Raw genomic sequence first — 71,433 nt, forward strand, 5'->3', positions numbered from 1 at the left:
CTAGTTAGCTTAGTTCGCAAGTGACTATCTATGTGAGAATATCTTTCAGTGACATCCAAAAGACCAATTGTTGTAGTCATATGTTGTTCAAATTCTTCCTCATTAAACCGACAAGTAGAATTTAACCAATAACCCACAACATAGAGATTTTTGTGAAGTTGTGAATCCCAACGATGATCTAAGATTTTCAAGTAAGGCTCCACTTTTGTTTTATTTCTTCGAAACCTTTTTATTGTCTCTTATCTAGATTTATACATGGCTCGATAAGAAAACCCATAGGAAATTTATCTTCACTATCAATCATACACAACACGCATACAAGTGGCTTGGTCAGTTTCACTACATCGACCCATTTATTCCAAAACCCAAAGTCTAAGACATGTTCCACAGATTGTTTTACCTTGGCTACTTTTGCATAAGTTGAGCTTGTACATTCTTTAAATGTTACCATGGCTCTTAATGCATCTTTTTGAGCCAAAATACTCTGCAAAGCAATGAAATTAGTGGCAACGCAAGTAAGAGTAGGACAAAATATTTCCCTTCCACTTGTATACTTTCTCATAAAAAATAAAGCATAACAATGATTATAAATATATTTAGTAATTTTTGAGGCATGTGACCCAACCTCACTAACTTCCTCCAATTTTCCTATGTCTTGCAATATCAAATTGATGCAATGTGTTGTATAAGGAGACCAAAATAGTTTAGGAATCTCTTTTTACAGTAACCTACCAGTAGCAACATAGTTGGCGGCATTGTCAGTTACTATGTCAACTACATTTTCAGGACCAACACATAACACAATATCCTTGAAAAGCTTAAACAATAAATTAACAGATTTATAAGCATGAGATACATCAATATATTTTAGAAAAATAATTCATTTAGGACAATAAATCAAAAAATTGACAAGAGTTCTCCTTTTCCTATCAATCCATACATCTGCCATAAGAGTACGACCAAATTTTTTTCCAAATAGAACGGTAACCGCCCACATGTTTATGCATATCATCAACCTAACTATTTAACAAATCACCATGAAGACAATGCATACTTGGAGCCTTGTATCCTGGACTCATGCTACAAAGAGCATCAATCATAGGCTGAAAACATGTTGAATTAGTTGCATTAAATGGAATAAATGCATCAACGAACCATTTAGCAATAGCAAGGTCACACCTTGGTATCACTTGTTTATTTTGTAGCACACCTTTCAAGGTAGGTTGGGATCCATGAATGGTTATAGGCTAAAAATAATTCCCAATGCGATCACTTGTCTTCACCTTTTCCGTTGTTCTTTGTGTTTGTTCACTTTGTTGTTCCACTTTTGTGTGCACTTCACCACCTTCTTCACTAAGTGAATAAAAATCATGTTCATCAATTCTTCTCTTCTTATTCTTACTTTTATTTTCTTCAATATTCTGTTTCATTCGATAACGAACATCGGGAGGTACCTTTTTGCAAAAAGAAACTTGACCTCTTTCCCCAACCAAGTGACCCATTAATCTACTAATTCCACCTACTTTAACAATTTTATCACAATAAATCCACATCATAGCAATCTTGCCACCCTCCTGAATGAGCTTACAATGTGACCAAGCTATGTTAGTCTTCCTTATAATATTAGGCTTTGAATTTTGAATAGATACTTCTTGGGATGTTGGTGTTTCACAAGATGTCATCTATGATACATTTAAACACTTAATGATTAACCTAAATTGGGACTGATAATTTGCTATTAGATATGTATATAACTAATGAACCTACAAAATAAATTCACACCCTATGTATATGACTAATGAACCTACAAAAATCAAAGCAAATCAAAATAAATCTAAGTTCTTTCTAGAATGATAAAGATGTCCAATGGTTATAACAGCAACAACTCAAAAATTCGACAAAGTCTTTCTAGTATAAAATAACTCTTTAGTTTCTAGGAGTAAAAAAAATATGTAGAATAAAAGCATCAAATTAAATCTCCAATATTTCAGAAGAGTAATCTGATACGTTACTACATAAAACAACAATACATTATGAAGTTAGGGATCAATAACAATATAACTAAGTAATATATGTATACGGAACATAATTTTCAAATACGAGAGGGACTACTACTGATAAATTATGTAGCACACATGATAACTGCGTGTGATACTATGATGAATAAAAAGTAATAACAAGTTGAAACTAAATTAATGTATCGTTTCAAGCGGGTAACAATCACTAACAAAATTAGGCATGACATGGCTAAGACATTTATGCAAATGATGATAGCCCATAAAACTATGATGATGGCCCATAAAACTGTTAGCAAGCTCATGAGCATCGAGCCATAACCGTAATCGAAGAAAAGAATATACAATATTTTAACTTAGTAATTCAAAGCCATAATTTGTTAACATGATTAACCAAATAAAAACAGTTTTCACATCATACAAAGCCTAGCAATTCAGTTTTATTGTAATCTAATAATTTGTATTGCCAAGCAACAATACTTACAGGTAAACTCGAAAAACCAAATCATAAACACCATGGATTAAACCTAAAGCACATAATCAAACACACACACACAAAGATTTCATTATGATAAATAATGATATTGTGGCATGAAAAATTTAATAATTTAAGTCCATTGATCAAAATCAAGTAATTATAGCCACACATTTTTTTAAATTATACTATTTTAAAGTGTTCAAAGAAAATATATTCATGGAATACTATATATAACACCATATTGATGATAGAAACTGAGTGATAAAGAAAAACTTTGATAATGCATATATACTACAAGAAAAAATGCTAGTAGAACTATAACATTACTTTAGACGAGCATACAAAATAAGTCAATATCAACAAATAATTATAACTCAATATGACAAAGATAAGTGCAACATAGAAAAAGTGCACCATTTTTTTATTAAAAAAAAGAAAAACAAGACTGCTTACACTTGAGTTCCGATGCTTGGAAACTCAACTTTAAAAGATAAATTTTTCTATCTAATATTGTTAGATAAATAATTAGGAAGTCATAAACAATAAGCATAGCAGCAAATAACATAACACATACAAAATTTATAGCTTGTAACGGCAAGAAAAGAATTGAAACTGAAAATCTTCAAAGTGCTACAACAACTGTCAACGGAAAAAAAGATATTGAGCAAGTAAAATAAATCTTCCTAAAAGATAGGAGTTACTCTGATTAGTAAGTACATAGAAGGTAAAATATTATTTTTTTAATTTAAATTTTAAATTATAGAAAAATATTTTCAACACTTTAGCCAAGGCTCTAGTGGTCCGTTCCCATTGGGAAAGTTTTGAGACAAAAGGGTGAGAGAAAGTAACAGAGAAATAGAAAGAAAAAGCCAATAAAATGAAATGAATTGAATAAATAATAGCAATGGACCTCAAGGGTCCAAATTCGAAATCCAAAATATTTGCCCTATTTTAATTCTTTCCGGAAAACCTTATCTCCCGAAGCAGGTTCCAAATACTTACCAGAAAGAAGGCATCGAACTGGAAGGTCCAATTAGCTTCTCGGGTTCGTTCCCAGGCCCAATCTGGATCTCTCTCCGGTGAGCCCTCCTTCTTTCTTTCTCTCTCCTCACTGCAAAGCCCTAGATCTCACTCCTGTCCTGTGAGCCCTGGGCCTCGGTTTCCGATTCGGATCTGCGTTTTCACCGTCAGATCCTGTTTTTATTATTATTATTATTATTATTATGTGATGAAATGAAATACTTGATCTGGACTGCGTTTTTTGTTTTTTTAACTGTTTTTTGTAGTGGTAAACCATTGGAGATAGATATGATGTTATATGAGTAGTGGTTGATCGAGCGAGAATCTGCTGTGATGAGTTGTATTCACTTGCTGTTGTTATTGAGTCTTGTATATGAATGAGCTGGGCCCATGCCTTCTTTGGGTTTAATCGTATGCAAGGCCTAAAGGCTCACTGTCTTAATATGTTACATAGACTTGTATTGTAGGAGTAGGATGGTTGTAGTCACAGCCCTTTGGGCCTGTAAGATGAGGGGTCATCTTTAAACTCTTAAACCATCACCATGCTAGTGGATAATCTCCTTTTCAAACTTCACTTGATGTTGTCTGCAAACATGACTTTGAAATTTGGTTCTTTATATTATGTCTTGTATTCTTAATTCAATGTTATACACACAAATTTATGTTATTGGCCTTCATTTCACTTTCATGACTGCTATGTAAATGGTTCAATCACTTTATTGTTTTGTCATTCTTTTGTTGTTGTTTTTTAATTCCTTTGCTTGCTTCATGATTCACAACCAATGACTTTGGCTCTCCAAGCTATGTTTTTTTTTATGTTAGATTAAATCATATATATTTTGCATGGGAGTTTTGATATGTGATAGGTTAGTGATCTCATGTTTTCTTCGTATTTGTAGTATCGTATTAATATTAATTTATTTGTTTGGAACACATTTCATGGTTGAAATTCACCATTAATTATTTGTAGGTGAAGCAGGAAGATACACATCAAAATCAAGATGGTTACTGTTGAAGAAGATAATGTGGCTGCGACACCTGATGTGAAAAATGCTCCATTCAGTACTGATTTTCAACCTAGCAATGATCAGTCTGACCATAATGTAGAAAATTCTGAGTCTCAGCCTGACAAGGATCTCTCCAGTCTCAAAGCAGAAGTTCTTCCTGCATCTGAAACCCAGGCTTCTAGTGCCGATGCAAATGAAGGGTCATTGCCCAACCGTGAATTAGACAACACAAAAGAACTTGCTAATAGTGAGTCAGAGAATCCCAAGTTACTGCCCGACAACCAATCAAGCAATGATGAGGGCCCACACAGCAATCAGCATGTTGAGTCTGAGGCACGACTCAACAATCCATTAGCAAACGCTGAAGCTCCAGCTGATGATAATCTTGTTAGTTCCGAAGCTACCCTTGACCAGAAGCCTGCGTCTGAGGCACCACCAAGCAACCAGCTGGTCAATTCTGAGATACTTGCAGATAATGGTGTGGTACATTCTGAACATCAGACCAGTAATGATGTGGCTGTATCTGAACTGCAGCAAAGCAACGAAGAGGTTTTACCTGAAACACAGCAAAGCAACGAGGAGGTTTTACCTGAAAGGCAGCAAAGCAACGAGGCAGTTTTATCTGATACACAGCAAGGCAATGAGGCAGTGTTATCTGAAACACAGCAAAGTCATGAAGTGATTACATCTGAAACTCAACCCAACAATGATGTAGTCATGTCAGATGCACAGCCCAACAGTGAGCCAATCATGTCTAACACACAGCCCAGCAGTGAGATAGTCACCCCGGAGACACAGCCCAGCAATATACATGAAACACAGAATAGTAATGATGTGGTCATGTCGGAAGCTCTGCCTGAAAATGAGTTGGTAAATTTTGCAGCTGATCCCAACAATCATCTGTCTCATCCAGAATCTCTTTCTCAGAATCATCAGTTTAGTAATTTACACATGATTCCTGAACTTGAATCACTGCCCAATTCTGATCCAGTGCCGAGTTCTGAACCAATGCCAGACATTCATCTCACAGACATCAAACCGTTACCTCATAATCATCTGGCCCACTATGATACACTGTCCAACAATCATATGGACCATTCTGAGGCAGTGTCCAACCATCAACTAACTCACTCCAAGACACTGTCCCATGAACAGCTAGCCAATTCTGAATTGTTGCCTCAGTACGGGCTGCAAAATAGTGAAACACTGCACGGCAATCAGTTAGTCAATTCTCAACCACACTATGAGATAGTCAATGCTAGCAACATACCCAGCTATGAGATTGTAAATGCTGAAACTCCATTGAACAGTGAGGAACCTACTCCAGAAACTCAACCTAGCAAGAGGAGGAAAAAGAAGTCTATAGTCTGGGAACACTTCACCATAGAAACAGTCAGTCCTGGATGTAGAAGAGCATGTTGCAAGCAATGCAAGCAGAGTTTTGCCTACAGCACTGGTTCAAAGGTTGCTGGTACTAGCCACCTTAAACGCCACATCGCCAAGGGGACATGCCCAGCTCTTCTGCGCGGTCAAGATCAGAATCAGTTCAGCCCTTATACTCCACGTTCAAGGGGAAGTGATGCTGCTGGCAATGCTAGCAGTGCACCAAAGCGACGTTATAGATCCCCTAATACTCCTTACATCATTTTTGATCAAGATCGTTGCCGCCATGAGATTGCTAGAATGATCATTATGCATGATTACCCCCTTCACATGGTTGAGCATCCGGGTTTTGTTGCATTTGTCCAAAATCTGCAGCCCCAGTTCAATATGGTGACATTTAACACAATTCAAGGAGACTGTGTTGCAACTTACCTGATGGAAAAGCAATGTGTTATGAAGTATTTTGATGGATTACCTGGACGTGTGTGTCTCACACTGGACGTTTGGACCTCAAGCCAATCTGTGGGGTATGTGTTTATTACTGGACATTTTGTCGATAGTGATTGGAAGTTGCAGAGGAGAATTCTGAATGTTGTGATGGAACCATACCCTAATTCTGACTCTGCTCTCAGCCACGCTGTAGCTGTTTGCATTTCTGATTGGAATTTGGAGGGCAAGCTGTTTTCTATCACTTGTGGTCAGTCACTGAGTGAAGTTGTCCTTGGGAATCTCAGACCGTTACTCTTTGTGAAGAATCCACTTATCCTCAATGGTCAGTTGCTGATTGGAAATTGCATTGCCCGAACTTTAAGTAATGTTGCAGATGATTTGTTGAGCTCGGTGCATCTCACAGTAAAAAAAATCCGGGATAGCGTAAAATATGTGAAGACTTCAGAGTCACATGAGGAAAAATTCCTGGACCTCAAGCTGCAACTTCAGGTCCCCAGTGAGAGGAAGCTTTTAATTGACGACCAAACCAAGTGGAATACAACATATCAGATGCTGGTGGCAGCTTCTGAACTACAGGAAGTGTTTTCTTGTTTGGACACTTCTGATCCTGATTACAAGGGTGCCCCGTCTATGCAGGATTGGAAGCTGGTTGAGACCCTCTGCACATACTTGAAGCCCCTATTTGATGCAGCAAACATTCTTACCACAACAACTCATCCCACTGTTATTACCTTCTTCCATGAAGTTTGGAAATTGCAGTTGGATCTGTCTCGTGCCATTGTGAATGAGGATCCTTTCATCAGCAACCTTACTAAACCCATGCAACAAAAGATTGATAAGTACTGGAAAGATTGTAGTGTGGTTTTGGCAATTGCAGTTGTTATGGATCCTCGTTTCAAGATGAAGCTTGTTGAGTTTAGTTTCACTAAAATCTATGGCGAGGATGCCCATGAATATGTTAAGATTGTTGATGATGGAATTCATGAGCTGTTTCACGAGTATGTGACCCTTCCCCTGCCACTAACCCCGGCTTATGCAGAAGAAGGAAATCCTGGAAATCACCCGAAGACAGGGGGATCTCCAGGAGGAACTATGATGTCGGATAATGGACTAACAGACTTTGATGTCTACATCATGGAAACGTCCAACCATCAAATGAAGTCTGAACTGGACCAGTATCTGGAAGAATCGCTGTTGCCACGTGTTCCAGACTTTGATGTATTGGGTTGGTGGAAGCTAAACAAACTCAAGTACCCTACTCTTTCCAAGATGGCTCGGGATATACTGTCTGTTCCGGTTTCAAGTCTTCCTCCTGAATCTGTCTTTGATACAAAAGTCAAAGAGATGGATCAGTATAGAAGTTCCTTGCGGCCAGAGACAGTGGAGGCCCTTGTATGTGCGAAAGACTGGATGCAGTATGGAGCAGCCGAAGCTTCCAATGCGCTCGTGAAGATGGAGTTCTAGATTTTATTCATGTTACTTCTTTTAGGTGGTTGTACTCGTTATGTTGGTAGGTTCTTGTATTTTACTTGTAGTTCCCAGTTCTCTGTTAGGCTACTTTCGTGACATTTGATGTGTAGATTTGGACCTGAATGTCTAAATTCTAGTTTACTTTTCTTGATTAGATGCTAGAAAAGATCCCCTCCTTAAGGTGATACGTTGATGTAATGATTTATGTCCTCAATATTCGATCACCAGGATAAATTCAGGAGCATTTGGAATAATTTTGATGCATGTCGCTTATAGACTATAGTTAGAATTCTGTTCCTACCGTATTGGATATTTGCTGCATGTAGAATATGCCGCTGTTTATTTTTTATTTATTTTTTTCTGAAACATGTGTCAGTGTTCGTCTGAATAGTTATTAAAATTTAAAAAAGATGGCTTAAAAATTGTGACCATATAGGCTGATATAATGGGATACTATTAGAGAATTGGTGACCTGTATTGGTGAACCAGGTCACCAGGTAACATTTGGATCAAGATAATGTTTTTGTGTGTATGATTTTTGTTTTGCATTAACAATTAAAAGAAGTAACATCTTTTGCATCTGACGACTAACATTTGTTTTATTTAAATATTTATGCAGAAAATAAATGTTTTTTCTAATTAATTAAAACACTACATAGTTACAGACCCCAAAGAAAAAATAAAGCTAAATAATAATTTTGACTTAATGACTTTTTTGAATTAGGTCTAATTTACATAGGGTAAAATATGTTTTTAATCTTTTAAGTCCTAATAAATTAGTAAATTGTGTTTGTTAGTTGATAAAAAATAGGGTAAAATATGTTTTTAATCTTTTAAGTCCTAATAAATTAGTAAATTGTGTTTGTTAGTTGATAAAAAAAAAATCATTGCATTGAGTGTATAATAAAATAATAATTTTATTTTTAGTCCTTAATAATTTAATAAATTTGTGTTTATTTCATAATAAAAAAATTCATTTGTTATTAGTTTCTTTAAAAAAGACTAATAACAAATGGAGAGTGCAAATATAAAATTCACTAATTTATTATGGATTAAAAAAGTAATAAAAACTAAAAATAAAATTATTATTTTATTAGAGACTCAATGTAAAAAAGAGAAAAATTATCAGAAAAAAAAATTAAAGTATTTATTAGATATTAAAACATATTTTTGTCATTTAGATAAATTTATTAACGGGCATTTATAACAAAAGAAAAGAGAATAAGAAGATAAATTGATTTTTTTTTATAGGTTAAAATTAACTTTCAAACTTTATATTTTTTAAGTATTTTTATTTAACTGCTTCAAAAGTTGAATATATAATTTGATTTTATTTATAAAAATGCAATTAATGGTATCATTTTTGAAGTTTGTTCAAATCAGTGCAGAATTTGGTGTGTGGAAGGTCGTTAGGCGCAGGGCATCTGGTGTGCAGTGCTCTCTGTCATATGGAAGTTCCGGAATGAAAGTTGCTGCTGTGCGTGAAATAAAATTCATGGCTTCAATTACTCATTTGTACATCTTCTCACGTGGTGGCATTAAGGCTTTGGGGTTGCAGATTGGTGGAATATGTTGCTATCGGGGTCGGCTTTATTTTTGTGGAAGGGTGCTTTTCTTTGTAGCATTTGATGCTGCTGTTCAGAGTGGGGGGTGATAAAGAATAATGAGCAAGGTTTCATTGTTGCTTTCTCAGCTAAGATTGGTAATTGTTCTATTGCTCAAGCTGAATTGTGGGGCATCTATCATCGTTTGTTTCTTGCCTGTGAAAAGGGTTTCAGTCACATCCTGCTGGAATCTGACTATCTTCCTCCATTCAGACTTTTTCATTCTGGTTGCAGCCAATTGCAAACTTAGTATATTGAATTTCCCAAAAATTAATAAAAAATTATAAACTTGTTGATTTAAATTCAAAAATTTAAAATTAAATATATTTTTAGTCTATTATGTTTCACTGTTATTTCATTTTGACATATTAAATTTTAAAAGTTTCTTTTTGATTCTTTTTATTTTTGAAGTTTTATTTTAATAATTTTTTTTCTAATTTTTGTTAGTAATGTTAGTGGTTCTATTAGATTAAAAATTTGGAATAATTAGTCTTTTATCTTTATTTTGTTTCAAAAATTATAAATCATTAAAAAGATCCACCTCCCCCTCTAATGCTAGTTATTGTAATTATGCTAATTATTTAGGTTTTAGTTATGCTAGTTATTGTAATGTAGTTTTTATTATGTAATTATTTAGGTTTTAGTTATGTAACTTTTATTAATTCCAATGTCAGTAAAATATGTTGTGATAATTGTGTGAATTTAGTTATTTTCATGGTTTTAAATAAAATTTAGATAAATATTAGCAACACACTCTTTTAATCATATACTTTCTTATTGGTTGAAATTTATTGAAAATGAAAAAATTTGGTGTTCTTATATTATATTTAATGATTCTCTCTCCTTATTGTTTAGTTTTTAATAAATTTTAACCAATTAAAAAGAATGTGTTTAAAAGAATATGCTAAAGAATATGTTCTTAACACTCCTTTAAAATTTTAATTTAGTTATGATTTATTATTATTTTTTTGTAATATCAATCTAGTCATTATTTTGTTTTCCCATAAATATTAGCCATTAGTCAAAGTAATTGTTGGTTAATTAAACTAGTGTTATTCAAATTAGTCTTACTCAAACTAGTTGTTATGTTGTAAGTCTTTATATATTGTTTGTTTTGTAGGAAGATTTTCACACATATCAATTATGCAAATAAGTACAAGTTTTCACAAAACTATAACTCTACGGTGTTACTTCATATGGACTCTAGTGATTTATCTTTTGAAGATAAACTCATCCAAGATTTAATAAATCATGACTACGAAGAACAATACATGAGATTGATGATGGAAAGACAATATCAATGTTACATGTGCAAACTTCACCTATCATGGTTCATCCAATGGGAACAAAAGCAACAAAGAGAAAGGCAAAAACAAAAGGAAAAAAAGAATTTTCTAATTTTGATGATCTCACAACCATGGAAGAGATAATCAAATCAAAAGTTTTAGCATCAGAAGATTTGGCGCGTGTCAAGCATGGATGCAACAGATTAAGGGAAAAGGAGATCGGCTTACATATCCTCTTCAAGGATTGCTGATATGACGAATATACAACTACAACTTCATCAAAGCTCGTGTAACAGAAATAAAGTGAAATATGAACTTGAATAATTATGTTAGTTATCGTAATGTAATTTTTATTAATTATTTAGGCTTTAATTATGTAATTTTTATTAACTCTAATGACTTTAAAAATATGTTATAATAATTGTGTGACTTTAGTTAATTTTCTATCTCTTTCAGATTATATTTTTGATCTTAAATTCTAACTTGAATTTTAATATTTTTTTTAAATAATTAGCTTAGTATATAATATCTTAGGCGGGTATTAAATTCACATTTTATAATTTATAAGAATAATTTTTATATTATTTTAAATTTTAATATATTATTAGTTATTTAATTTAACGTTTAATATAGTTATGTCAAAAATATTTTGTATATACACATATTCTATAAAATTGTTATTATTAAGAGTGTTGTCCTAGGTAGGATTTATATAAAAAAAATATGAATAATTTAGATTTTATGTGTAAAAATTTTCACTTAATTTTGTAAGAAAATACAATTCAAAATAGGTTAAATTTAAAGTGAACAATATGACAACCCATCTTTATGTTTATAAAGACAAATATTATAACAATATTGTGATTTTTAAAAAAAATTAAAACATTTTCTGGATCAAACAAAGTTTTCATAAAGAAAAAAGCAAATACAAAATAAGCTATACCCCGAACCTAATCAACATCCAACATTCTTTGTCTATACTAAATCAATGATGGCTTTAAAAAAATAAGAAGATATTTGTTGGTTGTGTTTGCACAATGACTAGATCTATGATTATCTTAAAGACGACTTTACGATCAACACTTAGTATTTTCTCTCAATATGTTTAAAATGTTTTGAGACACAAAATTCTTTTATAGAAAGGATAATGAATATTTTCACACAAAATTTGTTTTTCATATCATCAAAGCTTTTGGTATATAGGTCTTATCTCCAAGTGTTTGTTGTAAGACAACAAATAAAATTCTTCACTTGTTATTCGTATGGTTGTTGGAACATTTATTATTTCCTTTTTTATTAGAGCAACAAAGCTCTTCTTTTGATAGCCATGGAGGAATTTTAGATCTTGATTTCATTTATCTTTTATAGAGATCGAAAAATTCTAGGAGAAAGTTTTTGGAAAACATATATATTAAATATAATCTTAAATGTTATATAAGACTATGGTTATCATTTGAAACATTAGGCACAAATTTGCAAGACATGTTATAAGATTTAGTTTTTAATCTTGTATTTGTTTACATCTAATCAAGATACAAATGCATTTTAACTTAACAATATTATTGAATTCATTTTTTCTCTATTGTTCCAAAGAATGAAAAAAAGAGATAAATTTATCTTAAAAATATATAAGTTAAGCTAGTAACATTTCCTATTACATGCATATACTTAGTGAAAAATATTGATTGAGTGATTTTTATTAGAAAATTATCTCTTTTTTTTTTCAAGGCAAAAATGAATATTTTATATTTTATTTGATTTTAATTCAATTAGGATTGTTCTCATTTTAAATTAGCATAACCGAATTACCAAAAAATTAGCTTAACCAAACCAAATATATGAAACAACATGAATGTTTTAATTGATTGCATTTAACATGAAAAATATGTAATCATGATTTATTACCATGAATTATTAAAAAATATATTACCATAATTATAATCATGATTTATGATTTTGAATAAAAGAAATCAATTTTAATTAATTATATTTAATGTGAAGAGAAAGAATATGAGTTTTTTTCATGCTTTACGTAAATATTAAATTCACATTTTATAATTTTAAGGGTGATTTCTTTATATTATTTGAATTTAAAACTCATAAATTATAAATAAATATATAATATATAATATTCCATAAATATATAAATAAATTAATATTGATTTAAATTGTGTACACAATTCCTATATCTACTGTATAAAATTTGAAAAAATAAAATAAATATAATCTGAATATTCAATTTATAGGGATGCAGGTGTCATCAATAAAATAAAACCTTCTTGCCTCACGAACTCAGACTCGCCTCTTGCCCTCACCGGCGCGGCCACCAAACGGTGCAACGCCACCAGCGTTTATTCACAGATCACACGGCGGCGACGACCTCCCTTACCAGCGCTTTGTCTCGAAAACGCGCATCTTTGACTCACTTCCTCACAGGCACGGATCGCGCTGCGCCCTCCCTCACCGACGTCAACGTGACCGGCTTCTGGTGGCACATAGCGCACTGCACTCGCACAAAGCCAACACTTCCTTTGAACTCACGCGTTCCTGGTGGTGTGCTTACTGCCTGCTTTCCTTTTCTCAGTTTTTGTACCATGCTTTCTCACTATTTCTTATTTCTGTTTGTTAATACTTATTTCCTTATTAAAAATTTCTTATTGCAAATATGCAATTACTTGATTATGAACTAGTTGATGTTGATGACTATGGTATGTGCTTGATTCGAGCCTTCGAGGGTTGTTGTTCGTGAATTCAATTACTTGTTTCGATGCTTATTTCTGTCTTGTTGATGGCATTTTCTTAATAGCGTCGTACCTGCAAGAAATCTTCCAAGCAATTTTTTGTTTGTTTATTTCCTTATTGCAAAATGGTGACTGCGAGTAGAATTTCATGCTAAAAGGAAATTTCTGAATCATTGATTATTTTTTGAAATTTTTTAAGATATGGTGTGATTATTTTTTAATAACATTTTAAGTATAAAATTTAACATATTATATGTTGTTTAATTTAGACCGGTCATGCGAGTGAACTAGAGACTCATAGGTTCGACCCGAAATCCAGTGACTCAGTAGTCAGTACCCGACCGAGTCAATGATATTGAGCGAGCTTCATTTGAAGCATCCGTCTAAGGAGAGTTGCTCCATTGGAGTTGCTCTTAGAATTTAAAAAAATAAAGGTGTCTCATTTGATTCTTAGAAGCTGGCCTCTAAAATGTCCATTAGCCACTAACTGGACCTTAACACAACTTCAAGCTTAGACAGTTTCGTGAGTTCATTTTTCACACTTTACACTTGACCCAATTCCTGAATTAGCAGAATCAGTGAGTACATGCATTTTACTGTGAAAAATTGCGTTATCTTCCTTTTAATGATTCTATTATGTGAGGTTTATTGCAGGAGACCCAAAAGTTCGAAACTGAACATTTTCACAAGCTTTCGGAGGGCGTTGATGAGTTCGGTAGCTATTTTGCTTTCAGGTGAATGTTGTTTTCCTATTCAAAAATTTAACTTTATGACAAAACATTTGTGGGTGTCATTTCGTTCTTGTTTTCTTCGAATGTTTCATCAGTTATCTTGGGGTATAAAAATCAAAGAAGAAGAACTCATTGGAATGGTTGAGATCAATTGCTAGTGTTCAGATGAGTTCAAATAATGGGATGGTTCACTTAGTCAAGATTGAGGTTTGTTGATTGTACTTGACTGCTAGGTGTTGGGCAAAATGATTGAACCAATATATGAATTTATTAAAGTATAACAAGAAAGTTCTTCAATTACATGATAGGAGTAGGACATTTTCTGCTACTTTGTATGTTTGTTTTTGTCCATTCTAGCTATCACTTATATCTCTGTGTCGCATACCCAAATTCTCTCCTCTCATCTCTCTCCAACACCTGCACTCGGAGAAGATCCAAATCCAGCTAACTAGGTCTTATAATAATAATAAAAAAAAAAAAAAAAACTTTGTACCCCATTGTCTAGAGGCTCTTCGCTATGCGAAGGTATGGGGGAGGGATGTTGTATAATAATCATGTAAAAAGTACCGATACTGAAAAGTTAGTTAAGTGCTAATTCTAAAGTCACAGAATGAGTACCTAAATCTTAAACTTTAAGACAAATCAGCAAATATTCTTTCTTCCTATTACCATATTTATCTTTTTGTTTTTCTCACCTTGTCTTAGCTAACAGTGCAATGTTCTTCTCCTATTTTTCAATAATCTAAAAGCAAATTCTTCTTCAGTCATTTTTTATTATTTTATTATTGTCATAAAAGATAATCTGCTGAGTAACATAATTCATTATGATTTAATAAATTTTTAGAACATAAATAATAGGACTTCTCTATAAAAAATTATAGTTTACATAAATGCCAATTTTTATTATAAATTCATAAAAGTTCTTTGTGACATGTAAAACTGACTATTAACATTTGTAATCTAGGATCTTTAAAAACATAAATTTGACTTTTGTGTAAATTTTTTAATGAAATTTGACACTTATATTTTTAGAATTAATTTTAACTTTTATAGTCAGCCTCCTCTATCTTCTAGGTTTGGCTCAGTCCCTGGATGTGGTTCTCACGTTGGATCCACGCCACACAATACCACGTTATATTGATTACATCCAGACGAATAAGAAATGGGAGAAGGCATGGTGTTAGCGGCTGACTGACCGCAGATACTCACTCAGTATCAAACTACTGAATCAGTTAGTCTTAGTCAGGTCATGATTTAAAATATTACGTTGGGCTTGGATGAAATCAAGCCCACATCATCTCCCATGTAATAAGCAAGGGATTGGGAAAAGGTATGTCGGTGTGTTGCCCATAAGTTATTTGATTAAATGTCAACTTTAGTTTTGCTATTCATCTCTGAAATATTTCAACCATCTATCTCTTTGCCCTGTGATTTTCATTCACGGATGAACGTTCCATGATTTTGGTACTGTGAATCATATACAGAAACAAGGAATATAAAATTGTACAGGTCTTATTTATTCAATGAGATTGTGGTGTGGGTGTAGCCAATAAAAAACTTGGGGTTTATTTTCTCCACTATTTTCATTAGTTTGACGAATCTTGAATTATCCCTGTTTAGATTAATGTTCTTTTTCTTGTTTTTTTAATGATGCAAAGTTAATTTTGATCTTTTTTTACAACTTGCTGGTACAGAGTTCTCAGGTGCAAATTAGGGTTCTTAACCATGAGTATTGATTATTTCAAGCAGGACATTGATGAACTTATCGGTGAATTCACCCAGGTATCAATAAGTAATAACATCTAGACAGTGATTTTCCTCATTCTGTTTTTTTTTAAAAAAAAAAATCAAGGAGCTTGCTTCCCATTGTTTGGATGTTAACAAACCACATTTCCTGTTCAATTTTGGTGAGTGACAGGATGAGTCAACAACTTTGGCTGAGATAAAAAGAGTATGGCTTTCTAGGAAGTTCTCCTACATTTATGAAGCTCGTCCTTCTGCCAACCTGGCCTTCTTTATGCAATCACTGTATGCTCATTGTATAGGTAGTGTAAAGTTCATAATATATTTGTGAAAATTTAACAGTATCTGATGATTATGTGATATGCCATTTAGGCATGGAAGTTTTACTTTAGCCTTTGTATTTTTATTTCAGTGTAGTAACTCCTTTATGTTCCTATGCAGGTTACATGGTTGGTACCGCAACTTTATCTCACAGATTAGGTGGCCTTTACTGCCTCTACTGTCTTTATGAGACTCAACCATTTAATCCTTCTTTTAAGGTCTATCTATCCCTTGGTATGACAATTTTCCACTTGAAAAAACAACTATGTTTGATTATACAATTATTGGATAATTTTTGTATTGTCACACTTCAATTTAGCCTTTTAATCGTATGCCTGTATCTTTCTGTTTGAGCATGTGCTTTCATAGGGCTCACCTCACTAATTTTTTATTCATTACTTGCAACACAAGTCTGCTTTCATGTGTTTAATCTACTTTTTATAGTTAGGGTGGTAGAATGTCGTACACATGCTTTTTTCTCTTGCATCTCCTTCTCCAAAGGAAAACATCCTGCATCATACTGAACCTAGCCATTCCAATTTAGAGCATTCATGCCTCAACAATGTTATGCTTTAGTGATGTACACATTTCTTTTAACATGTTTACTTTTGTTTGGCAAAGATGTGTTTGGCATGTGCTGATGCTTCCTGATGTGGGTGTATGGTGAAATGAAATTATATATTGGTCAAACGTCTTCTCTTTCTTAATATGTTGTGCAGTGTCACTATTGGACTTGGACCATGCTTCGTAGTGTCAGTAGAGTGGTTATTACTGAAAATTACTTTATTTTTATTTTGTCATGTGTTATCCCAGATTTGATGCTTCATATTTGTCCAAATGTTGATTGACATGAAAAACCTAAATTTATGTGTTTGTACAGGAGAATTAAAGAAACTTAGAATCCTTGTTGCTGATGCAAAAGCAAATGATATTAAAGTAGCACTTGCTTTAGTAAAAAGAATGCTTGAAAGAAACACATTCCTTTTTGGCTCTGTTGACTTGATGGAAGGTTGTGTCACAGAGACAGTAAATGAACTCCAACAATTACAGAATGCCCGTATTCAAGTTGCATATGAAAAGTAAACCACCACATTACACTTATATCCAAGATCCTTCTTTCCTATTCATGTTACCATGATAATGTAATTAGCCTAACAACTTATTGTTTTCGTCTGTTCAATGTGGATGACAGGTTATTTGATAGCACTTCAATTGACAACTACATCCAGATGGACCTTGTAAGCATCTCAATGCTCTGTGACTAAAAAAATGATTGATTTATTTTTTAATTATACTGATTTACTGTCAGAATTCTTAATGATAAGTTTGTGTGAAACTTATAGTAAGTTATTAATCTTAATCGTTGACAAGGTCTCTGATGGTATTATACAACACGAGTTGTGTAATTCTGAACCAACTAATGGCTCCAAACCAACTGATGTAATTATGATCAAACCAACTAATGGCTCCAAAAGAAAATCTTACCTGTTACTCAAGGGCTTCCTCACCTTTATTCCTACAGCACAATGTGATTATATTCAGGGGTAGTTGGGCAGGAAGATGATGTAATTATGATCAAAATTTGTGAACAAGACTTGTTCAAAATGCCACTCAATCCTTGCTTTCATCTGGGTCTGGGTAGATTTTGATCTATATTTTTTCAGAAACTAATGAATCTGTTGTGAGATGATGCATTTCAAGCAATCTCCTACTATAGATTCTATTTTCAATAGTTTGTGATTTCGTTTCATTTAACTTCCTTTCTTCTTTCCACATGCCAGGGCTTGGAAGTTGACCTTGATTTGCTGAAGAAAAAGTCATCTGGATATGCCACGGCCAAGAATGTGGCTATTCAAGGTATTTATTCCTTTCCTATTCTACATCACAAGGGAGTTAAAATATTTTTCTATTTTTAAAGTGGTTGCTGGTGTTGAAGGCAAGTTTTTTTTCCCCTTTTTTCTGTCATCCTAAAAGGCCAATGCAGGCTAGAACATACGTTTATCCTGAGTTTTTTCTTCTCCTTTTCTTATTTTGATCTTATCCATGGGAAGCTGCTTTATGTTAGTAGTTGTCAATTCTTGCTAGTCATATCTCTACAGATCAATGTTTTTCTCGATTTGTTTAGTCCCAAACTAAAGTTGATTTTTATGACTTTTATAACTAGAAAGAAGTTGTCTTCCTGTTGTAATTGCGGGAATGCATATTTTGACCATGTCTTTTTTTTTTTGAAGAATGACTCAACTTATATCGACTTCATATCTAATTCGGTTTGTCTTCTTTTTTCCTTAAAGAGGCGAGCAATATTTTAGACGTTGAAAACATAAAGCACTTACAAAAAGATAAGGAACTGATAGGAGATGTTGTGGAGAAGGTTGCTAACGACTGGCACGTTCAGAAACAAACATTTTATAAACAAACAGGATTAGGGGACGATGCATATGAGAAGGAACTGGAGCAATTACTTCTAGAGCAGCATCCACATGATGGAAACTCTTAACCAAGATTGAAGATGGACATCTGGGTCGTCGTGGTTACTTTTGCATGGGGAATTCATAATTAATATCCCTGTTTAGATAGTAGGAGGAAATGTGTTCCTTTTCCAGTTATTGCTGCTTTAAACAAGACAATGAAACAAAAAAAAAATGATAAAATGTATTATGCTTCATTTTATTCAACATTTCTATTTTTCTTCTATGTTTATGACCACATATTTCCTTTTCATCCGCACACTTTTTCAAATAATTTCACAAAAAAACACTTCCATACTGTCCAAACAGTAGCAATATTTTTTTATTTGATTTGATTTATTATTAAATTAAATATATCAACATTGCCTTTAGCCAGAGTTGTGCAAAATATGATCCTTCGAGTAAACTAGTATATGCGTTGGCATTGGTTTCGGCATAATGACCTTTTAAAAAGTGCACGTTATAGGCAAACACACGTAAAAGGTCAATTGATAGCATCTATGAAGAGGCAGAAAACCACGTTAAATGCTGGTAATAAAGTGGTGGTAAGAAAATTTTGCTACATTATAAATCATGTGTAAAATATAAAAATACTCTGCAAACGCAAAGCAAAATTCAATCTCGAGAAGAGGTGTATTGAATTACGGCTCGCTACAACTTTGAATATCATTAAGTAGACGGACTTGGATCAAATCTCTTTTGCTGTATGTTAAATACATTGTATTGCAACTAATCAATAATATTAACATTTGTGTTAATGTATGAGGCTGGGCAGCCATTCATGATTGCGCCACCGAATAGTCTGCAATGAGCACTGGCAGTAGCTAGAATATAAGGATCTGCATCCGGTGTGTTGGTTTTTCTGTTTTGAACCCCTCAAATGGACGTTGAAGGCAAAGTTAGAAACCCTTACTTATCACAAAACATTACTTTAGAACGTGTGCCAACTGAATGCCACGTGTACACAAACATGATCTAAACCCAAATAAAGTTTGAATGCCTGCTAAAATACACCTTCTCTCTTCTTATTATTTTATTTTTTAAATAATGAGAATACTTTTTGTTTAATAATTTATTAATAATTCTTATATATAATCCTACCATTTTTACAACACATCACACAACAATATCCTCCCAAAAGTAAACTTTGTTCTAAACTCTCATAGTCTTTCCATTCATATCTCCCAAACACTACTCATGGCTCCATCTAAAGAAATATTGGTTGTCATACACCATCATGGTCACATTGTAGACAACGATGTACTTCATATACATAACTATTATCCAAAAATGATTTTTTCTTTGATGCTCAACAAATCTCCTTTGACCAACAAAATGATTATCCGTCATAATATTTTAATATTTTACAACGTTACTCCATTACCACAACCATAAACACAAACATCAAACCCAAATGAACATCTCATCACAAATGAAGATTCCATTATACAATTTCACTGATTTTAGTGAGCATGGGAATCAAGAGTTGTTTCACCACCAAAAAAGGGTGTTGTTGTACCAACGTCACTTTCGTTGCAATATCACCAACTTAGGTGTCCAATGAAGTTGAACCAACCTTGACCACATAACACAATACATTGATCAACACCACATTTTGTTCAGCAACAAGACCGTGTACAACAATCAATTGATGTCCTCGAGGTTGGCATGACTTTCGATGAAAAAACACAATGTATTCGAGCAGTCAAAGAATCCAACATCAAAAATCATTTTGACTGCAAAACAATATATTCTGACCATAGAAGGCTAAACTTCGTGTGTAAATCACATGAAAATGGTTGTACAAGAAGCTTAAGCGCATGCAATTCAAAGATGCATAAAAAATGGATTATCAAGAGTATCAGATGTCATCACACTTGTCTTGCGCCAATGCTCAAACAAGATCATAGGCAACTTGACATTTCTTCGCCTTTGCCATGTTGCACAAAATTTCCTTCGCGATAACCCGAACTGCACACATTTGAAGAAATCACTCATACAGAGCCGATGAGAATCTTCAATATTTTAATTTTTCGTTAAACTATATTTTAATTCAAACTTATTAAATTAAATGAATATTTACAGGACACGCATACACGGAGAAGATGCACCACGACATCTTGGGGGTATATATGCGAATAAGACAAGTGTAGTTGAATGACTTGATCGATGAGAGAAAACATTGAAGACATATGACTACAAATTTTTCTAAGTTAGTCAATTTCCTGTGCTCAAGATATTGGTCGATGTCATTGTTGATTGAGGAGACTTACTTCAAGATAGTAAAACTTTTTGAAAGACACAACCACCACATATTTATTATAATAGAGACCCAAGTTTCACTTCAAACACCTAGACCATAAAAGAAAAAATTGTCCTAACATACCTTTATTTTTAATTTTTCTTTAGACAAATATTATTTTTTATGTATTTTATTTATGATGTAATGCATTCTAGTATAAATAAATTATTAAACAAAAAATATTATCATTTTTAAAAAAATTAAATAATATAAACAAAAAATTATATTAATAAAATAATAATATTAAAAGTTTTAATTATTTTTTAATATAAAAATAATATTTATCTAAGGAAAAACTATATATATATATATATATATATATATATATATATATATATATATATATATATATATATATATATATAAAAGAAACGAAATCAAAGAGAAGTTGGGTTCTCCACACTTAGAAAGAAAATAGGTTTAGTTTATGAATTATTTTTGTTGTAGGTGTATTTTGAAAAAAATGAGGAGAGAAAAGGTATAGTTTAGGAAAAAAAACCATTGCGCTTAATTTTTATCACTAATTATGAATAAACTTTTTTTTACTTCTTAATTTAGGACTGTAAATATTTTTTATGAGATAAAAACACTTATATTATTTCTCATAATGGATGTTTTTCATTTACAAAATTTAAAGTTAAAATTTGATTGAAGAAAAATCACACACACACTGGAATGTTTTTGAATCCGAATAATATTACAATTCCAAATTTAGGGAAAAAGAGATCAAGTAAGTGAAGGCTGAAAATAAGAATGCAATCCTAGTCAGATTCAGTAGGTGGTAGTTGGATCCGATTGAATTGGAAAGATGTTTGAGATGAAGATGTAGATAGATGATTGGGCTAAAAATTTCTCCAAGAAAGGAACCAAACCAAGGGGGCCCCTTCACTTGATTAATTTCATTGGGTGGGCTATTCACTCGCACGCCCCACACGTACGTCCCATCCCAACCCTAATGCAATGACTAACAAGTTCTACTCTTCTTTAGGGGCTTTAGTGGTCCGTTTCCATTGGGAAAGTTTTATGACCAAAGGGGTGAGAGAAAAAGAAAGAAAAAGCCAATAAAATGAACTGAATTGAATAAATAATATTAATGGACCTCAAGAGTCCAAATTCGAAATCCAAAGTATTTGCCCTATTTTAATTCTTTTCGCAAAACCTGTACGAAGCAGGTTCCAAATACCTACCAGAAAGAAGGCATCAAACTCGAAGGTCCAATTAGCTTCTCGGGTTCATTTCCAGGCCCAATCTCGCTTTCTCTCCGGTGAGCCTCCTTCTTTCTCTCTCTTCACTGAAAAGCCTTAGATCTCATTCCGGTCAGGCCTCAGCCTTCGTTTCCGCTTCGGATCCTCGTTTTCACCAGTAGATCTTGTTCACATACATATACCTCGCAGCTCCCAAACCCTAACTTTTCGATTTCGAAATTTTTCTGATAATTTTCAGGCTGAAGCCTTTTAATCTTGTTTTCTTTCCTTTTCTTTTGTGAATGAATTGTTTTTTCTTCTAATTAGGTTTTCAATTTAGTGTTTTATGCTTTGATTTGTCGGATCGTAAAGTGATGCGGTCGTTCTTCAGTTTCCTGTAATTGGATTTGGTTATTCATGTGATGAAATGCTTGATCTGGACTGCGTTTTTTTTTTTTGTTTGGTATTATTTGCTATTTTTAACTGTTTTTGCAGTGGTAGATCAATTGAATATCTGATGTTCCAGTTTTGACTTTTGAGTTTGACCATGTCCATGTTTTATATGGGTTCTGTGAGTAGTGGTTGATCGAGAATCTGCTGTGAACAACTTCCACTGACGAGTTTTGTTCACTGTGTTAGTTTAAATCCTTTATAGTTTGCATGGGAGTTTTGATATGTGATAGGCTAGTGATTTCATGTTTGCTGAATATTTGTAGTATCGTATTAATGTATCTGTGAGGAAAACATTTCCTGGTTGAAATTCACCATTAACTAACAAATTTTAGTTGTAGGTGAAGCAGGAAGATACATATCAAAATCAAGATGGTTACTGTTGAAGAAGATAAAGTGGTTGCGACCCCTGATGTGAAAAATGCTCCAGTCAGTACTGATTTTCAACCTAGCAATGATCTGGCTAATTCGGAAAATCAGTCTGACCATAATGTGGAAAATTCTGAGTCTCAGCCTAATAAGGATCTCTCCAGTTCCAAAGCAGAAGTACTTCCTGCATCTGAAACCCAGGCTTCTAGTGCCGATGCAAATGAAGGGACATTGCCCAACCGTGAATTATACAACACTGAAGAACTTCCTAATAGTGAGTCAGAGAATCCCAAGTTACTGCCCGACAACCAATCAAGCAATGATGAGGACCCACACAGCAATCAGCATGTTGAGTCTGAGGCACAATTCAACAATCTATCAGCGAGCTCTGAAGCTCCAGCTGATGATAATCATGTTAGTTCTGAAGCTACCCTTGACCAGAAGCCTGCGTCTGAGGCACCACTCAAATATCCATCAACGAGCTCTGAAGCTCCAGCTGATGATAATCTTGTTAGTTCTGAAGCTACACTTGACCAGCAGCCTAAGTCTGAGGCACCACCAAGCAACCAGTTGGTCAATTCTGAGACACTTCCGAATAATGGTGTGCTACGTTCTGAACATCAGACTAGTAATGAGGTGGTTATATCTGAAACACAGCAAAGCAATGAGGCGGTTTTATCTGAAACACAAGAAAGCAATGAGGAGGCGGTTTTATCTGAAACACAGCAAAGCAATGAGGTGGTTTTATCTGAAACACAACAGAGCAACGAGGTGATTTTATCTGAAACACAACAAAGCAATGAGGTGGTTTTACCAGAAACACAACAAAGCAACAGGGTGGTTTTACCTGAAACACAGCAAACAGATGAGGCGGTTTTATCTGAAACACAGCAAAGTGATGAGCTGATTACATATGAAACTCAGCCCAACAATGATGTAGTCATGTCAGATGCACAACTGAGCAGTGAGATAGTCATGCCTGAGACACAGCCCAGCAGTGAGATAGTCATGCCTGAGACACAGCCCAGCAATGAAACAGTCATACATGAAGCACAGAACATCAGTGATGTGGTCATGTCTGAAGCTCTGCCTGAAAATGAGTTGGTAAATTCTGAAGCAGATCCCAACCATCAGCTCTCTCATCCTGAATCTCTTTCTCAGAATCACCAGTTTACTAATTTACACATGATTCCTGAAGATCAGCTGCCCCAACCTGAATCGCTGCCCAATTCTGATCCAGTGCCGAGTTCTGAACCAATGCCAGACATTCATCTCACAGACATCAAACCGTTACCTCATAATCATCTGGCCCACTATGATTCACTGTCCAATAATCATATGGACCATTCTGAGGCAGTGTCCAACCATCAACTAACTCACTCCGAGACACTGTCCCATGAACAGCTAGCCAATTCTGAATTGTTGCCTCAGTACGGGCTGCAAAATAGTGAAACACTGCACGGCAATCAGTTAGTCAATTCTCAACCACACTATGAGATAGTCAATGCTAGCAACATACCCAGCTATGAGATTGTAAATGCTGAAACTCCATTGAACAGTGAGGAACCTACTCCTGAAACTCAGCCTAGCAAGAGGAGGAAAAAGAAGTCTATAGTCTGGGAACACTTCACCATAGAAACAGTCAGTCCTGGATGTAGAAGAGCATGCTGCAAGCAATGCAAGCAGAGTTTTGCCTACAGCACTGGTTCAAAGGTTGCTGGTACTAGCCACCTTAAACGCCACATCGCCAAGGGGACATGCCCAGCTCTTCTGCGTGGTCAAGATCAGAATCAGTTCAGCCCTTATACTCCACGTTCAAGGGGAAGTGATGCTGCTGGCAATGCTAGCAGTGCACCAAAGCGACGTTATAGATCCCCTAATACTCCTTACATCATTTTTGATCAAGATCGTTGCCGCCATGAGATTGCTAGAATGATCATTATGCATGATTACCCCCTTCACATGGTTGAGCATCCGGGTTTTGTTGCATTTGTCCAAAATCTGCAGCCCCAGTTCAATATGGTGACATTTAACACAATTCAAGGAGACTGTGTTGCAACTTACCTGATGGAAAAGCAATGTGTTATGAAGTATTTTGATGGATTACCTGGACGTGTGTGTCTCACACTGGACGTTTGGAACTCAAGCCAATCTGTGGGGTATGTGTTTATTACTGGACATTTTGTCGATAGTGATTGGAAGTTGCAGAGGAGAATTCTGAATGTTGTGATGGAACCATACCCTAATTCTGACTCTGCTCTCAGCCATGCTGTAGCTGTTTGCATTTCTGATTGGAATTTGGAGGGCAAGCTGTTTTCTATCACTTGTGGTCAGTCACTGAGTGAAGTTGCCCTTGGGAATCTCAGACCGTTACTCTTTGTGAAGAATCCACTTATCCTCAATGGTCAGTTGCTGATTGGAAATTGCATTGCCCGAACTTTAAGCAATGTTGCAGATGATTTGTTGAGCTCGGTGCATCTCACAGTAAAAAAAATCCGGGATAGCGTAAAATATGTGAAGACTTCAGAGTCACATGAGGAAAAATTCCTGGACCTCAAGCTGCAACTTCAGGTCCCCAGTGAAAGGAAGCTTTTAATTGACGACCAAACCAAGTGGAATACAACATATCAGATGCTGGTGGCAGCTTCTGAACTACAGGAAGTGTTTTCTTGTTTGGACACTTCTGATCCTGATTACAAGGGTGCCCCGTCTATGCAGGATTGGAAGCTGGTTGAGACCCTCTGCACATACTTGAAGCCCCTATTTGATGCAGCAAACATTCTTACCACAACAACTCATCCCACTGTTATTACCTTCTTCCATGAAGTTTGGAAATTGCAGTTGGATCTGTCTCGTGCCATTGTGAATGAGGATCCTTTCATCAGCAACCTTACTAAACCCATGCAACAAAAGATTGATAAGTACTGGAAAGATTGTAGTGTGGTTTTGGCAATTGCAGTTGTTATGGATCCTCGTTTCAAGATGAAGCTTGTTGAGTTTAGTTTCACTAAAATCTATGGCGAGGATGCCCATGAATATGTTAAGATTGTTGATGATGGAATTCATGAGCTGTTTCACGAGTATGTGACCCTTCCCCTGCCACTAACCCCGGCTTATGCAGAAGAAGGGAATCCTGGAAATCACCCGAAGACAGGGGGATCTCCAGGAGGAACTCTGATGTCGGACAATGGACTAACAGATTTTGATGTCTACATCATGGAAACATCCAACCATCAAATGAAGTCTGAGCTGGACCAGTATCTCGAAGAATCGCTGTTGCCACGTGTTCCAGACTTTGATGTATTGGGTTGGTGGAAGCTAAACAAACTCAAGTACCCTACTCTTTCCAAGATGGCTCGGGATATACTGTCTGTTCCGGTTTCAAGTCTTCCTCCTGAATCTGTCTTTGATACAAAAGTCAAAGAGATGGATCAATATAGAAGTTCCTTGCGGCCAGAGACAGTGGAGGCCCTTGTATGTGCGAAAGACTGGATGCAGTATGGAGCAGCCGAAGCTTCCAATGCGCTCGTGAAAATGGAGTTCTAGATTTTATTTTCATGTAATTTTGGTTTAGGAGAGGGTTGGAAAGCCCACTGTTGGACCTTACAATGTGAAGGGTATGTGAAAGAAAGCCCACAACATGCATTGCGATATTTTATAAACCTGCAAGTTCTCGTTTAGGTGGTTGCACTCTTTATGTATGATGGTAGGTGCTTGTATTTTACTTGTAGTTCCTAGTTCTCTGTTAGGCCATCTTGGTGACATTTAATGTGTAGATTTGGACCTGAATTCCTAAATTCTAGTTTACTTGTCTGGATTAGATGCTAGAACAGATCCTCTCCTTAAGGTGATACGTCCTATGTGATAATGTATGTCCTCAATATTCAATCACCAGGATTCAGGAGCATCAGGAATCCACCTAGTTTTGATGCATGTTGCTTATAGTTAGGAGTCTTTTGCTACCGTATTGGATATGATTCCCACTGTCTACAGCTGTACGTGGAATCCACCGCTTTTTTTTTTTTTCCCAGAAATGTGTCGGTGTTCCTCCAAGCCATTGCTGAACAGTTATAAGATGGCTTAAAAAATGTGACCGTAAGCTGATATAATGAGATAGTTTTAGAGATTAGAGAGTACGTGACCTGTAGTTTTTCTCTGGTTATTACCTTTATATTTTATATTTCAGTAGAAACTCCTTTATGTTCCTATGCAGGTTACATGGTTTCTATTGCTTCTTTATCTCATTGATTAGGTGGCCTATATTGTCTCTATTGTCTTTACGAGACTCAGCCATTTAATCCTTCTTTTATGGTTTATCTATCCCTTGGTATGATGATTTTCCACTTGAAAAAACTATGTTAATTATACAATTATTGGATAAATTTGTGTTGGCATGCTTACATTGTATATTAACAGTTTTGGGTGCGTATGGAGTGGAGGAGTTTATTTGATTTGTACGTATTTGCTTTAATTTTGGTTTTTCATCAATTCAATTTAGCCTTTTAATCCTATACCTGCTGTATCTTTCTGTTTGAGCGTGTGCTTTCATAGGCTCACCTCACTAATTTGTGATTCGGTACTAGCAAATAGCAATCCATAGTTTCGTTATCATACAACGAACATAAGTCTGCTTTCATGGGTTTAATCTACTTTCGATAGTTAGGGTGGTAGAATGTCATACACATGCTTTTTCTCTTGCATAGGGAATTCATAATTAATATCCCTGTTTGGATAGTAGGGAGATTAAAAGAAGTAATGTGTTTTTCTTTTCCCAGTTGTTTTTTTTTTAAACACAATGAAACAAAAAATGATAGTAGAATATATCATGTTTCATTTTATTCAACATTTGAAATGTTTTGGATTTGGTGGTGGGAGTCATTTGCTGTTATTTATGCAGTGTGAGAGTTTGTAGTGGTGGGATGTACCAAGTGGTATCCTGTTGGAAAATGTTACATACTGTAAGTGGTCGGTAGTGGAGTTTTAGCATGGGGATTAGTGTTGTTATATCCGATGTTGCTAGATTGCTGGTAATAAAGTGGTGGTAAGAAAATTTTGCTACATCATTATATGCGTAAAATTTTAAAAACAATCTGCGAACGCAAAGCAAAATTCAATCTCGAGAAGAGGTGTATTGAATTCTGGCTCGCCAAAACTTTGAAAAACAAAAAAATACACGGACTTGAATATAAATTTGCTTTTGGAGTAATGTTAAACACATTGTATCATTGCAACCCAATATCATGAATCAATAATATTATTATCATTATTTGTGTTAATGTATGAGGCAAGGCAGCCATTCATGATTGCGCCAGCGAATACTCTGAAATGAGCACTATAGTAGTAGCAAGAATATAAGGATCAGCCAATTTTAAGCAAAAAAGAGTTTAGTACACCTTAAAAAATAACTAGAGTAAGAAACATGTATTCAATTTCTATCAAAATTCGAAAACAAAGATGGCTCGTGAAATCTTACAAAGTAGAAATTGTTGAAAACCCTCTACTGTATCCTATCCAGCAAAAGAAAGAAATACCACCACACCACCATACCAATATCCTCTCCCTCTCTGATTCAACAATATGGTAACTAAATAATTAAGAAGATAGACTATAAACTAACTCAACTAAGTGAACCCTGTGTCCCTCTTGCGGCAAATGATCTATGTTGAAGATGAGCAAGCCGGAATCAGCGTCGTAATCGAAATCCACCACCTCATTGTTTCCCAGCATACACCTTGTTGGTTTAGCCGAGGAATAAGCCCCAAACTTACCACACCCCTTCACCTCCACACGAACCAACCCCTGCTCGTAAACCAGCCCTTCAACGGCACCACCAGCATTGAACATGTTCACAAGTCCAAGAGCCGCAAAGCTGCAGCCAGCACCACCACCCAAAACCTTCTTAACAGGCGCAACAGCATACACCTCGTGCTCCAGCACCTTAAGGGACACCGGAAGTGCCACATTGTGCGGAAGAACAATCAGCTGCCCGGAGTAGTGAGAGTAGAGCGCGCAATCACCGTTCCAATCATCATCAGCAGCAGCATCCGCAATGAGGTGAACATCACAACCCCTCACATACCCTGTGATGACAGCAGCACCAGAATCCGTACTATGGTGAAACGCATTCTTCCTTTCGGTAGCACTCCACGCAGCACCTTGACAGTTATAAACCCCCAACACCCCACCCAACTTATTCATGTTCCATATTTTCAGCAGACTAACCCCGTCGCGGGCCGGGTCGGTGAATAAGCAGTCCTTGGTGGGCCTACCCGGGAGCCGGGCCCGCAACACCGACCCATCGGGCAAAACCAGTTTCCTGAGGAGATCAAAGTCATGCTCCCCCGGCGCGTCGCTCACGTAGAGGGGCCCGCCGCTTATGGCCCTAGCGGAAGCGTGGTACTCCGCGACAGGGTGAAGGGAGTGAAACATATCCCAATCCGGCAACATAATCTCCCCAAGGAAAACGCTATTGTACGCCACGGACGCAATATGGATAGTGTGCGACACCGGATCACGCGGGTAGAAATCATCGGAAGCCCTCACCACCGCCGTCTGTTTGGAGCAGTAGAGCGCGTCCGTGTTGTGGCTCATGCAGGCGATACAACCGTTGTCAGGGAAGTTTCTAGAAATCGAAGCGTCAAGGGCCTGATGGTAATTTCTAGTGAGCTCCACCCTTCCGCCGAGTCCCGCGCCGAGAGTCTCTAGAATGCACTGCACGTCCACCTTAACGCCGTCCACACCAGCGGACGCCAGATAACTGTGTAAATGGTCGTAAAACGTGAACACCTTCTTCGGGTTTACTAGGCCCAAGCCTTGAACCGCTAACGGGTCCACTTTCCACGTCGGCTCGTTCTCTGTCACTCCACTCGACACCTTTGGGTACTTCATTACGGACCCGTACTCTTCCATTTCCTTCACCCCTGGACGAACCCCGCCCCAGTAGCCCGTTATCGCGTGCCACACGTACACCTGCTTCACTGAATGCTTCTTCTTCGCTACCTCCACCATGTTCTTTATCCCCAATTCTGGTTCCTCCTTCTTCTGGAACTTGCCGTTCTCTTTTATTCCCGTCAGCCTCTGCAACGAGTTTGAGTTTTGTTTGTCGTCGTCACCGCCGACGGACTGCCATCCGTCGTCGATGATGACGAACTTCGGCGGCGTGCCTCCGCCGGCGAGGGATTTGATTCCGGCCTCGACTCCTTCCTGAGTAACTTCCTGGTAGAAGGCATCCCAGGTGCACCAGCCGAAGCAGTCGACGATGCCAGGGAGTTTCTTCTCGTGGCGGAGTCGGAACGTGTTGAGGTGGTTCCTAACTGCACGGAAGGCGTGGTGAATGGTGGCGAAGGGGTCAATGCCGGCGCTGACGAAGAGAGCGTGGGTGAACGACGACGTTTTGGTTTCGGCGTCGCCACTCTCGAGACAGAGCTGGAGCTGGTCGTCGGAGTCACCCTGGAGGCACGCTCTGAATGAGCCTTCTAGCAGAGGAAGAAAAACTGTGTACACGATCTGGTTCTTGTTTTTGTCGTTATCTGACTCGAGGTGGGACCCATCTTTGGTTTCCATCAACAGAAATTGCGTCTCCAGCGGAATGTCTCTCCCTCGATCTCCCATTTTCTGGGCCATCCACCACAACTTGAACCGGAAGCACGCCATGAACCGGACATCCTTCAACTTTCCCAGCGAAACCACGTGTCTGCTGTCTTCCTTCTCCAAATCTACTCCGATAAACATTCCTTCCACTGTCGATGTTTCAACCACGTTCTCCGGCATTCCGGTCAGAATCGTTCGCTCCTTCACCACCAGCTTCCCCTCCGAAACACGAACAACAGGTTTTATCGTCATCTCTTTATCTTCCTCTACTCTCCTCTGCACAAATCAATTTTTCATTAATTCAACGGAAATAAAATGAGGAATTTAGGGATTTAGATTTTAATTTTAATTTATACCTTGAATGATACCACCGGAAGCACTCGATTAAAGAAATGTCTGCGAATTCGAAAATATGCAGAAGGAAACCATTGCCGTTAGCAAAAAAATAAAGGATCGAAAAGATAAGTGAGAATGGATAATAAATATGTACCAGAAATTGAGAGTTGCTTCTTATCGGGTAGTCTTAGATGGGTGCCTGAAAGAAAAGTGTGTGGACGTGGAGAAAGAAATTGGGATTTGGTATTTATAGGAAGAGAAGAACTATGGCGTAGATTTGAAATTGAAACCATTGTTAACATCTTCTTCCTTATCATTCTCATCAATCCATCATACGTTGGATCCACACTTTATATTGAGTACTGTTAAAAATAAAAGTGGAAAACGTGTTACGACACGTCGTTTCACGGAGCTTTTTATCGACTTCAGCTCATTCATTGTTGGACACCTGTGCAATTTCAGGTGGGTGAAATTAAAATTTCCAACAACAAAAAAAATTAAGTGTTTTAGTTTTGATGCCCCGTTAGAGCTCAAATACACAACCGCGTTACTTGGCCCGGTATGTTAGTGGTTAATGTGCGGGTTAATTATACGAATTAGTATTAGGATTAGCTTTTGAGTTTTGACACTTGTCGTCGTAGTCAAGCTATTAGGTTTAATTTAATACTAGTTAATTTCTTGGCTTGTTGAAATTTTGGAAGTAATAATTGTAAGTGATGAATTCTTATTGGCCCATTACCTATAATTGGAGTATGCCACGAATGCTGCTGATATGGGATGGCCTATTGATAGGTACATATTTTGGATTAAAAAAGGGTATTATCAGGGGTTTAGCGGAGTGAGCTGGAGCTAACGTGATTTTGCAGAACATAAGTAAGAAATATCTTGGGAAGATGTAAATTGTCCATCCACTTGGCCAAATTGGATTGTCTTTTTAGGACGGTGGCACACGTTTTTGATTATTTTATGGTGATTTATTATTTAAAATGGGTTTTCAATTTTCTTATAAATTCTTAGCTCAATCAGTGGAATAGATGATTCATGCATGTCGGATCATTCACCAGAGAGAATAAGATTCAGAGACTTGTTGATGAAAGTAGTAGGTTCAAGCAATCTGTGGATATTTCTACTTTAAGGATCCAATGGATGTCAGATGCAATGGGAAATTAACTAGATGCAAAGTACTTAAATTTTTCATTCACTAATCCATTGTTATTTTAATATTTTTTTTTGTCAAATTTTTTATACCGTCCGCACACAATGTAGTTATTTTGTTGTGTATGTATCAACCTATTCTGAGACGCATATACTACCACTCTCGCTGGCAACAAGGTTCAGTTTATTAATAGCATAAAAACAGTAGGTAATAACCAAACTCTCTCTAAATACCATATATCGTGATAATTGACCCAATGGCAGTTACGTTATTGTGTTTTTTCTTCTTTCTTTTTTTGGAGTAATCACTTCTCACAAAAGAAGCTTATCGCGTGCGTCAGCAAATCTAAAATAAAAAATCTCAACGCCTTAGGATCAAGATGTGGACATTTTGGCCCTAATTTCTTGGGGTTGAGCAATAGCTTTGGAGTTTGAATAATGATATTTATGTAAAAAAAAATATTATACTAGTACCATTTTTCACATCATTAAGGAAATTTTATATTATATTTGAAATAATGAAACAAGTGAATAAATGTTTTAAAATGCTATTTCTCTTTTTAAAAAATAAACAAAATATAAATCTCCAAGTAATAATTGGTGTCAAAATACAATTTTGCTGTGGCTTTTTTATATTCAAGTGCCCCTACTACTTTTTAGTTTTTTTCTTCTGGGAGAGGCATACATAAATTTTACTACAAGATAGAGGAAGAGAGGGGGTTAAATTCATTCCATTAATATTAAATTTATATTTCTGAAAATATAAATATATATACCATATATTTAATTCCTCCTTTAATGATATTATTGATAAATTGCCTTATTATACTGATAAGTGTAGAAGCATGGCATGAATACTAGAAGAGGACGAAAAGTGCGAATGTGATTGAGTCCACATTGTGGACGGAAAATGGATTGGTGATTTTTTTTTCTTTTTTGTGTTGTGCTCCAAAATGTTCGTTTAAGACTGGATTACCTTTGAAAATGATGGATGTGAATGAGTCTAGAGTCCAGAGATCAATTATGTATGGTAATTTTTACACTGCTCCTCCAATGTATTCGTTTAAGACTACCTTTGAAAATGATGGCAACTTATCGCTGGACATCGCCACTAGGCATATCAACGGGCATTAAGCAATCACATTAGCTATAGACTTTTATAATTAGTTAATTTTTTACGATTAAAAATTATGTTAAGACAAGTTAAAATAGATTTCTCCCGATTATAATTCAGGCATTCAAGAGTGTAATGCCATCTATAAGCAGCATTCAAAGCCAGTCAGAGAGTTTTTCTTAACATCTGCAATATAGCTTCAGGATTTCTTATCTCCTCCTGGCTTTCTTGAGAATCATCACGCCCTTGTGTAAATTCTAATTCCTGGGCCACGTCCTCCAGTATCCCTTTCCCTTCCTTGCTGTGCTCGCCTAACTCCCTTGAGATGCTCAGTCAGTTCTAACCTCCTCTTTTTAAAACTTAAAGGAGGTGGTGCTTCTTTTAGTGTATCCAACACTAGTTCCACCCTCTTAGAGGTCCAGTTATGTTTTGGAGAGTCCCTACATCCCTCTAGAGCATCATTGGCTTCTTCATGAGAATGACATTTTTGAAGACACGGTAGGCTTCTCTTCTGGAGTTTTAATCTTCCATTTCTGGATAGCTTGTCCAAGACACAAAGCAGACTCGAGGGAAAATCCAAAATAATTTGCTGACCAAATGTACAATTCCAAAAGTTGATGGTTGGTTCTGAAATGGAGGGGTATGGGTGATCAAGAGTTTTTTTGAACAGAGGTTCATGAAGTTTGGGTAAAGCAGAACCAATGTTTATTGACAGTTGACTTCTTGAGCAACTTAGAATTTCAGTCCACAGAAGTTGAAGTTGGTCGTTTTTCTTTCATCCTGCATTCCCATATTTGATAGCCATTGAAGCAGTGGACAGGAAACATTCTGCAGTCAAGTACATGGAGGATTACAGGCTGGTTTAATAGAACGAAAAATATCAAGTAATGGAGGTTCTCTGCAAATTAAATCCACTTCGCCCCAAACAATAAATGAATGCAATGAAAGACAAAGGTAAAAGGAATCTACTCATGGTACTGCTAATCAACAACCCATTGATTGTCAAATGGGTTTAAAAAAGCATAATAAAAGTCATCAGTCACTAATTTCTTTTGAATGCATCCACTTTATACAGTTCCCTTTCCCTCTCTCAGATTAAAAGGCAAAAATCATAATTGAGCCCTCTATAATTGAGTAATTAGGAGTAGTGAAGTAATCCCTTTTCTTTCCCATTGCAGCATATAAGTATACATGAATCTTAGAAGCTACTACTTTAATGAACTGATAAGTAGGAATAGGAGTAACAAACCTCTAGAAGATGAAGAATATCTTGCTTCCAGTGAAGGCAACTAATAAAGCATGCCAGTGCAGAATACAGCTTGTGATTTTTGAAAAAGTGAGAGTCAAGCAGAGTTACTTATTGAACAACCAAGCATGTATTGCAGCAGACAACTTATGTTGACTGACCTTGAGGTCCCAACAAAACCAGACAGTGGATCTCTAACCATCTTTATCCTCAAAAAATTCATATACCTGAAATGCCACATGAAAATGATCAGCAGCAACTTAGATATAATTCCTTGGTTTTGTATATGGCTAAATGCTCAAAATACCCATAACAGCTATTAGAGTAGGTTAGTTAATACCCAAAAGTCGTGTTACAATCAAAACAATATTGTAAAGCAGCAAAACACATATCAGGCAGTCAATTACTTGATTAAGTTGTGATCATAATCTCAACATTCTAATAACTTCACCCTAGAAAGAGAATAGGCACTAATTTATAAAATTAAGCACAAAAGAAAAATATGTCGAAATGGCAGTGGCATTGCTTTTTTGCATCCCCAACTCGACACAGGATGTTATCAGGCAAATGAAAAAAGTAGATTCATGTTGAAGATGCACTTTTTCTTCCATTCAACTTTCATATCAACCAAGGATATGAAACAGATAACCACACGGTGTCAGAGAAAGCGCAACAGAACAATTATTTAACGACTAGAAAGGCACATCATATTGTTACAAACATGTTCAAACTTACTTGGCAACAAATTTTAAGCAGTTCTTTATGCAGCAAAATATTTTGAAATCACGGTCAGATTTACTTCTGCGCAACTCAGTAACTAATTCCAAAGTCTGAATCTGTTCTAGAATGCATATCAAGAAATTGCCAGATAAATGAAGAACGCCATGATCCACATCATTGCATGTTGACTCAAAATCAGTGCCGCTCTCAACCATGCCACCATTTTCATCAAGGCAGTTGCTTAACAACATGCACAGATCCCCAGAGAAATTGGTGGCTGATGAGCATCCAAAGCCCAAAGCACTAAGAGATCCATAAAGTGATTTCCAGGTTTGAATAACCAGTTCAAACTTCACCTTTCTTTCTGGTGATACGGGATATTTATCCAAAGAGGCACTATCATTTGACAAGGTCATTCTTGGAACTTCAGAATGTGCCATGATGGGGTAAATTAAAAGATGGCATATGGAAAAAATATACAGTGCTGTCAGACAAGGCTTCCTGTAGTGACTTGCAGTTTGCATCACATACACAGTAGTTCAGACTCTGAGCTAATGATATCCATATGCTTAAGTAAATTGGTTGAACATGTCTGCACAAGAAGCCAATACTGGTGAGGAGATTTTCCAGGGGATCACTTGAATAAAATATAGATTTAAAATATTCACACATCCCTTATGAAACATGGTCCGATTGATGGGATTTCATTGTTAACTGAACAATCATGTGGAAGTACAGTGCTATTAAATAAACCAATAGAGAAACCTCATCCATATAAGAAATACAACTGACTCAGAAATTTTAGAAGTTTGTTATTATCAACCGATTGCATGTCCTCAATGTACTTTAGATCTAAAGAAAACTTGTACAGAGGAGATCCCAAGATTGAAGGACCTAACTCCTTTGTGATAGCATCTATAAACTGCATGGAAGTACAATAAACATCATAATTTTCACCAACTTCTAAGAATAAATCTTCGCATACTTTCTTGATGAATGTTAATAATGAGTTCAAGCACTACATAATACCATCATAATTGGTAGATGGACTTTCCACGTCCAGTTTGACTCCTTTCAGAATATAAATAAATAGCTTCAAGGCAGTATCATACACATGATTTCTACGATCATAAGTGACAGTTGGCCTAGATGCTTGATGAATGAGATGGAAAATCATACTAAGATAAAAGTCCAATTGATTGATATTCCTAGGCATCCATCTGATTAGGTGTTGCTTCCAAGAGCATTTTCCAGATAGAGAAGGTCCATTATCAGAGACTCTGTGGCTTACTGGGCCAGTTGACTGGTAAAGGACATCCCCACGCTTATGTGAAATACTATCACTAAGCAGATCGAGGCCCAGGTTCCATAAGCAGATGTTCTTGCTATCAGGTCCATTCTGAAATATTGCTTTAGGTAAAGGCTCAAAAACTGTTTTTATCATCGATGTTTCATTGATAGAGATAACAAGCTTATGTAGCAAATAACGCCAAGTGTTGAAGCAGGATGAATGAACTGATATATCACATTTACTGGACATGATGCCGATCAGTGGAGTCATTATTAGCTTTATGCTTTTAGAAAATCCATTCGTCTGATCATCACAATTTTTCCTTCCTAATGAATGTTGTTTCTCCAATAAACTCTCCTCTGCTGATGCATTTTTTTTCAGAAACTAATATTGGGCAGTGAACAAGAGCATCAATAAGACCTTCCCAAGCAACCTACATATACGGCACATGAGCAGTAATTGATGTTAACAAATAGTGAGTTCTCTCTGCATTAGTCTCTTAATGTCAATCAAATTTCTTTAAGCTACTGTGTAATGTCACTTTAAATATTGAACAACTTTACATTCCAAGCATAACATCCATGTGCATCCTGGATGAGATAAAACACTAACTCATATATAGTACCTGTGTAGCAATTTGAACTTGAGGGTCAAGATCTGTAAATGTACGTTCAGGAATTTTCAGCATATGTATATTCCTTAAAGCATGGGATCCAAGCATTCTGGCAAACCATCCCCATGCACGAATAGCTTGAGTCTTCATACCATTGTCTAGCAAACCCTTCATCCCATTTAGCAATTTTATCTTCATATCTTTGACAATAGCCTATTGAAAAAAAGAATACATTGACAAGGAGACCAAAGAGCACGAGTTTAAACTTCAAACCACTATGTGAACCTTACAGACCAAGTATGACATGATATCAATTTGTTTTGTTTCCATTTTGCAATACCACCAAAAAAAAATTTAGTTAAAAATGTAGGCAGCAGGGATTTCAAGTACCCACTAAATTACAAACTTGCCTTAACAAAATATTGTAATTTGTTATCATTTGCATAAGCACATTAACAATAATAGTCTTAATAGCTGAAATAACCGTAATATAAACATGTCATGCCAGTAGGGTACAGAGCCATCTCTTTATATATTTTTTTTCATAAGGTTTCGGTACCTTAGAGAGATCCAAAGAAGGAGGAATGACTGTAGATCTGATTTTCAGCAGGCACCTTTCTGAGGCATCCCTCTCCCTCTTATCTGGGCTGATAAATCTCCTGTATATTGGAGGGGCCCATATATGGGATGAGCCTTTTCATTTGCTCCCTTAATTGACCAGAAAGCCTCGTTACAGCCTGTCATGAAAAGGTTAAAATATGAGAATCAAAAGAAAACTGCACACCTATAAATGAATTTCAAGAATAAATATGCAAGGAGATCCAGACCAATACAACCATCAACTTGGTAAGCAAATACAATCTACTCAAAAAAACTAAAGGGGGCAATTGACTAATCTCTAAAGTCTAAACCATTTTAAAAATTACTAGAAGTATGGAGTTCTTTTTCTTTTTTCTTAATTATATTTGACAAAATTTAATGCAATTATTTAGGTGTTTTTAGTGCTATCTTCCGAACATAATCGAAGTTTCATCTCGGTGACCTGTGCAACTATGCTAACCTTTGATGCAAATTTTTATTACAACGATTATTGATGTTTAATGTTAATTCTAATTGAAGAACAACACCAAAAACATATAAGGAACTGCATATAAGTTTTGTCCAATTTTATTTGACCTCGTATAGCACCTAAACGCTAAGTAAAGGGAACTGTACCTGGGTAGCTTCAAATGTTGTGGACAAAGAATCCATAGGATTGTCTAGGGCGTGAACAATTGCCCGTAACAAAGAAGGGAAGTGAATAACAAGAAACGATGCACCTAAATATTGGACAGACACGCACCATAACCCTAAATTTCAAGCAGACTGCAGCAATATTTAACAAAGTTAATGTAAATATCACACATAAAAACTCTGTAGAGCAAGTGAAAACACTTAACAAGAGTAAAAATAATATCACACTAGCCTTTAACTGTGTGGTGGTAATAAGTTTGGGCAATGCGCCCAATACCAAATTGGCATCATCCACTGGAAAACCAAGCGAAAATCAAAATCGAAATCAAAATCAGCTTCGCACCAAAAACAAATAGATACGTTGAATAACATAACAGCGAAACAATATACCTCCAAAGACGGAAACGACGGAGGGATGATAAAGCATGAAGCCCAAACACTTCAAGGCTTGTGCGACTCTAACAGAAAGTTAAATAAATTAATGAAAATTATAATTATACAGAAGAAGAAAAAAGGTTAAAAGTTAGTAAAACGATTAAACGGTGAGAAATTGGAAGTCGATGCTCACATTTCTTCATCGTGGTCGTGAGAAAAGTCGGAGACGATGGAAGAGATTATCGATTGGGAGGAGTGAGCGAGGGATTGAAGCGAAGAAGGGTTGGCGCAAGAATGTTGCTGAAATTGAAGGAGTGCTGAATAGCCCGAGGATTTGTTCAACTTGTCATCTGAAGAAATTTAACTACGGATTTCTTGGATCACTTCTGACATTGTCTTTCTTGCAGAAGCTTTCTGAACGAAGAAAGGAAATCCCTCACTCACTCGCACTACCTCATCAGCATCACCGGGGAAAGACGCAGCCAGAACAAATTCTTCGCGCCAAAACCCGGTTTCGCTGTAAATCCCATATCACCGTTTAAATTATTAAGATAATTATTCTCAAGATCAATAAATTTATCATCATACATACTGGAATATATTAAAAGACTGTATAAAACTTATTATACTATTGATACATATTTTTTTCTATTTTTAATTGCTTAATAACATAAGGAGAGTTTATATTTCTACTCTAAAAAAAAATTGAGAGTTTATATTTCTATGTAATCAATATTTTTAAATGAATGCTTGATGTTTGTATTTCTTTAATTATGAATACATTGAATTAAATAAATATGTAATTAACGAATAAAATTACTTTTAAAGTAGGAGTTTTAAAGTTATCATCGTTGTCGTTAATAATTTATAAAATGAGTGCATTTTGTTTATTATTGATATCTTTGAAGATCTATGTTAAATGCAGTGATTTTGGCCATCAATACAGCAGGGTGAAATGAAATTTTATAATTGTAATAATCATAAAAAAAAAGACTCTCAATATGTAAAAGTTGGAAAATAAAATAATGTGAATTTAATGAATACAATTGTATCTTTATTCTTAGTACGTGTGATTGTAAATTAGTATGGCAATATCATGGATCACGTTTAAATTTGACTCATAGTGGTGGGTTCCTCATGGATGAAAATACATATATAACAAAATTTATGAGTATTAATTTATATTTAATTTAAACGCTTAAACTTAAATTTGAACTTTGGTGGGTTCCTCGCTTTTAAAGTCCCGTTTTGGTCGCATAGAAAAAAAGTCTCTTTTGGTTGGAGAAAGTTTTTATTTTTTTTTAACTTAAATTTGATAATAAAATCGAATGAATAAAATGATTTTTAAATAAAATTTTTAAATTATTTTAGCTCATTTTTTTTAAACAGAAAAAAAAACTAGTTCTACTTTAAATTTCTAGAAGTGAATCACAAGGGATAAAATACCAAAAAAGAAATAGTAATAATCATGTCTTTATCGATATTTTCTTTCACTTTTTTCACTTTTCACACATTTTTTTATTTATCGTTTAATCTTATTTGTTACCTTTTAGTTTCCGTGAAAAACTCAAAGTGATTTGATGTGTTCTTTATCCACAAAGTGTCCACAAAAATCGGATTTTCATTTAGTTTCAACCTAATTTAGAAACCCATATTTAATTTGACATTTTTGCTCAACTCGTTATAGCTTACGAATAACCCTACTTGGACCCAAATGATCTAAATAAGGCTTACATTTTAAATTTTGAGCAAGAAATAGTATATTTGTTAACTCCACTTTGGCTTGTAAAAATGAGTCTTTGATAATTATTACATATTTCTATAATTGTTTTGCGATAATTATGTGATAATTCTTATATTTTAGAACTTTGTTTGTGTTCATTTTAATTAAGTTTTCAATAAAAGTTTAGTTTATTTAGCTACTTTTATGCTTGATCTTGATCTAGGACAATTGCTTAAGCAATCCATATTTTGATCTTGATCTAGGGCAGTTGCTTAAATGGGACCTGGAGTTGAGAATTGTGAGTTGTTGACTTTGCTTAAGCAATCCATATTTTGGAAACAACTTGAGTGTGATCCTGAAAAATACTTGCTTTTGCTAAAGCTTAAGCTTGTGTCACTTTAGTGTGGCTTAAGTGCACTTGCTAAAATTAAAATCTCATTTAGAAAAAAATACCAATCGATATATAAGGTGATTCCCAATCAGAATGGGGAATTCTCTTGCAAATTAAAAAGAAAGAAAAATCATAGAAAAACTCCTGGCAATGCCTATGCTTAAAGATTTTTTTTCATCTTGTACTTTATCATATTTTCCTTCCTCCTCCATGGATATGAGTAGCTAATTTCATTCCTCATCGAGATTTAATGTAATTAAATACATTCACATGTAATTACTCTTTTTATTATTCAATAAAGAATTGTTATTGGTTATTTTCTATGTTTAATATTTTTTTTTACTTGATCACTCAATTGCATGATTCTCAACCTATTATAGCTTACAACCTTCAATAACTCAGTAGCCAATTATGTCATCTATAGTCTTCTTCGCCTCCAGAGATATAAGATTGATTGGGTAGTTAAGAAAAAAAGAAAGGAGGAAAATGTCGTAGATTTAATCTCTGTTGCTAACAAACTAATAATTAATATTTGCTGATAAAAAAAAATCTTTTTCACCACCACCTACAACTTGCAACTCCTTTGTCGTCAACACCTTAACCGACAATTTGTAAAGCCCCACAATTCCACCAATTTTGTAAAACTATGTATTCATTCTTTTCATTCTAGACCTTTAAATACCATCGGAAAAACTTCCAAAAGAAAAGTTGTGCAAACAAATGTTACACAAGTATACTAAAAAACTTAAACACACCCGTCAGTGTTGCATAAGCATAATATAACACTTTTTTTATATTGTTTATGAACTTTGAAAACACAAGGCATAAAAAATGCTTTATTTTGAATACCATGGGAACTATTGAAGTGATTCATTAGTAATAACATCATTTTTTTTATATATATAAAAAGTAATAAAACGGATATGATGATGCTCTCATTTTAATATAACCGATTTATGAGTTAACTGAAAAAGAAAATGATAAAAAACCTCCTACTCTCTTTCTATCTGAACCTCCCCCGATTCGGCGAATAGGTTTTCATTTCCTCCTCGCACTCTTTCCTCTCTCTCTCTCTCTCTCTCTCTCAGAAAAACCAGATACCTTCGAAGCAAGCAAATCCTAGGGTTTCTCCCTTCAAATTTGTTAGCCATAGCTCTCTCTTCACTTAGATTTTAAATGTAATTCAGATTCATTTCACTTCGCATCTCCTCTCTCATCAAACTTTAGGGCTTTCCTCTCTCTCTTCCCCAAAACCCTCTCCCAAGACGATTTGCAATTCGATCACTCGATCTCGCCATGGAATCCCGTGATTTACCGTCGTCGTCCCCGTCGTCCACCACCAACCGCGACGCCTCCTTCGCCACAGATGCCGAGGACGGCGTTTTCACCGTCGTCGTCGCTCTCGCCAAAGACGCCGCGTTGCATTTCCAGTCGGGCAAGTTCGCCGAGTGCGTCGAGGTCTTGAACCAGCTCTTGCAGAAGAAGCAAGACGATCCAAAGGTAGTTTAATTCGCTTCACCATTTTCCGTCGATACTGATCTAAGCGACGTCGTTTCAGTTCTGTATCTGTTGCTCCATGCTTATAGTTCCCGATTGACGATCGTTCTTGCGTTTTTTTTTTCTTGCTGTTTCGCTCTGTGCTAATTTTTATACTAACTGCTATGCTTCGAGGGATTGATCTGTTTGTTCGGTTTTTAATTTTATGAGATGAATTTCAATTTTGGTACCTTGCTGGAACTGTAGCTAGTGAGCACTTGCAGATGCAGGGTAGCGTCTGTGGCTATAGATGTGAATGTGCATCGGTTGTTCAGCTGGTTTGTGTGAATTTCCACGGGTAAAAAGTGAATGAGCTGTTTAAGTTGTGTTACGAGCTTCTTTCAGTGGATGTCTATGAGAAGGCATTGGCGCAGTGTGATGTGTGGAACTAGTAAGAATGTTGGACGTAAGGAGAAATTTGTTGGACTTGTAGAAGAAACTGCTGCTGTGGATCCAACATGGAAAGTTTGACTGACAAAAGGGATTTTCAGCTCATTCTGGATAAGGAAATCTTTCTATGTTTGATTTGGTTCGTTGATCGTGTTTTTAATTTTGGTTCTTGATGCTAGCTTGATTCGCGGGTTAGTTACTGGTGGCACATGCAACACTAATAAATTTAAGTTAATGTGTGGCTTTGTTAATTTTTGTTCTTGATGCTAACCTGATTTAGGGGATAGATAGTTACCGGTCACACATGCAACACTAACATATATACTTGCACGAACTTGCACTCGCATACTTCCATTCAAGTCATTGGATAATACCTTGTTGCACTGTAACGGTTTACTGAATGGTTCACAATCACACCATGTAACTCACATTCATTGTGCAAATATTTTTTTTTATCAGCATTGTGCAAGTATATTTTCCAAGTGAATTGTTTATCTCTGTTTTTTTTCCTTTCATGGAATTTCAAATGTTTTGATCCTGAATTTATTTTCCTTGTGTGTTCTCATAACTGTTGAGGTATGCTATATATGAATAAATTAAAATAGTTGAAGTGACCTTTGTGGGTGAAAGTGATTTATGTTGAAGAAATAAATGGACTTTTATCGTCACTGTGTGTGTTTTATAGAGCATGAGTGTGGTGTTTCTGCTCTCTACATATCAAGTATCTTGTATAAATATACAATTAAAAATTCTGAACATTCAATTTGTGATTTTGTGTATTGCATTTGAGATGACAATTATGTTTTTAGAACGATAAAATTCTCTGCCATTCACATGGAGGCCTGTTATGAGCATGTGAGGACAATGGTTTTAGTGACGAGTTAATATAATCCACTGAATGTTGCATTATCTTTATGTCCCCCCTTGGATCTTAGTGTTTATGGTTTTAAATCTGAATATTTCAGGTCCTTCATAATATTGCAATTGCGGAATTCTTCCGAGATGGTTGTTCAGATCCCAAGAAGTTGCTTGAAGTAATTAATGGCATCAAGGTGTGCTATTTTCAATTTCATCTTGTTTTGGATTTCTGCAAAGTGACAGTTTTGTGATGGGCAGTAGGTTTTATTTTTCATAGATGGTACTTGAAGGAAACCATTTTCACTTGTATTACCTTTATGGATTAAGAAACTGGAACTGCATGCCATTGGCACCAATTGAGAGTAAGATGACAAAATTAAAATGAAGTTAGACCTAGGTCATTATGTGGCCTCTTTTAAATTGAATTTCTGAGCCTTTATAGTGGTTCATGCAAGTATTTTGGGGTCAATGAAATGCTATGTTGGCATGTGGCTTGAGCCAATGGAAAGAGTGTTAAAGATAGTAGAAGGCTATATTTAGTTTCTTTCATTGGAATAAGGATGCAGATAAGATTTAATTACCTGTTGGACCTGGTATACTATAGTTGATCTCAATTTTGTTTTCCAAATCCTTCTTTTGGGTCTCAAATTTATGATATTCTTAAAAGTGGAAACTTTGCATACACATCACCACAATGGTAATATTACAAGTTAGGAAACAGTGGTGAAGAAGAGCTGGATAGCTTTTCCTCATTGAACAAGTATCAAATAAAATTCAGTGCAGAAATTAGGAAGTCTTGTTTAAACTTTCAGTATGTTGGCTTTAAGTTCTCATTTCTCTCATATTTTGCCCCCTAATGAAGTGGTCAAGTGGGGATTACATTGAAAAGGTTTTAACTTTTAAAATTGTTTTGTTCTGTTTTGGACTGTTTAAATTGCATCTTAAGGCCCTTATCCTCTATTTATTTGTATTTTTTACTTATCCCTTCTGTTGCTTGGAGTTGATTCAGAGAAAAAATGATGAGCTTGCTCTGGTTTTGGAAGAACAAGGAGAGTCAGTTAACAATGTTGGAAATAAAGTTTTGGGGTCCAAAGGAAGTAATGCTTCGGCACACCAGTTTTCAGGTGCAAACAGCACCAGCACCAGCACCATGTATACAGATGAATTTGACTCTTCTGTGGCAATGCTAAATATTGTATGTTCATTTTGCTCCTTATATTAATTTCATTTATATCTCTCTTGTTGCTTTGAATGTATGTGATTTAATTATATATGCTGATGTAGCTTTTGTTATTTCAACCTCTTTAGGCAATCATTTGGTTCCATCTTCATGACTATGCAAAGACATTGTCAGTTTTGGAACCTCTCTTTCAAAATATTGAACCCATAGATGAGGTATGTCATATATTATTTGATGTTATTTTGTTTTTAAAATTACACTGATATGTTGATGGCTTTGTTTTGCTCCTTTATTTTGTGTTCTCTTTTCTAAAGCAGACAACAGCTCTACATATTTGCCTTCTGCTGCTTGATGCTAGCCTTGCTTGCCATGATGCATCAAAATCAGCTGTAAGTTCTATTGATAATGTGATTAGTTGGTTTACTTTTTAACAATTGCAAGTTTTGTAGCTTAATGCATTGCTCTCTACCATTATATTCATATCTCATAATTGTGTTATTTTTATTTTTTAATTTCCTTATTAGTGTGTGGTGGCTAGTTATGTGTTCAATGAATATGTAAATATCAATGTTAATACATAATTTATACTTACCTTGACCAGTTCAACCATGAGCCTCTCATTTCTCTGTCAGTCTGTTGATAATAAAATTTGATTTCCTGAGATTAGATGAGGCATTAGCGGTCTATTAGGAATAAAATAGGAAAAAAATCTTTCTTCCCAAGCTAATGTTGGGCATGCCAGCTGAATGTTTTCAATGGTGATTTGTCCAACTTATCTGTTTCAATCCTTCATTTTTAGCTATCTGGAAGTTTTCTTTATTGTGCACAAATCATGTACTTAAATAGATAATGATCACACATCAGAGCTAGAAAATGACTTTACAGATTATAAATTAGCCATAACATTATTTATTAGGATATTGATATTAGCCATAACATAAAACCCCTAACACTTTAGGCAACCGGGGTTGGGCATGTCATTGGGTTCATATGCAGGAAATGTGGGTTTACTCTCAACAAGGAGGTTGTGTTGGGAGCTAAACTGACACGATCCAATTTCATTTTGAAAACACTAACCCAGTGTCTATATTTTGTCAGTCAAACTGAAAATTTAATGTGTATAGTTTACTTGCTTTTGATTGTTTTCTCCGATAATATACAATGTTAAACTTTCTTGGCATAAATTCTTACCCTCCTAGTTATAGTATCTGTTTATCTTGAATAATTTGTTGAGCGAGTGGCTTTAAAATTCCACTGTAAGCAGTTTTTTCGTTTCTCTAAGTGTACAAGTGCACTATTCTGAGCTGGAATCTGTTTGTTTAGGATGTGTTGACTTATCTGGAAAAAGCATTTGGTGTTAGTAGCGTGAGTCAAGGTGATAGTGGGAACACAGCACAGCAGCAAGCTGCAAATCTAATTACAAAATCTGTACCTGTTGCCAGTAATGTATCAGCTGCTGATGCATCTAGTTCTGACTTAGGGCCAAGTGCAAATGTATCTGAAAATCATCTATCCAGAGATTTGTCTGAAGATACACTTGATTATGAAGCCATGATTTTGGATATGGGTGGACAAAATCTAGCGAGGCCAATGGGCCCATCTTCAAATGATCTTTCAAGGGCTTTGGTTGACAGGTTTTCTACTGTTGATTTGAAGCTTAAATTGCAACTGTACAAGGTTAGGTTTCTGCTTCTTACTAGGAACTTGAAGCTAGCAAAACGAGAAGTCAAGCTGGCCATGAACATCGCACGCGGAAGGGATTCATCAATGGCTCTTCTTTTGAAATCCCAGCTTGAATATGCTCGTGGTAACCACCGCAAAGCTGTGAAGCTATTGATGGCATCAAATAATCGGACAGACACGGCATTTTCAAGCATTTTCAACAACAATCTTGGGTGCATTTATTATCAGCTTGGGAAATATCAGACGTCTTCATTATTCTTCTCAAAGGCATTAACCAATTGTTCATCACTGCGGAAGGACCAGTCATTAAAGCTAGCCACTTTCTCACAGGATAATTCTCTCCTTATAATTTATAATTGTGGTGTGCAGTACTTGGCTTGTGGGAAGCCAATACTTGCTGCTCGATGTTTCCAGAAGGCAAGTCTGGTCTTTTACAAACAACCTCTCTTGTGGCTCCGACTCTCTGAATGCTGTTTGATGGCTTTAGAAAAGGGCCTAATCAAATCAAGTCGGGTCCCATCAGAGAAGTTGGGGGTAGGAGTTTGTGTTGTTGGGATAGGAAAATGGAGGCAACTTGTGGTCGAAGATCAGATTTCAGGAAATGGACTTGTGGACTCATCTGAAGGGGATGATTGTCCAAGTGAAGATGGGCGACTAAAGTTATCGATGTCCCTTGCCCGGCAGTGCCTCTTGAATGCTCTACACTTGCTGGACTCCAACAGTGCAAATTGTTTGAAGTCTGGTTTGCCCTCTAATTCGTCTGTGGAGGATAACAATGGAAGTGAAGTGTCGCCTTCAAAAAATTCAAATATTAAAAACTCACATGGCATTGATTCAAAGGCATTTTCAGTAGCAGTAGGGTTAGGTCAGGTCAATGCAAATGGGGACACTAAAGAACAAAAGGGAGTAAATAGTCAGGAACTTGTTCAGAACTCCCTCTCCTGTTATGAAAATGTCCGTAATAGAGAAAATCAATTGGTTAAGCAAGCTGTTCTTGCTAATTTAGCATATGTGGAGCTGGAATTGGACAATCCTGTGAAGGCACTATCAGTTGCAAAATCTCTCTTAGAACTTCCAGAATGTTCCAGAATTTACATCTTTCTAGGCCATGTTTATGCAGCAGAGGCTCTCTGCTTGATGAACAGACCAAAGGAAGCAGCTGAGCACTTGTCATTCTATTTGTCTGGGGGAAACAATGTTGACTTGCCTTTCAGCCTAGAGGACTGTGAGAAATGGCAACCGGAGAGGACTGCCGATTTTGAAGAGGTGAATGGAGGATCCACAGCTGCTAAGAATTCTTCTCTTGAAGGCACTCAGAGTATTGTTTTCCTCAAGCCAGAGGAGGCACGAGCAACAATTTATGCAAATTTTGCTGTAATGTCGGCGATGCAGGGTGAATTTGAGAAATCCAATATACTGGTTGCGCAGGCATTGTCCTTATTACCTAACAGTCCAGAAGCCACTCTTACTGCAGTTTATGTGGATCTCTTGCTCGGTAAGCCACAGGAAGCTTTGACCAAATTAAAACGTTGTAGCCGTATTAGGTTCCTTCCTAGTGGAATTACATTGAATAAATCTTCTTGAGTGTTGTATGCTTGGGTTTTGTCATTGTGCCTGGCCCACATCTCAGCGTTAGTTAGCAGGTAGCTTAATCCTTCCATAGCATTTGTAACATATATAAGTTCAATTCAGAGAATATTTTTTTATGATTCATTTTCCTTATAATTCTCAAATTTAGGGTTCACTTACAGGTGGTGGCTGTGTTTTGGTTAGTGCTGGTGCCCACCTTTGAAATTTGAGGTGTAGATCTGATTCGGATTGGGTTTTTACTTTTTAGAGGCTAATTTGCTTTATATTCAAGAATAGAGGTTATGCCATTGTCACTGTGCTTATATTGAGAAAACTGAAAAGTTGATAGTTATTTTGGAATTCCATTTTGAATCCGACAGAGTTCGCACTTTCTCATTCTCACTCTCCCTCCGTGTGGGTGCTCGTGCCTAGTGCTTTTTCCCAGTTGCTGTTTTGCTATGTATGTATGTTATGCACGGGCAAGTGGCGCTCGTATTTTAACTTAGCAACGATTATTAGTACAAAGCGTTAATACAATGAAGTTTGCGAATTATCACGTCTCTTGGTTAACCTGGTGATTTAGGTTTAATTAGTCTTGTTTGAAATGGAACCGATGCAATTGCTTTATATTTTATAAACAGTTTTCACAATTGAATCTTTGCGTCTAAATTTGCGGAGGATTCTCACTATAAGGCAGAAGGGTGATAGAAAATGGATGTTATTTTTCTTAAAAACTTAAGGCGTGATAAAAAAAGCCTTTTTATTATTCTTTTAAAACAGACTTTTTTTTTACTACGTGAATGAGTCCATCATGATTATTAGAATATAATGCTTATTTAATTTTTTAAACATTTAAGTTAATTTTTAACTTTTTTACATTATCAAAAGCTAGTTTAAATATTTAGTAAATAACTTTTTTAGGAGATTCTAATATTTTTATAAATGTTACTTGTACTGATATTTTTTAAAATTTAATTTCTAATTTTTTTATATTTTGTTCTCTTATATCTTTAAAGTATTTATTAAATTATTTTATTATTCTTTTTTAAATAAAACTGTTTTATTATTTAAATAATTGTACTGTTAATTTTCATACATTTTTTATATTACACTTTTTAAATATTTATACTATTCATAATATTTAATTTATTATTTTAACATTATATTTCACGAATTTGATAAAGATAAATATTAGATTTATTTTATTTATTATTATTTGAATAATTTTATTAGATAATTTATTTTAACTATTACATTAATTATATAATAAAAGAATGATGTCAACTTAAGTGTATATTTTTATTTTATTTTTTAAACTTAATTAAATATATTTTAAGATATAATGAAATTAATAATAGAATATTTAATACGAAAAATATAATAATTGAAAAAATAATGAAAATAATTCATCTAAAAATAAAAATCGTAAGAGTTTAAAATTAATTGAAAAACTAAAATTATAACACCTCAATATATTTTTAAAAATAAAATTAAGATTTATATAAAAATATTATAAATAATAAATGTCTATAAAAGTGGTTTTAGAAAGTTCCCTACTTGCTCTCTTTGAATCCGCATACATGCACATCATACGAAAATTAATCACTCGTTACTAATGTTATTTCATATTTTAATTATACGATATAACAAACAAAATATAAGTTTGTCTCAAGTTCAAGATAAAACCACACTTATATATCTTCTCTCTATATTTTTTTTAAATAACAAGTTATAATTTTATTTTTAAAATTCGCTTCAAGCATAACTTGATTCATTAAAGTCATTCAATATTTCTATATTTTTTACGTTAACATGATAAATGGTGAAAATCTTATATCATTGAATATTGTGTATAAAATGTGACCTTTTTTTTACTAAAATGTGACTTTAATTTTTTTGACTGGAATATGCTTAGTGTACAAAAATGTGACTTTAATTGATAATTTATGTAATATGCCTTTTATTTTAGCTTAGTGAATAATGACAACAACGATGTTTAAACCTATAACTTATATAATTATTCAAATCACTGACCATTATGCCAATTTTAATGATTTATTTTATCTTTAGTTTTTATGTATAAACAAGAAAGACTGGTTTATTGATGAAGCAAATTATTAATGAGTTTGATTTTTTATTAATAATGATTGTCACAAATGATAAAGATTTTATTTCTTAATTAAATAATTTAGGAATTAATTTCTTGATTGATTATTGAATATGAAATAAATCATGTTTGGTTAGGACGAAAATTATTAAAACAACTAATTTCAGGGTTCTCTTTTCATAACAGATAATACTCGTCTTTTCTTTTGGCAACTTTTTTGTTATCCTTTCCGTGGTTTCTGGCATGCTTTCTCGAAAGATAATAAGAAAGATATTTTTGTTTTTCCGAATAAAAGAATGATTAGTTGATTAATTAATAAATAGCACTACACACACACACCTCTCAACTAAAAAGGAATTCAAACAAATGCTGAGTTAAGATCAGTCTGGATTAATACTTAAGCAACCTAACTCCTAAGTAACATTGCTTAAGCGTTAATATATTCCTTTTTTTATATTTTGGATGTACTTTAGGGTAATCATGTATTTATGTTCAACATAGAATGTTTTTCTGTATTAATTGTATTGGCTCTGCATGCCAACTCCTGCCTTAACAAAAAATATATTTGTTCATTGGAATTTTCTTTTACTCCAAAAGAATGTCTCTTGTTATTTAATGTGTTTGTTTTACAGTTATTTCAATATAAGCAGAGGATGAGGGAAAAGAATAGCTCCATCTTAATCAAAATTAAAATGTGTCTAAACTATAAAATTATGGATGATAAAATTGACTGACTCGTCAGACCAATTCGTTTTGCTCATTAATTTTGGCAGTTGGATTGGAATTTTTTTACCCTTCAATCCTAATTGATCCATTTTTTAAGTTAATTTTTGTTATGGTCCTACTCGGGCCGATTTGAATGGTCGAACTAATTTTGATAGTTCTAAATTTTAAGTTCTATTTTCATTATTGTCATTGCACCTATAAGAAATATTCTAGTTTAATTTTCGTAAGATAAGTTTTTTTATGATTTTAAAAACTATGAAATGTGTATAAGTTAGTTTAGTTGATTCTTAGGTTCAAAACGAATAAAATCGTACTAGTTAATTTGACATATTTACTTGACTTTTTTAGAATTTTATGTTGAATAATTCATAATATAGGAGTAATTAAGATTGATAAGACTGAAATAATCCTAAAATTAATTTATCTAAACAAGAAAACTGTCTTCAATTTGATACAATATATTAAGGCTTAAAATTTAAATCCAATCATTTTTTAAAATTAATATTGCTCATAAATTTAAAGAGAATAAACAAGTAAAATTAAATGTTCAATGTATAAGATTTGGATAAATCATGTAGTTTAATGAGAGTAAGAATATCTCTTAAAAAAAAACTCTATGGGTGACGATTCAAATTATAAATGTTGATCGCGACTTCAGTTTGATTTAAGATAATTTGTTGATAGGCCATACGTAACTTAACAACAAATTGTTAGAGTTTCTTTTAAAAAAATTGGTAAGAGTTTAATTTTTAAGTATGGTATTTGATAATTTATATTGAATGATAATTTAAAATTCCTTTACATGATCAGAAGTGAAATATTATCCATACATATCTTATTTATTTAAATGATTAATGATGCATGTAATTTCTTCAAATTTTATTTGTAGAAGAGTTTTTTCTTAATCTAAGTTTTTATGTATAAAAAATATTATCATTTACTTGTTATCTATCAATAAAAAAGTTTAAATATGTTTTTAATTTATGATATATATCCGAATTTTATATGTGTTTTTAATTTATGATATATATCCAAATTTTATATTTGATGTTTGATAATCATCGATATTTGTTATAAAATCAAATTTAAACTAAATTTCTTTCTCTTCTCTATTTCACCCTTCTTTTTCACCTTTTCTTCTGTCCTCTTCTCTCTTTTCCTTGAATGATTTCAAAAATCCACCCTCCTTCCTCCAAGACCTCTTTATCCCAATCCCAATCCCAAACGCACCATTCACATAACAAAAGAAAATCCAAATTTGAGAAAATATCTGTTAGTGAGGGAAGCCTGGAGAGGAAAACATATCCAAGAAGAAGCTCACCACCATGTACTCCAAATGCAGCTCCATCTCCTTCGCCTAAAAATTGTTCGAACAACGCTTGACATAAACCATGACCTTGTTACCTAGAACGCCATACTCTCCGCCCACGCCGACAAAGCCCATGACGGCTTCCACCTCTTTAGCCTCCTCAGCCGCTCAGTCGAGTCCCTCCACAACTATGTTGTCAAGATCAACTTACCATGGGGCATGTTCGTTGCTGGTGCTCTAGTCAACACACGTTTTGTTCTCTCGAGCATCCATGATGAAAGCTTATGTTGGCGTATGTCTCGAATACGAAACGATGCTTCTCTTCTCTGAGTTTCATCGAATTGGACTTCGTCCTAATGACGTCACCCTGCGTACTCTCGCGCGGGTTGTGAAAAGTAAACAAAATGTTTTGGAATGGAAGTTGAAACAACTTAAAGCTTATGCAACAAAGTTGCTTATTTTTTGAATATTTTTAATTTTATTTACATTTTTTTCAAAAACGAGAAAAGATATTAAGTAGTAAGTTTTTGCATACAACTAAAATATACCTGCGACAAAACTTGTTTTATGCACAACAAAAAGATAAGATTTGGTTGAATTTATAAAAGAAAATTTTAACTCAATCACAAGGATAGTATTTAAAAGAAATTATCAAAAATAATTTAAGATTTGGTTGAGAAGAAAAATACGGAAACATATAGTCTTTCCAAAAAACACAAAGACCGTAAAAACTCCAATGAGTTAGGGTCAAAGCTCTCAAATTTTAAAACACATGACGAAGAACATAAACAATTGGCTACATATACCATTAAGAAGGAATAAAAAACAAAGGTTTTCAATCAAATTTTGTACTCTTTTTAATTTGTCTATACTGTCTATGTTAGATTCACACTTGTGTTTGCCTGTAAGAAAAGGAAAACATACAACATTTAAAATGACCATTTTCTGTATCCTTGGATAACAGTTACCATCGAGGCTATTGATACATTTTTGGAGACACTTGTTATGAATCGATTGGACTCCCATAACCACACATAAAGACTAATCCTTGAAAGATATATCTCCAATCATATCAACTGTTGACCTCTTGATAAGTTTCAGGGAACAGAGAGATAGGCTTAGGATATGCAAATGCAGTTAGGAAAGTCAAAGTGCTGAGAAAATTTGGGATGCTTTCTTAAAACATGTTATCATTTCTTGAGTTGATGATTAATGTTTTGGTTTAATATACTATATCCTAAGAGGCCACTTGACCTATAATTTGACAAAGGGATGAACGAAACTTTGGAAATGGTACCACTGTCTAGCCTTACAATGGACTTGGGCTATGCACACCACTGTCAAACCTTTGCTCAAACAAACAACAATATAGCTTTTGGGATGCATTTCATCTATCTGAAAAGGACAATAGGCTTATTCTGGAGGAAATTATGTTAGGTTCTAAAGGCTACATGAACCCAATCAACCTTAGCAGCATCCTATCTTTGGATGCAATTACCATATGCAGATTAAACAAAACCAGTAATTCTAGAGCTTCTTTTGACCTTCCATGCTACTTCATGACATTTCTCTGTGTACTTTACCTTATTAATTGTAATGATAGTTATATGTTAAACAATTAAAATTCTTATAGTATTGAATGCTTTGTATAGAGGAGTCATTATTCACACCTTCATTACATAATCTAAAACGTTACCTAATAACCAGTAATTTAACAATGAATTAATAAGCAAAAGGAAACCAATCAGCACCTAACACAAACACAACATACCAAAGAGGAGAATAATTTGCTATTGAGGAAAGTCTGATAGAAACTTATTTAGGTTGTTCCAATGTCTACTTCTACACTATGCTAACAACAAATTTCCCTAATTTGCTACATCTAATCCAAGCTTGTACATTCCTTTTTTCTTTCAATTCAAACCCTAGTTTCATGTTTTAAATATTGATATTTTTGTTACATATATGTTTCAAACAATCCAAACCTTCACTATGCATCAAGCAGACAAAAGTAAGAAAATAGCCACTGACCCTTTTGCAGCCAAGTCAACAATGTAGCACCGGTTGGTCACAATGAACTTGTTGATTACCAACGTCTTCCCTGCAACGACCATTACCATACATAAGCACTTAACCAAGCTTAAATGGTACCCGCGACATGTCTTCAACACTACACCAAGCTTAACCTAAGTAAGTAAGTAAGTGACTAACGTACTGTGGACAAAGCCTTGATCTTCACGAAGTGCCACTCCTTGATTCAAATTAACTGCGACCCGGGAAGAGTCGTCGAAGTCGTCGGGTTGAATGGAAGAACAAAGAACAGGGGCTAGGGTTCAAGTTATATGACCTCCAAGTTTCAAATGACTAAGCTAGGGTTGAAATTGTAACGATGAAGGGCTTCAATGCAAGGTGGGAGTTGAGTGTTATTCGAACACGTGCTTATATTTTTTCCCCAATTACAACGGGCTTTAACTTAAATCTGTTGTAAACATTTTTGCATATAACATTTTAAGGCGGTTTTTAATAACCGTCTTAAAATGTGCATCGTAAAACACAATTTTTTTTACAATAATTACAAAAATGCCACCACCCCGCCTTTTACATCAGGTCTATAATGACCGTCGTAGATGAGCAACTGTAAAAAGTACTTTTTTTAGTAGTGAATCATTATAAAACCATTCTCTATAAACGTTGTAAATACTTGAATGCATTACTCTAGATTGATTGTGTCTGATCTTAACCAACTATAGTATAAGGTTATCTTGTAATCTCAAACTTATAAAGTTTGATTGAGCAATACTTGATTTTAGTTCCTGAAGAGACAAAGAAAAGAAAATTTGAAGAATTGTCAAAAAGATTGAAATAATACTTATATAAAATCTAGAATATAGTTCATATATTTCTTTTTTAAGAAAACGTAGTTCCTATTGTTATGAGTTATTAGTGAAAATTTTAGTGCCTATCAAGGTGCATACTGAGCTCGATGAGTGAGACAAATCTCTCTCTCTCTCTCTCCTTCGTCTCTTTTATTTTATTAATGATTGAGAGTAGAACTTGTGAGGAAATATTTTCATTTTTGAACTTAAAGTTTTATAAAAAGTCTTTGATCACCCATAAGACAATATATATAGCTATTTCTTCAACCTGTTTCAAAAAGATTTTCATCTTTTTAAAAATACAATTCAACCTTCTTTTTCTCTTTAAAACCCCCCACTGTTACGTTTTCTTGTGTTTTTACAGTGATTTTTTTTCTTTCAAATATTTTGGTGTGTGTTATTAATATGGATAAGTAAAATTTAGATAGTCTCATGTCAACAAATCCATTTATACAAAAATATATTTCAAGTTAATTTACTTTGTTGGTCCCTTATCATTATTTTAGGTTACAATTTGATTTTTAATTTTTTAATAGTTAAAAAATGATCCCTTATTTATTGAAAGTTATAAAATGACTCCTTAAGTAATATTTTTGATAGCATGTTTATGAAGTAATGTCTTTTTTTTGTTTTTTTCGTAAGAATTAAAAATATGCATGAGGGGGTTGCAGTAACTTATGTACCTTACTCAATCAAGTGAGCTAAACTCTCTTAAGGATTTTTATTTTGGGATACCATGCTATAAAATGACTCCTTAAGTAATATTTTTGATAGCATATTTATGAAGTAATGTTTTTTTTTTTGTAAGAATTAAAAATAGCTAGGTAGGAGGGGTTTACAATAACTTATGTACCTTGCTTAATCAACTGAGTTAAATTCTCAAGGATTTTTATTTCGGGATACCATGCTATAAAAAATTATCTTAAGGAACTATTTTATAACTTTTAATAAATAAATGACTATTTTCTAACTTTTAAAAGATTACAACCTAAAATAAAGATAAGGAAACATTAAACAATTTAGTCTATATATATATTACTTTATTATTGAAGAAAATATTTTTTAATTAATTTTTGAAAATAATATTTTTAAATAAAAAATGTTTTCTAAAACTAACTTTCAAATTATATTCGACTAGCTAAATGAAACCTAAATCTATAAACTCAGTCTAGACAAGAAATATTCCCGAATAATGTTGCATAAAAAAAGTTACATAGTTTTTCCCATGAAGTGTCGTGGGATTATTATGGCTCATGAGAGACAGAGAGGGAGTGTCTAGTGAAAAGTGTGGGGCATACAGCAGATATACAGTTAATTATGATATGGGTTAAAGTGTCGTTTAGGACATTACGTGACAATGGTATAGCGGATTTTGTGAATTCTGATAGTCACAAGTGACATGATATGCCTAAATTGGACAATGTTATTTTCGTGAATTTTGTTTTAGCACATTGCTTTTGTTTATCTGTTTTTGATATTAAAAGTAACATTATCCATCGAATGAAAGGTGGAATCTTTCACAGCCCATTGAAAACCAAAGCCAGGGTTCCTTTTCCATTTCTCTCTCCATCAGGTGGAATCATACGTCTTTACATGTCCCAAATTAATCTCTCACGGATTTAGGAAAAAAATCTACTAAGTCAAGAAATTCAAACAATCTCACCTTATCCTTTTCCAACAAATAATTCTGGTTGAGCTGATCAAGTACTCAGGAATAGTATAATAATGTATTTGATCGTTAATTCGTTATTATAGGCAAGTGATTATTTTTTTAAATAATTCAATTAAACATGAATAAATATGTGCTTACTCAGCTCTATTCAAGGTGTTTGGTTGGACGGATTGAACGTGTTTATTTGTGATCATATCAGACCAAAAAAATTGATAGGCCTGTCGAAAATAAGATTCAACATCACATAGAATAGAATAAGATTGAGCCTATCCAACTTCTTAACATAATATATTAATTTTAATATTTTACATATAAGTAATCATAAATTTAAAAATATAATTATAATTAAGATATATTCTACGGTGCATGTTTTAAGACAAATAATATTAATATAAATTTAATATAATGTTAGATTACATATTATTTATTTAGTTAAAAATTATATTTTGTTGAGTAATTATATTATTTGTATCAAATATTTATTGGTTTTGTTAATGATTTTGAATAACTTTTAAAAGTAAATGAATTTATTATGTTATAGACTTGTTGGTATGATTTTTTTTTTTTTTCTGTAACTTGTGTTAAAGATTAGAAATGTCTCTCAACTTATACTTATATGGTAGTCTTAGTATGTGTTACTTATGACATCAGTTCTTAGACAAACAACTTGAGAAGATGATAATTTGAATAAAAGCTTATATATTATATGATGAACTAAGTTTTATATAGTTTTTAGTGAAATAACTAAAAAAATAGTAAAATCAAAGTGCTAAATATAATTAAACTAATATTCCGTCAAAGTTTAAAAACAGCTATTTATATACAAGATATATTTTTAAAATAAAAACAAGTCAAATGGATATTGTAAAATAATTGAAAACAGTGTGTGTGCATGTTATTATCAAATCACTTGTAAAATTAATTTATATGAAGAGCACTTAATGATTGATAAACTATTAACTATTAATATCAGATAAAAATTATTGGATAGAAATTATTTTCTTCCTTTGACATGTTTAATCATCATTTTTTTTTAAAATTCCAATGATATATAATTTAATTAAAAATAATGTTTTTCCTGAGGGTTACTTCCATCAAAACTGGAAACTATTTTTTTATACTTGCCTTTTACTCTTCATCAATCATATTCTGTCATTTTTAAGATATAACCCTAATACAGTTAACATACAAATTTAGCATATTAAAGAAAAATGTTGCACCAATATAATAACATTGATAAATAAGTTTTAATTAGTAAACAATATTTAAATGTATGAGCATAAATGGGTACCTATATAAAATAAAGAGTGTAAAGAGATAGGATTGAGTTGGACTTGGTATATTTAACACCCAACCCAATGGAATGTAAATGAGTTGGGTTTGTTGTTTTGTTCGTAAGTAATTAAGTAACCCAAATTGATCCGATCTACACTAATTGGATTGATTTAGGTTAGGTAATCAGATCAACTAATTAAAATACTATTGTATTTTAAAAAATTGAAAAAAAATTAAAATTTAGAAAAAAAATCCAATACAATATGAAAGATTAAATAAAAATGACATTACATAACTAAAACTAGAATGAAAGAAAAAAGCGATAATCTCACCTGTAAAGTTGAGACATCCCTAATAAGTAAAATATTTATTAATTTCTCAAAAACTACAAATGATTTCAATACCCACAAAGTTCATGGTTAAGATTTTTTCTTTCCTTTATAGAGATTCGAGATTGAGCAACAGATCCACAATTGAAGCAAATGCTATACAACTAGAGAAACACGTACGAACCTGATATATTCAACAAATTAAAGCGCAATTCATATAAATTAATAATTGAACATGTCACAGAGAAGCATCTTTGCTGCTACTTGCCTAGGATTAAAACATACATGCAACAATCTCAATTAAAAACAAATTGGTTTTTCAAATAATAGCAAAACAAACAACAGCAGTTCCAATCAGGACAGAAGAGAGATAGTGTGGCTCGACATCCTCTCATGTCGATTTTGACCATATTTTCCTCAATCCTTTCACCTGCAAAGCATAGGCCATGACATACAATGAGACAAAGATTTCAAAGTTCACGGGTAGAGAACAGGACGATATAATTACTTTACTGATACGAAATAGAAATTAAATCACGCATATAGTGGGCTGGACAACATTCATAATCACACACACACACATATATATATATATACACCAGCTTCTAGAAAAAAGGAAAGAGACAGATTGCAAAAATGATATATTTACTCATAAAAAAACTTTGTTGTTTTTATTGGAAAAATTGGAGAAAAATGTTGAAATATTTTTTTATTTAATTGTTTAAACAGAAATTATAAACGTAATATTATAACTTTTATGCATAAACATTTTGCTTTTCTACTTGAAATGTTTTAATTAATTTAATAATTTCTATTTGAATGGACAGGAAAGTTGGTTTTTGGACAACTTTTCTTGCTTAATTATATATGATGTAGTCAAAGTAGCGTCAAATCTCTTTAAAAAGGATAGCCTATCATGACCATTATTTCAATAAAAAAGTCCTAATTACTTTCTTGGTCACTACCTTAATAGCATACATGGGTCACAATTAGCTTTCCAAATAGAAATTTAAAGAGAAATAATAGAAGATAAAGTAGACAACCCATGCATGGTACTAGCTCCTTCCAAAAAGAAATAAATATGCATGGCCAAAGATTAAGAGAAGTTAAATGATTGAATACTAAATATACTTCAATTTCTAAGTCAAGATTGATTTTCCTTAGGAGAATTCTGGGTAAGATTTAAAAAAAGAAGGGAAATTGCTATTCATATATTGTGTAGCTCACATTGCTATTCAACAAAAAGAAAAAGATAAAGAAAATCATAAATTTCTGGGTGTTAATGTACACTTACATAAAGAAAGAGATAGAAGAGACAAAAATATAAGAATGAAAAGAGATATGATTGATAAGAAAAGAGAAAAAAAAGGACGGATATTAAAAAAATGTTTGAAGATAATTACTACTAGTAAAGAAAGTAAAGAAAGTGGTAGAGGATATTTTTCTTGAATAGTTTTTTAAGCCAAGAGATAAATTAGTTGAGTTTGGGGGGACTTAACTGGTTTAGAGGGAGCAGGTGTAACCAGGAGGAGGAGACTTGCCACAAGCCACAAGAAGCTGAAGGGCAAGTGGGACATAAATGTTGAGGTTGAGAAGCTTCAGCTTAAGAGTGGTGCAAAGACACACCGCAGCTTCAAGCTCAACCAGGCCTTGAAGCACGGGGCAGCACTGGTTCGCAACAGGGTCTCCCAAGCCAATGTGAACCAAGCCACCAAGAAGATCCACACAAGCACCTAGTTTGAGCGTGTCAATGGGGCATGTAGCCTGTGCAGGAGACTTTGGTGGTGGACATGGAGTGTTCCCTCCCTTCCCCGGCGACGGTGTTGGTGTACTTGGTGGGTTAAGAATTGGAGGGAGAAAACCCGGGGGCTTCACTATTGGTGGAAGCACAACGGGTGGAACTGTCACTGGTGGATTAACAATGGGAGGGATTGTGACTGGTGGATTAACAATGGGAGGGATTGTGACTGGTGGATTAACAATGGGAGGGATTGTGACTGGTGGCTTAACAATGGGAGGGATTGTGACTGGTGGCTTAACAACGGGTACTGTGGGTGTCTTTGGTGTTTTACCAGGCTTGTGCTTTTTGGGGGGTTTGCCACAGTAGCCACAACCGAGAATGGGAGTGGCGGAGGAGAGGAAGAGCATGCAAAGGAAGAGGTAAGCATAGATCTTTGAGGACTCCATGCTTACAAGTTACAAAGAGAGAGAAAGTAGTAATTGTAATATAGTGGAGATGCAGGTGGAGGAAGCTGGGGGAGGGTGCATATATAGGAATAGGATATAGAAACGAGGAGAAGAAAACAAAAGGGTTAAGAGCAGATCACGTGAAGATGGGGCTAGCTACACTCAAAAGGCAGATGCCAAGTTTTGCAAGCTGGCACACCTTACAAGTGTACACTACATAACATAACACAAACATGATCAATTTTTCCGAATTTTAGGTTTACACCATATATCCCAGAACGGAACCTCTCTCTATACTATACTTGCTGCTAGCTGCACAAACTTACTTAACCCTCGTTCCAGTTACTGTGGTTGCTCGTTGCTTAACCTCTATATGGTCCCAGATCAAGTGTCATGTGTCTGTCTCTAAGGGAAAATAAAAGGGAGCCCCGTGAAACTACAGAACAGGTTTAAGTTGCTTAGCCAGTTAAACCAACCAAAACAGTAGTAACCTTCATCTTGCTTTCGCCAAGACTTTCTCCGCGTTAACCTCAAATAATTCGTATACTATCTTACTATTTTTTTAAATCTTTTTATTGGTTCAGACTTCATAGATAAGATAATTAAAATCTGAATTGTTTATATGTAAGTTAACAAATTTGTTGTGTATTTATATATATATATATATATATATATATATATATATTTAGAATAAGTAAGTTACATCTTAGATGCATTTTAAGATTATAGTTTGTTAACTTATTCTTTCTAAAAATAATATTTATATATAAAAGACGCGTTTACTATATTTAGTGAATGAATTATTTTTAGGTGAAAGTTAGAAAAAAAAAAATATTGATTATTAAATCTTATAATCAATTTTGTTTTCTTGAGATTTGAATATGATTGTTTTCGATGTAAGATACTTATACTTTAGATAAAAAAATCTTATAATGCGTGATAATGTTTAAGATTAAAGCATATGAGTTATGTGAGATTTTTTAAAAATTTCATGATTTTTTTAAGTGTTTACATAATGTTAAATTTCAATAATCATTTTTATATGATGGTAAGATTAAAATTTATTTTTATTTTTTTAAGAGATTTACTTTGGTTATTCATATAAAAACGGTTGGGTTTAAATATAAACTTAGAGGATATTTATTTTTTCTCTTCTTTTTAAATTACGATGATTAAAAAATTCAATTTTAAATTTAAATGATGAAAAAAAACTCTATTTTATTGATTAAAATTATATTTAAGCCAAATGACTATTTCATTATACTATGAGTAGAGATGTTAAAATAGTTCAACCTTATCTAAAAACAAAAGTTGTGTGGGACTGAATCCGTTTTATGATTTTGTTAAAAATCTGAACCCAACCTTGTTGACTTGCAAAAATTAAAAAAAAAACTCTGTTGTACTCACCAAACAATTAAAATAAATAAAATCATAAATAAGTGGTCAAAGTTATTTTCATTTTAATCATTTATTTAAATTATGCAATTGTTATTTATTTCCCTCTATATATCTTAATGTAAAAACACTTTTCAATATTAAAAAAAAACCTACTTTTCATTTTTTTCCTTTGATTAATTGTGAAGTGCATATATAAATAAAAACTTGCAATTTTATATGTGTCACTTTTTTTTATTGAATAAATCTAAACCGTGTACACAAACATTGCAAATCAGTAAAAAAAAAACAAAACATTGCAAATTAAACCGGAATATTATATTTGTACGTCAACTTCTTTTTTATTTTAGTTTTCTCTTTATTTTTTAATCATATTATTTATAATATCTTTTTTTTTTATTTCTTTCGCCCATACATTCTCAATTTCTCAAATTGTGATGTATGATTTAACCTTTTCGTTATAAATCAAAGCAGTCCTATTTAAGTTAATGAACAGTAATTTTAGAAAATCTACTTCTCCGATGGTATAAACTATAAACTGTGCATGGTCCACATCCACTTTTTTGTACTACGTTTGCATAATTCAATTATTCGTTACACACACACACACACACACACACACACACACACACACATATATATATATATATATATATATATATATATATATATATATATATATATTAACATTTAATGTACTGATAATAATGAAATAAACTCTAAATGTTTATGCTAATAGTTTAATTGTTACTACAATAGACAAATATCATACAAGCAAAAATTAATGTATATAACACCAAATTATTAGTATAAAACATTACATATATATGTTACGTATTATGTAAGTTGTGTGTTTAGGGCACTTAAAAAAACATTTTCACAATTGTGACCATATCTAATATTCTAATATAGAAAGTCTTTTTTAATTGATTGTGTTACGTATTATGTAAGTTGTGTGTTTAGTGCACTTAAAAAAACATTTTCACAATTGTGACCATATCTAATATTCTAATATAGAAAGTCTTTTTTAATTGATTGTGACAAAAACCGATATAGCAATTGTATTTTATATATGAATTGAGGCGGAAATTGATCTAGAAATGTGAAAAATATCAATGTTAAAAACTTTTTTTTGTACTAGTGTATAAAGATATTTATAAGTTAGTATTAAAATAATGTTATTAACTAAAATGATTATATACAAAAACAACAACACAAGTCTTGTTGAAGTTGCACTGTATACTTTCCTTAATGAGTCTAAATATAATAGTTTTGTCATACTTATATACCAATCAATGCATTAGGTGATGTAATGGTTATTGTTGTTCACACATATTGACCATATATAGGTTTAACCGTTTAAGCTTGGGGATTAATATTTGTCTGCATTTCATAAATGTAAGATGTCAAGTTAAGGTGAGGAACAAAATTAAACAATTAAAAATTGAATTAATTTTCGTCAATACTTCTATTAGTACTCAAGTTCTACATTAATATATTCAGTTAGCACTGTCAACATTTACATCAATACATTCATATCAACACTTTACAATTATGCTTGCATCTTTGTCAAATATTAGATATTAAGTTAATGGATCGAGTAAAGTTACAAAATTAGAAATATGAAAACTATCAAAGTAATTAAAAATTAGGAGACCAAAATCATTCAAACACTATTATCATGAGAACTACAAGTATAATTAAACTTAAAAATTATTTGATATATAAAGAAACAAATAGTCGCTGAAATTGTGAAACAACGATAATTCTGCAACTTAATTTGCTGGCACAAGAAGAATGAAGTTTTCCATCTACTGTAAAAAGTATGAGAAATAAAAATGATTTTGGGTAGTTTTCGATCCTGCTTTACATGTACACAGCGCCATTTTGTTCAAGCTCAAGTTATGTTGTCCTTTCTCTAAAACTAAACTGTGGGGGCAAGATATATAATTCCATAAACATAAACAAACAATAAACTTTTTTAATCTTTGTTTTTTGGTCGACAAGAGACGAGAAGGCTAAAGAAAAGAAAAAGTTCAAAACAGTTAACACTTACGGCAAGACAATGTCACAAGTACCAAAAAGTTCTTAAACCTTCATGAGTTTTAGAAAGAGAGTGTAGTGTGGTCTTGAATTGAAAGTGAAACTTCAATGACAATTTATCAAGAATCATATGCATCGCCTTCATTATATTTGTATGTGTTAGTGCGTGTGTTTTTGTATATCATTTTCCAAGCTTCTCTAACGTCACTTTATTGCACAAACAAACTTGTCCTAACGCTTGAAATATATATATATATATATATATATATATATATATATATATATATATATATATATATATATATATATATCTTGCAAAGGCATCCTATGATCGATTGATGAATGAATAGATGCTAAAGTCACCAATGAACCATCGATCCCTTATGAACCCTGAGCTTAGGAAAAACTTTTGACTCCTGGATAGGCATTCTTTAGAAACAGTGGGTCGTGGAAGTTTGTAAAGCATATATATATATATATATATATATATATATATATATATATATATATATATATATATATATATATATATATAACATTTATTTATTTCTATCAATCCTATACCAATTTTATCAATTTCCGATCCATCAATTTTAGAATCATTTTGACCAAGCGTAAAAGGGTCATCAGTTTAAATTTGCACATTATGCATGACGATCGATCGTTGTTTTCTAACTCTATTTAACTAAACAAATTAAAACTTTTTGTATTACCTATAGATAGAGAGATAGAGAGATCAAACTAGCCCAATAGCCGCAAATAGGTATGTGAATGACGAATCAAAAGGTTGTAAACTTATTCACTTTTCACGAAAAATAGAACCACGAAGCGAAAACGAGGGCATAGGAATTAGGAAGCACATAGCCTTTGCTGTAACTTTCCTCCCAATCCCTTTGTAGCTAAATCAACTTGCCAGGTCTTACCAACTACTAAGCCTGGACATGCAAACCTTTTTACTACAAAATGAAAAGAATGTACCTAGTAACCAAGAAGATTAATTGTATTTAGATGTATCTACGTAGATATATAGTTTTTGACCAACATAAACTGATCAGTTAATATAAATCTTATGATTTTATGTTAAGAATGTATTTTAATTTTCTATGTTAAGAATGTATTTTAATTTTGACCAAATAAAAATTCTATTTAACATTTTTTTTATTAATATATGACTTTTTTTTTTATAGTATTTGAGATATTGTTTCGAATCCATCAGAGGTGGATGGAATTTATGATCTTGACTATCTTGGGTGCTTCCATCCCTTCTCTGCAATGAAGAAAGATGCATTCCAAATATAAGACTAATAAGAGGTTGATCGGGGAATTTTAGTGTCTAATTAATTTGATTTTTAAAAAATTTATTTCTCATTTTTAAAATCAATTATAATTTTCTTACAATATATATATATTTTTTTATTTTTAAATGTTTATATACAAAATAATGAAAATTTAGTTTCATTAGTCATTATAAAAACTTTTAAAATGAAACATTCAAGCATTACACGACACGCATGCGCATGACAAAAAAACTCCAAAATATTATTTAGAACAACATTACTATTTGTTACAAAATACTTTTGAGAAAAAAGATTATACATAAACAATATAAATTTTTTTACACCATCATTCAATAATATATAACCATTAAACTCAATTTATTTTGAGGATAACAAAATTGAAATTGATCACTAATCAGGTTTGTGCTTTAAGTTACTTATAAAGGAGAAGAAAAATCTACAAATTAATCACGTTTGACAACATGCACTGGACAAATTTTGCCTTCCCACTTGGGAAGTTTTCCTTTTCAACAGTGCTTGCTGCCGACATTAATGTGAATTTTTCTTTTGGGGAGAGACAATTATTTAAGCATCGGATTTCTCTAAAATGAGTAATTAGGAAAGTGAAGTAATTTTAGTTATTGACTAAAAATTAATAATTAATATTATATTTATATATGTAATATTTTTTTTTGTTTAGACCGTTGGTCAGGTAAAAGTAACCTCACGACAATTGATATTTCAGTAAAAAAAAATTGAATGCACTAAAATATCAATAATTAATCTTTTATCAATGATTGGAATTACTTATTTTGTTCTTACTTTATAGAACTCAAATATTTTATCCTTTATTCCTTTCGCGATAATTACACTTAAAATTTTATTTGAGAAACAAAATCAATTATATTTAAAACAATCATTACTTAAAATAATAATAGCAATATTTTTTAATCTCTATAATATTTGTATTTTGTTTTGTTCCTTGAAAGTATCAATCTGATTGTATCTTTATTATTTTTTTATTCATTTTTGTCGCTAACTAACATCAAGATTTCTTGTTGCATGATTATATGAGTAATCAAGATTGAAAAACGATCTTGGTGTTCCCTAAAAACATGAACTAAAAAGAACATCTTTGATCAATATTTTTTTATTTATAGAAATAAAAAATAGGTAGTAATAGGTTTACAAAATAGTATCAATATTACTTTAATAATAAATATCATACTTTAATGACCAAATTGTCAGTGTATTTAACAATTTGATTAATTAGTCACAGCACAAATATATTTGTGGACAAATTGATCATTTAAAAAATTGTCACAGCATAAATATATTTGTGGACTAATTGATCATTTAAAAAAATATAGAAACTAAATTGTCAATGCATAGTTTAACGACTAAATAGGTTATTAAATTGTCCTTTATATTCTAATTTCTTTTTTCTTTTCATATGAATTTACACTTGTGAATTTTTTTCCTCTGTCTGTGTTGAATAGCCAAGGGGTGTACAACTGTCCATTAATTGCTCATTTTCCTGCTAGAATATCCAAGTACTGCGCTCACAGTGCTTCGAGAAAATAGGAAGAGAATGCAGAAGTACTGTGGGAAAAGTGGGAATGGGAAACACTGAAACAGTACAGCTTGGCAGCCATGTGAGAAGAGTGGGGGTGGATTGAGAAATGAGAAAGAAAGAAAATGATTATTCAGATAGCATCATGTCCCTGATGTGGATGTGTAATACTGTCCGTGATGGGATACACACCTTCTAAAGGCCTTTTAGTTTTTGTAACTTTGTAGATCCGTGAATCAGCTTTCTTTGCTCTCTGATGTGAAATCTCTCTCACTTATCTTTCCTTCACTCTTATCCCCGTATTTATTTATGTGTTATACTGCACTGACCATGCCATGCATGTACTGCAGAAAGAAGTTTAGTATGTACTGTACGTGTATGCATACAACTGGAGACTTGTATATTTTTTTTATTGACAAATATTAGTTGATAATATTATTAATTTTCTGACAGGAAGATTTGAATCCGCAACTTCTTTGTTTTCTTCTTCTCTCTTCATCCTTCACCCTGGAACAGCCTTATATCTCCCTCTGCCTTGTATCATGAACTATACTATATATAAATGGTGAATACCGTAACACCCCTCCCCCGAAGTTTAAAAGTGTTTAAAAGAGTTTACAAGCAAACGATCTATTCATTAAGAAAAAATAGGTTATATTGTGTGAGTATAAAATAATTTTATATTATTGTCATACAATTAAAAAATCAAGTTAATGATGATAATTTTTAAGAGAAATTATATTTGTACAATAAATTATACAACTAAAAAAGACAAAGAGAAAAATAAAAGATAAATTTAAATGATGAAATAGAAGAAAGAAATAGACATAAAATATAATATTATACAAGTTATTATACATATATCACTTCTCAATTTTTAATTGGTTAAAAGTTATGACACTCACGCGTAGCATAATCATTAAACTTATTGGTTAATAAGCAAATTAAGGATGTATTACCAATATAATAATAAACACTTAATATTTTTTTTTGAAAAGTAATAAACACTTAATTAAAGTAGTGCATGTTTGGATAGTGATTAATTGATTACTTTTTATAGGTCTTTTTACTTCATTTCATAAACTTCAAAGTGAAGTTAATTCATGCAGACTTTAGTACACCTCGCCTCTCTCTCACCCAGTTCTGAGCTTTTTGCACTAATGATCCCATTATTAGATTAGATTAAATGCCTATAGTATGTATAAGTTTTCATAATAAGCTTTTATTAAAAAAACTGTGTTAAATGGGAAGGTAATTAATTAACCAAAAAGTATTAGTTATTCTCTAAATTAAAAGGATTGGAAAGTTACGCAAATGCAGGGTGATATTTATCTGAAAATGAAGTTAGATCGGTGTCGAAACTTCTCCGACCCTCTAAAATCTGCATTTGTTTACTGACCACAGAATCACGATGACGGACAAAAGACATTAAATCTGCATTTGGCATTTGTCGTCTGTGATGTCAAAGACTCTTCAAATAGAGTCAGCAACATTGAAGTAGAGGTTCAGTTTTCCAGCAAAAACTAATGGCTGTGGTTTATTCCCTGAAGCTTATGGTTTCCGAGTGAACGTACACTGATATGTATAGAGTGTGAAATTGATTCAATCATGATTTAATTAATTTAGTGGTTTACCTATGATGACCATGCATGCACTTGGATTAAGTACAGCCAAAATTGATTTTTTATTTTTTGGTAAAATTTTCCATATAACAACGTATGTAGACACATCGGGTGCAAGTGGGTGTAGAGATACTTAATATAATATATTTTCCGATGGAAATTATTGATCTGCAATTGTCATGTGGCAACACATTACAGGAGGAGGCAGATCACGTACAAAACTTTATAAATGAGATCTGGGTGTATATATTTGGCATATATGTGAATTATATGGTCCCAGTAAGAAAAGGTATCTCATCCTCTTTGAGACAACCATAGTATATCCTTGTCATCGATCTTAAATACAGAGGTGGTGCAATGATATGGCTAAGTCTCAATAAAAATTTTCTCTCTCTCATATCTGTTTCGTATTTGCATAACATTTTTTTGGGAGATTGCATTGGCAAAAGATTAATTTAAGCTTTTTTTTTTTCTTAAACATTTTGTTATCTCATCTCTATTTCATCTTAAGCCAACATAAAATTGACACATGACCCTGCTAACCATTGTATTAATTTTCTACATATTTAATTTTCACTCTTAGTCATACCCTCGATCGCATGTTCGATGAAGAATATTATATATCAAGCCTTTCGTGCATTTTAATAATTTGGTCTTATATTTGATAATATTTTATTTTACTCCAATGTAATAAAAAATAGTTCATAATTAGTTACTTGAAAACTTAAAGAACAATTCTTAACTGAAAATTATAAAGTTAACTTATTAAATTAAAATACTTATTAAAATTATAAATGTAAAATGACGTAAAAATACATGTTATTGAATTTAATTAGGATATACATTTACAATACAAATATTTTGAATATTATCAATTAATTATAAATTGTTTTATAATAATTATTTTAAAATTTATGTGTAAGATAATTTCTAATTAGTTAATATATTACATAAAAATCTATTTGAGTAATATAAAGTCTTGAGGTGAATAAGGTATATGTAATTGCAAATACTTGAAAATAGATACATACTAATTAGCTTGTCCAAGTTGGGCCATTTAGAGGTCTAACCTGAAACAATTTCAAATAACTATAGTGATTCCGCTATAAAAACTCCTTGCAAATAAAAGTATTAGTAACATTAAAAGGCTATGTTTAGTAAAATAGTTTTTTTATTCTGTTACTTTTTTTATTCTAAAAAATAGTTAAAAAGTTAATTAAAAGTTAAAAAAGCTAATTGAAAACCAAAAAATTAATGTTAACTGAAAATTGAAAAGTTAGTAGTTAATAGTTATTAATTTCATTACATCTTTAGGATCACCACATCTAAAATGTTGTTTGGTTTAACATCGGTCTGAACTTTATAGTTTTGTCCTTAACAGACGTTTCAGGGAATTATGAGAGAATGATGCTTTTAAACTATCTTAAGTAGTGTGCCAAACATATTCATGTATATATTATTTTGACACAAATTATAAATTTAGATTAAAAATTAAAAGCATTTATTCGAGAGGTGTATTTTCTTTTAGTTTAAAATAAGCTTTATTATATAGTTTCAGTTACGTTATAAAATCACAGGATGAAATGTTTAATATTTTAAATTGAATTTTTTATTATTATTTGTTGCATATTATAGGCTCTGTTTCCTGTTTTCTGAAGAAAAGAAAAAACCTTCCCGGTTCAAGTATAAATGCGGGTTTATGACGGTGTCACCTTGAATCCAGACAAGCTGATGATACTTTAGTCTAAAACAGATTATATTTGAATTTAAAATCAAATATATTGAATATTACCATAATGAATTTGATACCAGTGTATTAATTATTGAGTGTATTTTCTTCTCAAAATCAATCTAATTAAGTTAATATATGAAATACTTGTTTGATTAAGCATTTACCATAACATAGGTTTGTACAATGTAAAATTTATGACAGCATAATTTAAACAAGTTTTACTCACGTTTCGCTGATGTAATATTTTTAACCTCTATTTACCATAAAACAACTGTATGTAAAACAGAGGCAGACGTGATCCCTTGCTCAAAAGTGATTTTTCAAATAAAAGTGTATCGATGATTACCACAAAACTATATCTTAACTCCCATCCAATGAGTGAACATTATGTAATCTTTCGGCGTGGGCCATGGGGGTGCCTCTCTGGAGCCAGACGATGTGATGTACCTAAAGGGTTACCCTACAGCTCATAACTGCTAATCATACACCCACACACTCATTTACCCTAAAAAACCAACGTGTACGTGTCCCCCTCTTGCCTTAGTCCTCCCAATGCATCATGATGTGTTCTTGTTCCTTAGTTCATAAAGAAACCCTATTCATGTTACCCTTTTTTATAGCTCTAGGAATTGGATTCAACGTGTACCAGCTAGATCAATATTCAGTAACACTCCTCTTCACTTGGTTTTTGCTATAGACTATTTAGTGCAATTAAGGAAGAGGAAAAGAGAAAAAGGATTCTAATGGATGAAAAAAAAAAAAAGGATTTTAATGAATGATTATATGAGAGTAACATCGTGTAATTTTTTTTCCCTAGCTGGATTGAATGAATAAATAAATATTTGTTTTGTTTAAAAATAATTTTCATGACTAACCATATAGTGGTGTTATCGTTGTTTTAAGTTACAATTATGAATTCCTTTGACGTAGGATCTATGTCCATGTTTTCCGGCAATTTTGGTGGCACCGAAAATGCCATGGTAGGCATGAAAAAGGGTAGAGGCAGAGTTTCCTTTCAAATTTCCATAATGTCGTTTACCCCATTTTTGGACACTAAATCAAATCAAATGGACACATTGTTTTCTCTTCATCCTTGTCTTGGTGTTGGTGTAATTGCACCTCCAAAACCAAAACCAAAACCAATTTCGTTACCCTTTTCTAACCACCCGAAACAACAAACGGCCTTTGGCAGATTTACCTTCTTCTTGGTAATTTCTTCTTCTCTCCAAAATAATTAACCAAACCATTATTAATGGGGATATTGTATGGAATGGTGGCAAGGGGG

General features: G+C 33.4%; 7 protein-coding genes and 1 long non-coding RNA gene across 22 annotated transcripts in view; 5 read left to right on the forward strand and 3 right to left on the reverse strand.

The window, feature by feature from the left end:
• The first annotated feature begins 3,345 nt into the window (after nt 1-3,345).
• Nucleotides 3,346-8,103, forward strand: LOC106795490 (zinc finger BED domain-containing protein DAYSLEEPER-like). 2 transcript variants are annotated; one of them, XM_014765582.3, is made up of 2 exons: nt 3,346-3,572; nt 4,484-8,077. In XM_014765582.3, exon 2 carries the CDS (start codon nt 4,515-4,517, stop codon nt 7,815-7,817), a length of 3,303 nt encoding a protein of 1,100 aa, XP_014621068.3. In that variant the 5' UTR covers nt 3,346-3,572; nt 4,484-4,514; the 3' UTR covers nt 7,818-8,077. The 2 variants fall into 2 exon arrangements, with proteins under 2 accessions (XP_014621068.3, NP_001358759.1); NM_001371830.1 differs by having other exon boundaries at nt 3,381-3,572; nt 4,493-8,103.
• A 4,854-nt stretch (nt 8,104-12,957) lies between these two features.
• Nucleotides 12,958-18,943, forward strand: LOC100811149 (uncharacterized). 8 transcript variants are annotated; one of them, XM_006594175.4, is made up of 10 exons: nt 12,958-13,266; nt 14,109-14,188; nt 15,243-15,515; nt 15,880-15,967; nt 16,104-16,230; nt 16,370-16,483; nt 17,130-17,328; nt 17,442-17,487; nt 18,031-18,106; nt 18,541-18,943. In XM_006594175.4, exons 3-10 carry the CDS (start codon nt 15,463-15,465, stop codon nt 18,744-18,746), a joined length of 909 nt encoding a protein of 302 aa, XP_006594238.1. In that variant the 5' UTR covers nt 12,958-13,266; nt 14,109-14,188; nt 15,243-15,462; the 3' UTR covers nt 18,747-18,943. The 8 variants fall into 8 exon arrangements, with proteins under 8 accessions (XP_006594238.1, XP_014621070.1, XP_006594239.1 ...); XM_014765584.2 differs by lacking the exon at nt 15,243-15,515 and adding an exon at nt 14,281-14,392 and having other exon boundaries at nt 12,965-13,266; XM_006594176.3 differs by having other exon boundaries at nt 12,965-13,266; nt 15,260-15,515.
• A 3,093-nt stretch (nt 18,944-22,036) lies between these two features.
• LOC106795489 (zinc finger BED domain-containing protein DAYSLEEPER-like) lies at nt 22,037-27,151 on the forward strand. Of its 3 annotated transcripts, none has more exons than NM_001371831.1 (2): nt 22,037-22,283; nt 22,995-27,146. In NM_001371831.1, exon 2 carries the CDS (start codon nt 23,026-23,028, stop codon nt 26,566-26,568), a length of 3,543 nt encoding a protein of 1,180 aa, NP_001358760.1. In that variant the 5' UTR covers nt 22,037-22,283; nt 22,995-23,025; the 3' UTR covers nt 26,569-27,146. The 3 variants fall into 3 exon arrangements, with proteins under 3 accessions (NP_001358760.1, XP_040863767.1, XP_040863768.1); XM_041007833.1 differs by having other exon boundaries at nt 22,048-22,283; nt 22,989-27,151; XM_041007834.1 differs by having other exon boundaries at nt 22,048-22,283; nt 23,004-27,151.
• Nucleotides 27,152-28,428: 1,277 nt separating this feature from the next.
• Nucleotides 28,429-31,484, reverse strand: LOC102665546 (probable galactinol--sucrose galactosyltransferase 6). 2 transcript variants are annotated; one of them, XM_006594179.4, is made up of 3 exons: nt 31,103-31,484; nt 30,969-31,024; nt 28,429-30,888 (listed from the first exon to the last, which is right to left on the reverse strand). In XM_006594179.4, the coding sequence occupies exons 1-3, from the start codon at nt 31,269-31,271 to the stop codon at nt 28,615-28,617; spliced, it is 2,499 nt and encodes an 832-aa protein (XP_006594242.1). In that variant the 5' UTR covers nt 31,272-31,484; the 3' UTR covers nt 28,429-28,614. The 2 variants fall into 2 exon arrangements, with proteins under 2 accessions (XP_006594242.1, XP_006594243.1); XM_006594180.4 differs by having other exon boundaries at nt 30,969-31,008; nt 31,103-31,481.
• Nucleotides 31,485-33,296: 1,812 nt separating this feature from the next.
• LOC100801010 (uncharacterized) lies at nt 33,297-39,160 on the reverse strand. Its single transcript, XR_417617.4, has 8 exons — nt 38,889-39,160; nt 38,711-38,778; nt 38,303-38,614; nt 37,647-37,824; nt 37,100-37,300; nt 35,199-36,907; nt 34,467-34,690; nt 33,297-34,045 (listed from the first exon to the last, which is right to left on the reverse strand). It is a non-coding gene; the product is annotated as an uncharacterized lncRNA (long non-coding RNA).
• Nucleotides 39,161-41,788: 2,628 nt separating this feature from the next.
• On the forward strand, nt 41,789-48,397 carry LOC100812215 (CCR4-NOT transcription complex subunit 10). 4 transcript variants are annotated; one of them, XR_417618.4, is made up of 7 exons: nt 41,789-42,309; nt 43,701-43,787; nt 44,603-44,788; nt 44,902-44,988; nt 45,088-45,162; nt 46,097-48,099; nt 48,208-48,397. XR_417618.4 is itself a non-coding variant. In XM_006594181.4 (6 exons), the coding sequence occupies exons 1-6, from the start codon at nt 42,106-42,108 to the stop codon at nt 48,038-48,040; spliced, it is 2,583 nt and encodes an 860-aa protein (XP_006594244.1). In that variant the 5' UTR covers nt 41,789-42,105; the 3' UTR covers nt 48,041-48,397. The 4 variants fall into 4 exon arrangements, 2 of the variants coding, with proteins under 2 accessions (XP_006594244.1, XP_003542639.1); XR_005887860.1 differs by having other exon boundaries at nt 45,091-45,162; XM_006594181.4 differs by having other exon boundaries at nt 46,097-48,397.
• Nucleotides 48,398-59,818: 11,421 nt separating this feature from the next.
• On the reverse strand, nt 59,819-60,887 carry LOC100812759 (36.4 kDa proline-rich protein). Its single transcript, XM_026125028.2, has one exon. It carries the CDS (start codon nt 60,504-60,506, stop codon nt 59,823-59,825), a length of 684 nt encoding a protein of 227 aa, XP_025980813.1. The 5' UTR covers nt 60,507-60,887; the 3' UTR covers nt 59,819-59,822.
• A 10,211-nt stretch (nt 60,888-71,098) lies between these two features.
• The window catches only part of LOC100814718 (vesicle-associated membrane protein 711), a 4,297-nt gene continuing 3,962 nt past the window's right edge, over nt 71,099-71,433 (forward strand). Inside the window, exon 1 of the mRNA XM_003542596.5 lies at nt 71,099-71,433. This exon is cut by the window's right edge and continues 196 nt beyond it. Coding sequence (XP_003542644.1) covers nt 71,401-71,433 — 33 coding nt within the window. The 5' untranslated portion in view covers nt 71,099-71,400.

This window comes from Glycine max, chromosome 13 (genome assembly GCF_000004515.6).
Source record: "Glycine max cultivar Williams 82 chromosome 13, Glycine_max_v4.0, whole genome shotgun sequence".
Taxonomy (NCBI): domain Eukaryota; kingdom Viridiplantae; phylum Streptophyta; class Magnoliopsida; order Fabales; family Fabaceae; genus Glycine; species Glycine max.

Coding starts and splice junctions, on each gene's coding strand:
- LOC100811149 (XM_006594175.4), top strand. CDS start 15,463: ATGAAATCAAGCCCACATCATCTCCCATGTAATAAGCAAGGGATTGGG. Junction 15,968..16,103: donor TTATCGGTGAATTCACCCAG/GTATCAATAAGT, acceptor GGTGAGTGACAG/GATGAGTCAACAACTTTGGC. Junction 16,484..17,129: donor TAAGGTCTATCTATCCCTTG/GTATGACAATTT, acceptor GTGTTTGTACAG/GAGAATTAAAGAAACTTAGA.
- LOC100812759 (XM_026125028.2), bottom strand. CDS start 60,506: ATGGAGTCCTCAAAGATCTATGCTTACCTCTTCCTTTGCATGCTCTTC.
- LOC106795489 (NM_001371831.1), top strand. CDS start 23,026: ATGGTTACTGTTGAAGAAGATAAAGTGGTTGCGACCCCTGATGTGAAA.
- LOC106795490 (XM_014765582.3), top strand. CDS start 4,515: ATGGTTACTGTTGAAGAAGATAATGTGGCTGCGACACCTGATGTGAAA.
- LOC102665546 (XM_006594179.4), bottom strand. CDS start 31,271: ATGAGAATGATAAGGAAGAAGATGTTAACAATGGTTTCAATTTCAAAT. Junction 31,025..31,102: donor GAAGCAACTCTCAATTTCTG/GTACATATTTAT, acceptor TTCCTTCTGCAT/ATTTTCGAATTCGCAGACAT. Junction 30,889..30,968: donor TTCCGGTGGTATCATTCAAG/GTATAAATTAAA, acceptor TGATTTGTGCAG/AGGAGAGTAGAGGAAGATAA.
- LOC100812215 (XM_006594181.4), top strand. CDS start 42,106: ATGGAATCCCGTGATTTACCGTCGTCGTCCCCGTCGTCCACCACCAAC. Junction 43,788..44,602: donor AAGTAATTAATGGCATCAAG/GTGTGCTATTTT, acceptor GAGTTGATTCAG/AGAAAAAATGATGAGCTTGC. Junction 44,989..45,087: donor ATATTGAACCCATAGATGAG/GTATGTCATATA, acceptor TCTTTTCTAAAG/CAGACAACAGCTCTACATAT.